At 45.9% G+C, this 72,089-nt stretch overlaps 1 protein-coding gene across 1 annotated transcript; it reads right to left on the bottom strand.

The window, feature by feature from the left end:
- Positions 1-15,665: 15,665 nt before the first annotated feature.
- Positions 15,666-68,579, bottom strand: KCNK1 (potassium two pore domain channel subfamily K member 1). Its single transcript, XM_032609292.1, has 3 exons — positions 68,022-68,579; positions 21,175-21,570; positions 15,666-16,653 (listed from the first exon to the last, which is right to left on the bottom strand). The coding sequence occupies exons 1-3, from the start codon at positions 68,374-68,376 to the stop codon at positions 16,394-16,396; spliced, it is 1,011 nt and encodes a 336-aa protein (XP_032465183.1). The 5' UTR covers positions 68,377-68,579; the 3' UTR covers positions 15,666-16,393.
- Between the last annotated feature and the right edge of the window lie 3,510 nt (positions 68,580-72,089).

The following is a 72,089-nucleotide window of genomic DNA, read 5'->3' as shown; positions in this document are numbered from 1 at the left end:
AATCCTCACAGAGAGGAGTTTATCCACCACTGAATAAAACTCAAGATTGTCAACCAGTGATGGGTGACCCAAGACCGGGAGAGACTCAAACAAATTCGTCAAGGCTTGCTGAGAAGGTGAACAGGCATGAGGTCCCTTGTTGGTACCAAGGCTCCAGATCTTTGTAGAGTTCAGGTGGTGGGGAAGATGCCCTGCGTCCCTTCATGGTCACCAAAACTGTTACTGAATTTAAAAACATATGTAAGAGCACTGAGATTCAGTTTTATTTGGGGACCTCACTGAGGATTATAGCCTGGGAGACAGTCTCTTAGATAGCTCTGAGGAACTGTTCTGCAGAGGTAAGGGAAAAACCAGTATATATATGAGTTTTGGGGCTGGGAAATACACGTAGTCAAGCATAAAAAGATTACTGATAATCACAAAGAACAGATATGTCAAGTTAATGATTTTAGTGCTCTTCTACATATGATCTAAGGTCATTGAAATTCTTCCTTAGATAAGCATCTTAACCATCCAGGGGCCCATTTATCCAAAGCACAGAATGTTTCCTGTCTTTTCTATACTGAATTCCCCTCAGGGTGCAGTGTCAGTGGGCAGTTGCAATGGCTAACGACTTGATCCTTGTAGAACTGGAATGGTGGGTGCTATTTTTTCTTTACACTAACACACTGTTACTGAGTCAGAGTTCAAGCTCATACTGCTTGCTGTACAACAGGCAAACACATGGAGAGATGAGCTGTTGTTACAAGGAATAGCGACTTTATTCAGAAAGCCAGCAGACCGAGAAGAAGGTGGACTAGTGTCCCAAAGAACCATCTTACCTGAATTAGGATTCAGGCTTCTTTTATACTAAAAGGGGTCGGGGCGCGGTGTGACTGGTCGGTGCAGACTCCTTGGTGCCAGAATCCTTTGTTCTTGCAGCTGTCCCTGTATGTCTTGTCACGAGGTTCCTGTAAACCTTCAAGACAGTTGATATTTTCTGTTCTACAACTTTTTATCTCTGTTAAATGGAAAAGTATTTTACTACCTTTAAAGGTCAAGCCTGGGAGGGAGAACATTAAGAAACGGCTATTATGGGGCTTCCCTGGTGGCGCAGTGGTTGAGAGTCCGCCTGCCGATGCAGGGGACACGGGCTCGTGCCCCGGTCTGGGAGGATCCCACATGCCGCGGAGCGGCTGGGCCCGTGAGCCATGGCCGCTGAGCCTGCGCGTCCGGAGCCTGTCCTCCGCAACGGGAGAGGCCACAACAGTGAGAGGCCCGCGTAACGCATAAAAAAAAAAAAAAAAAAAAAAAAAAAAAAGAAAGGGCTATTATGTATATTTCATGCTATAGGCAACATTCTTTTATAAAAGTTGCAGAGCCAGCATGACTCAGCACAACAGAGCACAAAACAGCAACAAAAGTTAGAGCTAAAAGAATAGATTCAATGTGGAATAAGCCTCTGTTTCTGCCCACTCACCCGCCAAACACAGAGTACCGGCAGAATTGAGACCATCAGTTCTTCAGTGTTGGGAAATAACTCTCCGTGGGCATTTTTACATCCATACACAGAGCCTTCTGAGCAAGACTTACTGGCAACCTGGATTAAAGGATGATTGAGTGGCAAACATGCTTTGGAACTGAGATAGGAGAGGCTCTGGGGTTGCCAAGACGTCCATTTTAGACCTATCGTACATTTGAAGTGGCAACTAAGAGGAGGAGGGTTAAAAGGGGACTTAATACTCATTTAAAACTCAAGACATAAAAAGGTTTTTGTTCCGTGTCTATCGGGGAACCAGGGATCTCTGAAATTGATAGCTTAAAAAAAATTGAATAAGGTTAACATTGCAATTTTATACATATTTTTATGTCATACGTATATCATGTCACCATAATCAGTAAACTGTTAAAGTGTCAGAAAATTCTGCTACCTTATTTTCATTCTGATAGGAAGTAGATGGAATTAGTGTGTCATGTAGAAAGCCAAGTTCCTTCACAATTTATAGCCCAGTTTCTCAGACAAACTATTTAGAGTGATACATTTTTCAATGAGACCATTGACCAGCACAATAGCTGTGTCTATACGGCATGTTTATGCCAAATGCCACTACATCGATTATGTCATTTTAATGCTAGGACCTTCCCAAAAGGCAGTTAGGGGCTGGAACTATTACCCACAGTTTCGTAGATCAGAAAACTGATGTGTGGCTCCTAAGGACACGTGCAGATACTGATAGAACTGGCAATGGAACCAGCTCTCTACAGTGGCAGCCCTGGTCCTTTGCCCCAAATGCTCAAGCCCTTGGTTCTTTTATTTCCCTATTGTCACTGTCCAATCCCTAGGCCCTATTTGTGTTTCTAAAGTGAAATGAAGGGTAAATCTATCCCCATGCTGTAATTTCTGAAACTGAGTTTTCTAATCTTTTGCACTCCCACCGCTGTAAATGACAAAATAAAAACGTGCTCATGGTCCTTGGCACTTCAAATAATGAAAAGCTGTTATTATATTTTGGAAAGAGATTAACCTTGGTCTTTGCACGTTGTTTGAATGGCTAGCTGAACCTGCTCTCAACCTCCAAATACTCAAACCCAGAATATTTTGTTTTCACCTCAGTGAAGTGTTCCAGTCTTTATTTTCTGGGGAGGACTAAGGGAAAGCAATTTTTCATGAGTTAATGAACATTAAAAGCCAGTCGTTTTAAAGCCTGGCTAATTATCAGATTTCCTTGGAGGGCTTTTAAAAAGTATGTTATTGTGTTTTTTATTATACTGAAATCTCCATATTTATTCAATTAGACTCTCCAGAGGTGGGGAGAAGGGGAGAACTTTGATCTTTTTTACATTCCCTAGTAATTCTGGTGATTATGCATTTGGGGGAAAGTCCAACTTTGAACACAGCGCTCCTGAAATGATTATAGCTGTTCTCTGAGATTAAGCCCCTTTACCTGCCTCCATCTCTCATCCCCCTAGGAGACTTGTAGAGATCAAATTATCCCATCGTTCTCATAAATGATAACCTCTTCCCCTTTACTAGTTCCTTCTCAAGCATTTAATGTGTTCAAGTGTCTTCCATCTTTAAAGACAATTAAAAAAATGTTTCCTCAGCCTTACACCTCCCTCCACTGTCTCTTCTCTATTCTACGTTTGGCTCACTGCCCCCCTGAGATCTCCAAACTCACCATCCCTACCCTTGGCTTTTAACTGAGTACACCTTTTCAGCTCATACCTTCCTGGGCTTCCTGGCAGCATCACAACTCTTGGCCTCTCCTTCCATTCTGGAACACCCTTTGCTTGGCTCTTATGACAGCACATCCCTCTAGTTGTTTCTTTTTTTTCCTTTTCTGTGCACTGCTTTTCAGAGGATTGGCCATCTGCCTTCCTTGTGACCCTGAGAAATATGTTTCTTAAAGAAGGATCAGAATCATGGCAGGTGCTAACGAAAAATCAAGAGTCCCGGACCTACTAAACCAGAATCGTAGGGGAGATGGGTAGAGAATCTCAATTTTTAGCATACATTGTAAGTCTGAACTTCCCAACCAGTGAGCCACAAATGAATTAAACAAGATGTAGATGCTGCCTCTGACCCCAGCTTTCTAGGGGCTGGTGGCAAAGGAAGGCATAGGCTCTGGGCTGGTTGTCCTCCTACATGAATGGCTTCATTCATTTATCCCAGGTTTCTTATCAATAGAATCATTTCTGTGGATGCCAAGAGGTGACAGAAGTGGGAAGCAGCGCCCAAAGTAATCTGTATGTACCGTCAAGTTTGAGGACCACTGCCCTGAATGCAGGCATTCCTTGGGTTCTCCGGTCTGGGCCAGCATCTTTTCTCACTACTGTACTGTCTTGTCCACGACAATTCCATCCACTTCACAGCTCCGATGCCCGTAGCTACAGCTCTGCCTAGATCTCCTGTCTGAGACCTACAACCGCATGCCTAATTGCCTTTTGGCCATCAACTATTAAATGTCCCGAGGATCCCTAAAACCAAGACGCATCAGGCCCAGAATGGAAGACAAATCTCCCCATGTCCTAAATCAACTCATCTGGACTCTATCGTACCTTCCCATAGTCTTGTAAATTGCTTTAATTGTAACAGCTGGATGAAACATCTCCGCGATATTGTTGAGGTTGTAAAGTTATTTATGGCAGGAACTTTATTTCTGCAGTTTTAACCTAGCTTGGCACTGTATTATTACTTTTTACATAAAAGATACTCAATAAGCGATAACTTCCTCCTGAGTTCCTTTTTTTTCTTTTTATAGTTGTATAGAAGTATAGTATAGAAGTGTAGCTGATTTACAATGTTGTGTTAGTTTCTGGTGTACAGCACAGTGATTCAGCGATACATATATATGTATATATATACTTTTTCATAAACAAATTGTTCTATTATTCTGGAAATTGAGATTTTTTAATCTGGAAATTGAGACATGACTATTCATTTCACAGAGTTGGTGAGGAAAAGCTTACAAAGTAACTAGAAAAAAATGCCAAGCACACAGTAGGCGCTCAGCAATTATTAGTGTCCTCGCCTAACATTTACCTTATGAGACGGGCATGCACCACTTTTCACAGATGAGAGAACAAAGACATTCAAAAGAACATTCCCAATGCCATTTTGGGCACGGTACCTGGCTTACGGGATCGCTGTGAGAATAAAATGAAATAATATATGTACTTCTCTCAGTGGGGCCTGGTGCAGAGTAAGTGACTTCTTATATGTTAGCTCTTTTAAGGGCAAGTATTTGAGGGGCAATATTTTTGTCTTCTGTTCATTGATGTGTCCCAAGTACCTAGAACTGTGCCTGCTGCATTGTAAGAACTGAAAACATAAGTGTTGATAAAATAAATGTCAGTTCCCTATCCTCACTTCCACTTTTTTACTCACTATAAACGAAGCATTAAGAAGTTTCTGCTCCCCATGTAGCTTGCCTGCAAGACACTAGAAATAAGGCAGAATTAGCCATGGCTCCCATTCAATGGCCTGACAAAATCACTTAATCCATCTGGGAGAAAAAGGAAGATAGAGTGCGACATGTCGCCAAACCACGGAGGGGAAGGGGCTAAGAGAAAATATTGGGACTGAACAGCATGGCTCACGGGAACAGTTTTGAAACAACAACAGAAGAATCTAGAAATGAATGCCATATTGGTACATAGCAGGGGGTGAAGTAGAAAAGAGGAGGAAGAGAAAATTAGAAACTGCAGGGACAGAGCTATAACTGGCACCGGCACAGACACTGAGGTGAAGGCTGGCAGTAGTGCAGGATGAGGCTATTAGAACACCAGCGGATTGCGGTCAGGACAAATGGGCACCGAGCTGGAGCCAGCGATGGCAGCAAATAAAACAGGAAACAAGAGGAAACTGAAGTGGCAGTAAAAGTAGAGTTAGAAGGATGAACATGTAGCCTAAGACCCATTCATTCATGCCGCTAAGCATTCGATAGCAATATGGCAGCAAGTCCTCACCATGTGGCAGGGACTGAGCTAGGCAGGGGACCTGGAACTTTGTTGATAAGACATAGAGTTGAAGGGTTTACATGGCCTGTTCCTTCTGCCTCAGCATCAGGCACATACTTCCCCCAAGTACCTAGAAGGAGTAAACATAAGATGAAATGATGGTTCTTTTGGGGATGCCAGACACGAAGCAGTTTCTATAGGAACAGCAGAACCCTGTAATAGGATGGCTCTGTATGGATAACAGGGCTCTCTAGGGGCAGATCTGTTGTGTGAGATGAATCACAGACAAGTGTGTCAAAGCTTCAAAGAAACGGGAGGAGGGTAGGAAGTCTGCAACGCATGATGAATGGGAACGTGCCACTTGGTAGGGAATTTGATTGCTAACCCTCAACTTTGGAAAACAATTCAAAAAAATTTTAAAAAGCCTTGCTCTCAGAAGGTAAGACTTGCTTTGCAAGAGAAACTGTCTGTCAAGTTTTTATATCTATATTAATTTATTTGGACAGGAAACACAAGGTCTCTGGATCACAGAATAGACCTTTGCTCTCACCGAGCGCTGCAGCAGGACCGGCTTCCTGTGGAGTCATACACCTGCACGTGCAAGGTTGTACCACAGGAGAGGACTCTCCAAGCTATGAAACTCGGAGTTTATATAGTTGGCTGGCGCGTCTGCCCTGCCTTTCCTCTCTGGGCAGCGTGGGTGAGGGTAAGAAGGTTGGGAGGAGAGAGAGAAAGGCCTTTGCTTTTTGTTTTTTTTCTTTGCTTTGCATTGTAAACAGATACTCTCTAGGAAGAGGAAGTTGCCCCCGCCCTGCTTTTTTTTTTTTTTTCACTCTTTTGAACGTAAGCAAATATCTCCAGATGAGATAAGACTTCAAATTCCTCCACAGCAATAAATAGGATCTCAGTTCCAAAGCATGTTTGCCAGTCAATCATCCTTTAACCCAGGTTGCCAGTAAGCTTTGCTCAGAAGGCTCTGTGTATGGATATGAAAATGCCCACGGAGAGTTATTTCCCAACACTGAAGAACTGAAGTGTCTTAGTTCTGCTGATGCTGTGTGTATGGCGGGGTGAGTGGGCACAAGTGGAGGCTTATCTCTGTTTGACGGACAGTCCATAGCCCCTGCTTGGCTTTTTCTGACACCACCTGAGTCGGGGCATTGGGGTGCCTTGTTATAGCCTAGCGAGGGTAGAAGTCTATGCTCCCCACTCTGTCTTTGCTGCCATGAATGTGGTGGGACGAGTTTTTTCTGTGGTGTGTCTTTCTTGGACCCTAAGTTCCATAGCTGGTATGCTTTCATGGCTCCACTTTTCACTCTTCTTGTGTTTATCTTACACATAATGTGCAGGTTTGAATTAATGGGAGGAGTAGGGAAAGTACCTCTACTCCATCTTTTGAGATGCAGAATTCTAAGTTTACTTTGACTTGCCAAGAGGCTAGATCTTTTTTATTTTTAATTTTATTGAAGTATAGTTGATTTACAATGTTGTGTTAATTTCTGCTGTACAGCAAAGTGATTCAGTTGTACACATTCTTTTTCATATTCTTTTCCATTATGGTTTATCACAGGATATTGAATATAGTTCTCTGTGCTATACAGTAGGACCTTGTTGTTTATCCATCCTGTATATACTAGCTTGCATCTGCTAATCCCACACTCCCACTCCTTCCTTCCCCATCCCCCCACCCCCTTGGCAACCACAGGTCTGTTCTCTATGTCTGTGAGGTCTGTTTTGTAGATGAGTTCATTTGTGTCCTATTTTAGATTCCATATATAAGTGATATCATATGGTATTTGTCTTTCTCTTTCTGATTTACTTCACTTAGTATGATCATCTCTAGGTCCATCCATGTTGCTACAAATGGCATTATTTCATTCTTTTATATGACTGAGTAATATTCCATTGTATATTGTATAGACGTACCACATCTTCTTTATCCATTCCTCTGTCGATGGACATTTAGGTTGCTTCCATGTCTTGGCTATTGTGACTAGTGCTGCTATGAACATAGGGGTGCATGTATCTTTTTGAATTATAGTTTTGTCTGGATATATGAAGAGGCTAGATCTTAATTATTCCCACCACAAAAAAAGAAATAATAATTATGTGATGTGATAGAAGTTCCAACTATCGCTACAATTGCAATCAAATTGCAACATATAAATGTATCAGATCAACTCGTTGCACACCTTAAACTTACACAATGTTATATATCAAACATATTTCAATTTTTTAAAAAAAGGTGGGGTTTCCCTGGTGGCGCAGTGGTTGAGAGTCCGCCTGCCGATGGAGGGGACACAGGTTCGTGCCCTGGTCCGGGAAGATCCCACATGCCGCGGAGCGGCTGGGCCCGTGAGCCATGGCCGCTGAGCCTGCGTGTCCGGAGCTTGTGCTCCGCGGAGGGAGAGGCCACAGCAGTGAGAGGCCCACGTACCCCAAAAAAAAAAAAAAAAAAAAAAAGGTGGAGAAGGGAAGGCAAAGCTGGCAATGAGGGAAATGAAACTTAAATAGTGAGACATTGCTCAAGGCCCCCGTGGAGCCTGCCAAGAATTCACATTGTCTTAGGATTCTGCCTCATTTTGAATTAAGTCACTCTTGTCATTGTGAAAGTGTCAGACCTTCTCAGTAGGTGGTGAGACAGCCTAAATTTGAGGAGAGAAAGTCACTACTTTCTTCGTTGGGTGCGCGGGCCTCTCATTGCAGTGGCTTCTCTTGTTGCGGAGCATGGGCTCTAGGCACGTGGGCTCTGTAGTTGTGGCACGTGGGCTCAGTAGTTGTGGCTCGTGGGCTCTAGAGCGAAGGCTCAGTAGTTGTGGTGCATGGGCTTAGCTGCTCTGCGGCATGTGGGATTGCCCCGGACCAGGGCTCGAACCAGTGTCCCCTGCAATGGCAGGCGGATTCTTAACCACTGTGCCACCAGGGAAGTCCCAACATTTGTTATTTACTGGGATGGCAGCCACATTTCTTGTCCACACTTGCCTCTCTTCTCACTTAATTCCTATGCCCTTCCAGCAGGGCTTTCTGCTTTCCTGGAGAAGTAACCTTCTTGTGTTTTTGGAAACCGTGAGCATTTGAGGAGTGTCCCCAGCAACTCTGAGCCAGCAGAGGGGATGGCTCTGGGGCCGTGGCTCTCGCACTGTTAGTTTCAGGCTCAAGGTGGTTGAACAGACCTTGAATCTGCCCTGGGTGCGTTCAGCTCCCAGTAACTCCGTTTCTTATTCAATACTGCCCACAACCAGTGGGGATGTACACTCAGGCTGGATGTGCCTGAGTGCTGTCCTGGAGAGGAAGATGATTTGAGAAGCTCTGAGCAACAAAGCTGCTGGGAAACCCATCAAAGGCCTGCGTGAACTCGGCAGTGACCCAGCATGGGGTGTCAGGGGGACAGGCAGCCCCTCACCAGGGAGGTGCGTCTTCTCTCGAGGAGCCCATCTGGCTCCCAGTGTGCCTTTATCCCCCAGTAGTTATTGGCACACAGTCCACAAAAGGAAGATGAGTGGAATAATTGAAGTTGTGTCTGCCCCCGCCTGTTAATAGTAATGTTATTGGTTAGGGATGCCCGAGGCCTTCCCCGGGGCACTGAGCCCACAGACATTTCCTGACCAGAGTCAATGTTGTGGCTGGACCAATCCCTGTGGTTTTTATTATGACTGCAGGATGCATCTCCACTGGAGGGCACACGGCACGCCCGGGGCCCACACAGTGAGGTCAAGGGTAAAGCGAGTGTGGACCTGGGGTTCTGCCGTTGTTAGGATACAAGGGTGGGGTGTCTAGGGTTTCATGGGTTCACTCTTTATTGGATAATTTAAGACATAAGGGTGGGAATTAGGGTGCAGAAGGGAGAAATGGGGCCACGCAAGTGGTCCGTTATCTGGGTCACCCAGTGTTTCCTGATAGAGGGAAGCTTCATGGGTCGGGGGGTGGCCTAATTCCTTATCTGGTTGTTGGGCTCGTAGCTATGTAGCTATGTCACAGGGCTGGCAGGCGCTTATTCAAGATGGATGGCTTTGGAAAGGGACGCCTTGGCCATCAGAAGCTCCATGTCAGTAGTTTCGCTACAGAAGCACCGACAGAACTAGCAAAGCAAGAGAGGAGACAGAAAAGAGTTACTGAAAGTTTAAATTTATGTCAAGAGAGAGCAGAGGATGGCCCTAATCAAAGTCTCCCAGCGTTCCTTTTCTTTTACCTGAAACACAAAACCTAAATTATTAAAGTAGGCTAGTATAACAACATAAACCCCTCTGCCTTTCTGTAACTGTCCTGCCAGCTCTTTGCCCTCAGGCCCGAACTGGCTCAGTTGTAGCTCTTGGACCCCCTGCATGTAGGCTCAGCCATGTTCCAAATTGTGCCCGATACTGGCCCTGGGTGGGGGGATGAGGAACGACTGGGTCATTTCCCATCATTCTGTCCCTCTTGCTTGCTACTGGCTCTAACTGAGCTCTGACAGCAATGGCACGTACCATAAATTACAGCGACCTTTAAGAAAAGGGAACTTTTCAACACTGTTGGTGGGAATGTAAGCCGGTGCAGCCACTATGGAAAACAGTGTGGAGGTTCCTCAGAAAACTAAAAATAGTTGCCATATGATCCAGCAATCCCACTCCTGGGCATATATTTGGACATAACTCTAATTCAAAAAGCTACATGCACCCCTATGTCCGTAGCAGCACTAGTTACAATAGCCAAGACATGGAAGTAACCTAAGTGTCCAACGACAGATGAATGGATAAAGAAGACGTGGTACATATATACAATGGACTCTTACTCAGCCATAAAAAAGAATGAAATAATGCCATTTGTAGCAACATGGATGGACCTAGTGAAGTGAGTCAGACAGAGAAAGACAAATAGCATACGATATCACTTATATGTGGAATCTAAAATAGGACACAAATGAACTCATCTATGAAACAGAAACAGTCACAGACATAGAGAACAGACTTGTGGTTGCCAAAGGGAAGGGGGTGGGGGAGAGAAGGACTGGGAGTTTGGGATGAGCAGATGCAAACTATTACATATAGAATGGATAAACAACAAGGTCCTACTGTACAGCACAGAGAACTATATTCAATATCCTGTGATAAACCATAATGGAAAAGAATATGAAAAAGAATGTGTACAACTGAATCACTTTGCTGTACAGCAGAAATTAACACAACATTGTAAATCAACTCTACTCCAATAAAAAAAAATACAGTGACCCTTAAAATCTAGCTTGGTCACTGCTTAATGGCTGGAAATAAGCTTAGTCCCCGTTTTAAGGTTACACTGTCCTAAACTGCAAGCATTAAGTTGGGAACACCTGCACAGAAGACAGCGTTCATTACGCAATCGAGCACATGAATAAAAGGACACTTTTCCCAAGAATGCAGCAATTTGAGGGAACAGTGTTTACACAGAGCACGAACAAAGGAACGCAGGAGTTTCAGGTAAATTATGCTGATGTCTTTGAGCATGTATGGATTCATGAGAAGGTTAAATACCTCATGGCTGATGGGCTCTGGGTTTCTAGCCACTGCTTAGAAATGGAGATTAAGTGCTGAGTTATATGATAGATGTATATATAATTATATGTAAAATTATATATAAAAACACTCTATGGATTCATGAGAAGGTTAAATACCTCATGGCTGATGGGCTCTGGGTTTCTAGCCACTGCTTAGAAATGGAGATTAAGTGCTGAGTTATATGATAGATGTATATATAATTATATGTAAAATTATATATAAAAACACTCTATGGATTCATGAGAAGGTTAAATACCTCATGGCTGATGGGCTCTGGGTTTCTAGCCACTGCTTAGAAATGGAGATTAAGTGCTGAGTTATATGATAGATGTATATATAATTATATGTAAAATTATATATAAAAACACTCTATGGATTCATGAGAAGGTTAAATACCTCATGGCTGATGGGCTCTGGGTTTCTAGCCACTGCTTAGAAATGGAGATTAAGTGCTGAGTTATATGATAGATGTATATATAATTATATGTAAAATTATATATAAAAACACTCTATGGATTCATGAGAAGGTTAAATACCTCATGGCTGATGGGCTCTGGGTTTCTAGCCACTGCTAAGAAATGGAAATTAAGTGCTGAGTTATATGATAGATGTATATATAATTATATATAAAAATTCTCAAAACTCAGTTTCTTCAACTAAAAATAAATAATATAGATACATAATTTATTTACAGAAGACGTAAGCAGTGGTCTCCTCTTCACATGTCAGTGGCAGCGAGGCCATACATTTGTTACCAAGCTACCTCCTGTTGGAAAGTGAGATGCTTAGTCTAAGGGAATTTCCTAGACAGTGGAAATGATCACTTCAAAAGCAAGGCTCTTAAAAACGAATTCTAATCATTTTGTATGGAAATACATTTTCTTTTATCTCCTTAAACAGAGCATATCAAACAGAGTTTAACATTGCTATGAAAATTGTGTAACTGAAATAACATCAATAAAAATACTGTACCATCCCCGGAACTATTTGCCTCAGCCTGTGAAGGTTTTAGAGGGCAGGTCTTTTCTTCTTCATCTGGGTCTGTCCCTCATGTCAGGCTCCCAGAAGCCTGCTCTCCTTGGTGGACTTACCAGCGGTTAACACAAGGTTCTCAGCCGGGGTGGCAATACACTCAGATCCACAAACCACACACAGGCGGCCAAGCAGATTTTTATCCATGTGGAAAGTCCATTTTTGCCACAAATTTATACTTTTACAATCATATCGACCTGAGCATGTCCCGCCATTTGGCTTAGAATGGATCCAGCTTGCTGTGAATAACAGAGTTGTTGCGTTCCTGGAGCATCTGACGATTTTCCTCCTGAGTACACTAGAGGGGTCAGGAAGTAAACTCTTCTTCCCCGATGCGGAGCACAGGAGGCCAAGGGGATGGTGCAGGCACCGTGGATGCTTTTACCGGAACAGAGAAACTGCTCATTTAAAGCTGCCCAAGCAACTACATGGTCATTATTTCCAACTTGCATCTTGAGACAATTTTTTCTTTTTGTACTCTGCCCCCCAAAATTATAACATGAACAGTCTAGGAACTATTGGGAAGCAGCACGCTCGTTTATTTTCTGTGGGTTGGGAAATCAGAGCAGTAATTTTTTGAGACCTGTGTGTAAAGTAAGTATAAGCTCTGAGGGAAGCCAAGAGGGGGCTTATTTATTAAACGTACTTGACTGTCAGGCTGGGAAAAATACTTAAAATCATTTTTATTTACTTCTGGGTTCATTATTGCATTTTAGAAAAGTGAGGTTGGGGCTTCCCGGTGGCGCAGTGGTTGAGAGTCCGCCTGCCAGTGCACGGGACACGGGTTCGTGCCCCGGTCCGGGAAGATCCCACATGCTGCGGAGCGGCTGGGCCCGTGAGCCATGGCCGCTGAGCCTGCGCGTCCGGAGCCTGTGCTCCGCAACGGGAGAGGCCACAACAGTGAGAGGCCCGCGTACCGCAAAAAAAGAAAGCTGAGGTTGCCTGACAGCACATATTAGGTAAGTGAGATGTTTGGAATATTGTCTTCAGCAAACAATCTCATGTTTTGCCTCATACAGAAAGCTTGGATGTACCAAATTTTCATAAAGTAAAACTCTTGGAAAATAATACATCAGTACATGGAAAACTTTAAATGTATTAAAGACACATCTGAAATCTTACTGGGCACAGTTGAATAAAGTAAATGGTAAATACTGTATTATTTCAACTTCAGCTTTCTAAGGAAGGGTTATTTCTAATTTTGCCCAGGATCTGTTTGACCATGTAACGCATTTCTGAAACTACATCCCAAAAGGACTGACTGCCTTCCTGAGCTGACGATATCGGGATTCATCACAGCTCTCTTCAGCATGGAAGATTTAACAACAAATCACCAAATGGATGCACTATGCCACGCAATTGGGAAATTCTGCTCACTGAATTCTGCGTGAGAGATAGATAATCCCATGATTGCCCTCCAATGCGTGCTTGTGTCAATTTAAAATGAACTCTTTGGAGCAAATATTAGCTGCTTTTAGTAAGAAGCCAGGGTGCCACTGATAATTTTAAAGGGTTAAAAGCATTTTGCACTGACCATTTCAGTTACCGTGACATCTCAGGATTTGCAAATATCTCCTTATTCATTTCCTGAAAGGCACGTAAGGCTGGTCTGTAGGAAGTATGACTGTTTTCCAGACATTCCTAAACATTTCTTCCTGAAGCCACTCATAAATGGAGTTATTAGGGCCAAACTTTGTCTGTCCCGTGGGTTTCTTTTTAAGATTCTTTGAGAGACGGCTCCAATGCCTTGGTCTGTAGTCCCTTTGATTTGGGGGAGGCTAATTCTTACTCTGAGCTACCGTTAGTTGAGTATACCTGCTGCTCCAAAATCAACATACCTACTGGACCGCCCGACTTTAAATTCACACACAATGAAGGACAATGCTTTCTGCTGGTTCTCTATCCTGAGGGTGTTCTGTGGGATTCTTAAGAACTCAGCCTAGAAGACTCCTGCCCAGGACCTCCATCCTTCAGCTTACACTCTGCTCACTCCAAATCCTCTTCTTTCTTTTTCCCCCAGAATCCTCTGCTTTAGCGTTCACTTTGACTTCAACTTCACACTTGCTCACCTCCAACTAGAGGGTTCCAATGACAGTTCTGGCCCAGCCTCTCACTTCCTCATCCCGCCCCCAGGGGACCCTGCCTCTGTTCTCTGGCTGACACAGCTCCCCCTTCCTCAGGACTCCAGGGTAGCATCTGTCCCTTGGCCAGTGACAAAAAGGAAGTCTGGAGAAGACACTCTCCCTTACATTTCATTTCTGACAGGGAGGCAAAACCTGCTCCAATTCTTGAACCTCATCCTTCATATGAAAAAGAACAAAAACAATGTGAAGGGTATTAAGGTTTAGCATTTAGTTAAGGGTATTCTCTGCAAATTCACAAAAGCTTTGCAAGTGAAGTATTACGTTCTCTTCTAAAAGTCCTAATGGCGTCCTATGTACAGCCCTTAAATGTTGCCTTTATGGTTCCTACAAATGCTTATGAATGACATCCTGATTCAGAATTTTCCCTTTAGGCTCTTCCTCGTTTTCTGTATCTTGCACTCCCCTCTCACATTGGAGTCAAGGAGTGGTGGCACATCATTGTTTCCTGCATTGCATAAAATGCAGTGACACTCCGCGGGTATAATCCACCTTTTCTCCAATTTATATACTTCAGCATCTTAGCACCATGCCAAGAACTGTGATCACCATGAGCTTTCCGAACCCAGTCCTGTCCAGGAAGCATGTACCCTCCTAGGGGTCTCTAGTCCAACCCTTTACTCAATGACCGACCCAGGGTGAGCCGTCTCTCACCGTGGAGACACAGTCAGCCTAGAATGCAGACAAAAATGTGCTTACAGGGCAGGATAACCCAGAACGGAGGGACAGGAGGACACGTTTGGAATTAAACACTGGAAAGGATCCGCCGAGGACGGTTCCCCGTTACAGGAGCTATGGAGTGAGGCACTGGGGCTACAGAGTGGATGTCATTCCTTCTCATGGTTTTGCCACTCTCAGACAAGATGGGACTTTATACAATAAAGAAGGGCCCTGTTCTAAGTCAGGGGATACAATGTTTGAAGGCTAACAGCAGTGAGCAGGACAGAGCTGGTAACGGTGTGCCCAGGGCACACAGTGAAGGAGGTGGAGAGGCTTCCGTGGGGGCCCCAAGGAGAGGATGCTCTGCTCAGCTGGCTCACCAGCAGGCTGTTGACTTCTACCAACACGTCAAGCATCATCTCCTGGGCACGGGAGATTGGGACTTGGCTAGTGGGTCACTGAGCATCCGTCATCACACAGGGTCTAATTTTCTCTTCTAAAATTCCTAATAGCGTCCTGTGTACAGCATTTAAATGTTGCCTTTATGGTTTCTACCAAGGAGTGCATGCCTATTATCTACGTGGAGGGAAACTTTTCCCGATATATTAAAGCATACAACTGCAACCAACTAACATTTTTATTTCTTCAACGTATAAATTAAAAAAACTCTCGGACTAATTTGATAGAATCTGTTCATTTGGAGTGTCTGCGTTCCGGTTCTGTGCTTTAGTACTAGGTGATAGCAAATCATAATTCACTTTCAAAACAAAATATCTTAACTTTTTCTTTTCTTTCTTTTTTTTTCTTTACAAAATCATATTCTTTGTTACTTGTTCACCTCCAGAGAAATGCTTACAAACATTTTAGACATTTGAGACCATACTACTGCGAGAGGGTAGAAACATTTATTGTAGCAGAATATTAAAGTAATTCACTCATAAGTGTGTTATTCCCCTTATTTTATTGCAACAACTTTTGATTCTTCAGTATAAAGAGAAATCAAAAGGGAAAATCTCTACAGTCTTGGGTTAAGAAGTGTGCTGGGATCTGGTGACCTAAACCGTATGTACAGGATATAAACACATTTATACTTTATATGTACACAGTTAATGGTTATGTAGTCATTATAAATAGTAGGTTTAACTTAGAGTCTACAAAAATAATGATTTTAGATGGGCACATGCAAACCAGTACACATAAACTTATTTGTAAAACACATCTCTATGCTTTTCTTTTTTGCTTTTAAATATAAATGTTGCCATTTAACCATCAGCTAAATGATTTAAATGCAAATCCCAAAGTCCCCAACGAAAAGTATAAAATCTGCTTCTCTCCACAGAGGCACCCTGCTTCAAGTGTTGTTCACCTATTAGTAAAGTCGAGATAATTTTGTCACGTATGAATGACGGGTACAGACCCCATTTTCTCGGATTTAAGACAGTCCTCCAGAGTAAAAGCTTCCTTTGCTCCATTATACAAAAAATCTTGCAGACAGTAGATACTTGTTAAAATGTCACCTTGGCTTTTACCTACTCATCAAAATGAACAAAGTGAAGCCTCCGCCCACTGCCCTGAGCCTGCGCTCTGGGACAGCGCGGCAAAGCCCTAAGCCTACTGGTTCGCGGCACCGTCGGCAAAGGCCGGTGACTGGGGGGGCACAAAAGGCTCATCCTGCTTCTGGTCCTCCTTCACGCTGGCCGCTTGGTCCGTGATGGAGGAGAAGGACATCTGGTCGTGCTCTATGATGTGCACTTGATCCTCCTCCTTGTCTTTCTTCACATAGAACATTTTTCTGAACTTCTTCAGCTCGTGGAGCTCACAGAAGGTTTCCAGAACCACCAACATGGCAATAAGACCAAGAAGCAGGTAACCTGTGTGAGAGAAATGACAGCGTCTCAGTGCGATCAAGCCACGCAAGACGCAACCTATCTGCTGATGAATAAATCCATTGCCACTTCTATAATTTCTAGGGATGTTTTGAATTCCACGGCTCAAAGAGGGACGACCCAGAGAAAAATGGAGAATGACTTAACCTCCTAGACCTAAACAGACGTTTCTCCAGAGAAGGCATACAGATAGCCAACAGGCACATGAAAAGATGCTCAATATCGCTAATTATTAGAGAAATACAAATCAAAACTACAGTGAGGTATCACCTCACACCAGTCAGATGGCCATGATTAAAAAATCTTCAGATAACAAATGCTGGAGAGGGTGTGGAGAAAAGGGACCCTCTTACACTGTTGGTGGGAATGTAGATTTGGTACAGCCACTATGGAAAACGGTATGGAGGTTCCTCAAAAGAGCTACCATACGATCCTGCTATCCCACTCATGGGCATATATCCAGAGAAAACTCTAATTTGAAAAGATGCATGCACCCCAATGTTTATAGCAGAACTATTTACAATAGCCAAGACATGGAAGTAACCTAAGTGTCCGTCGACAGGTGAATGGATAAAGATGTGGTACGTATATACAATGGAATATTACTCAGCCATAAAAAAGAATGAAATAATGCCATTTGCAGCAAGCAACAAGGATAGACCCAGAGATTATCAAACTAAGTGAAGTAAGTCAGAAAGAGAAAGAAAAATACCATATGATGTCACTTATATGTGGAATCTAAAATATGACACAAATAAACTTATCTATGAAACAGAAACAGACTCACAGACATAGAGAACAGACTTGTGGTTGCCAAGGGGGAAGGATGGATTAGGAGTTTGGGGTTAGCAGATGCAAACTATTATATATAAGATGGATAAACAAGGTCCTACTGTACAGCACAGGGAACTATATTCAACATCCTGTGTTAAACCATAATGGAAAAGAATATGAAAAACAATGTATATCTGTATCGCTGACTCACTTTGCTGTACAGCAGAAATTAACACAACATTGTAAATCAACTATACTTCAATAAAATAAATTTAAAAAAAAAAGGAATGACTTAACCTTCTACAACCCTGGATGATTCAGAATCACATGGTGTGACTTTGGGAAAAAAAGAAGTTGGGGCTGATGAGGCATTGTTGAAGAGAGAGAACACACTGCACTCACCCAAGGGCAACCCCCCCTCCACTGTATAATCAGTGCTTCTCAAAAAGCCAGTGACATCGCGGAAGAGTTTCTGATCTATCAGGAGTGCTTGGAACAAAGCTTGCCGCCCTTTTCAGCACTCAATGCTTTTAGCAGTAGAAATTACAGTTTAAGCTAGATGAAAATTCCCTTAAGAATGGACGTGGAGGGACTTCCCTGGTGGTGCAGTGGTTAAAAAAACTCCACGCTCCCAATGCAGGGGGCCCGGGTTCAGTCCCTGGTGAGGGAACTAAATCCCACATGCCGCAACCAAGAGTTCGCATGCCACAACTAAGGAGCCCGCCTGCTGCAACTAAGAACCCAGCGTAACCAAATAAATAAATAAATATTAAAAAAAAAAAAAAGGAACGATGTGGATATTTACAAGGTCTTTGGGTGTGGTTATTTACACTTTCACTGGGACCCGGCTAGCAGACTAAGCTTTCCATTATGTGACCAGTCATTTCTGGGGCACACGGACCATTCATCAAGTAACTCTATGTTTCTTACTCCAAAATGAAAGATAACCTGTTGCTTCAGGTAAAGTGCTATTCCTTGGAATCCGTGATAGGAAAACGGTAATTTTAAGTCAATTCCAAGGCATTTAAAATCGGTTTTTCCGGAAAAAAATGTTTTTCATCAGGAAAAGGAACAAAAACACGAAAATGAAAACTCAAAGAGTAACAAAAATCCCAGTTTCATGACCCCAAATGGTAAAACGTTTGAGGACTATTTTCAGAAAATAAATGAACCAGGGAAGTCAGAATCGGTAGCATACTAGGAACAAGGAGGCTGATTACGTCAAGAACGCAAAGTGACAGTTTTCTAGTATCTTTAGAATTTGGTTATTAGGGTTTGGTAATAAGATAGCATATTTTAGAAACAGCAATGACATTGTTAGTAGACTAATGGCTAATCTCCTCCTTTTCCTTTATCCATTATGTAGCCGAACTCTTGAGTGCTGGCAAAAAGAGCCATGATGTTTCAGACAAAAGCTGTGGGACTTTAGCCTATCCACAAACTAATATACCTTTGGAACGTTCATTTGCTCCACCTGGCACACGCACTATTCAGAGAGCCTAAGAAAGCTACAATTCACATGGAAACAAGCCTTAAAACGTTCTGTAAGGATTTAGTACTGCATGAAACATTGAGGACATTAAACCGTTGGGCAAAATTTATGAGCAAATAATTAGCACAAGAGAAAAGCAGAGCTAGCCACCATAATTAATTACAGAAACAAATTCAACATCTCTTAACTCATGAAAAAATTAAATTCAGAGAAGGAGGTAAACATTTTACCCTAATGCAAGACAAGAAAGTCTTGCATTAGGTAATTCTGGTGATACTGTAAACTCATAAGGCCATTGGGAAAGCACTGGGTCAACACGATCTATGAGTCACCAAAGGGCATGTTCACTTTGGGTCAGCCAGCCCACTTCCTGGAAAGATAACAAATTAGAAAAACATGTAAACATACAAAAGTATTTACTGCAGTATTATTTATAATGCCCCCCAACAGGAAGCAATCTAAATATTTGATGGAGGGCTTCCCTGGTGGCACAGTGGTTAAGAATCTGCCTGCCAATGCAAGGGACACAGGTTCGAGCCCAGGCCCGGGAAGATCCCACATGCCGCAGAGCAACTAAGCCAGTGCACCACAACTACTGAGCCTGAGCTCTAGAGCCCGCAAGCCACAACCACTGAGCCCGCGTGTCACAACTACTGAAGCCTGTGTGCCTAGAGCCCGTGCTCCGCAACAAGAGAAGCCACCGCAATGAGAAGCCCGTGCACCGCAACGAACAGTAGCCCCCGCTCACCGCAACTAGAGAAAGCCCATGCGCAGCAACGAAGACCCAACGCAGCCAAAAATAAATAAATAAATTTATTTTAAAAAATAACAAATAAATAAACAAACAAATACTTGATCGAAGCAGGACTAGATGACGGTATAGGCACCCGATAAAATATTATGCGGATATTAAAGATAAATATGGTAACTAGAGGAAGTGTGCAATCACTCCTGTAACCATTTGGTAAATATTTATGGAACTTGTACGGTAGCCAGGCACTGCTGAAAGCACTGGGTGTTTATTAGTGAAGCCTTTGCCCTGAGTGAGCATGGTTTCATAGAAAAGCTAAAACACATACAGTTCAACTAAGCATTCTGTCATGTTAAGACTACAGGATAGGGCCAGGCCAGAACATCTGGCTGCCTGAGTATGTACTGTGATTTCCTAGAAGACATGGCATGAGCCGAGTCTTGAAAAATTCCTGAGAAGGCAGAAATGAAAACTATACGTACGGGGGATGGTGGTGGTGAGATGAACTGGGAGACTGGGATTGACATATATACACTAATATGTATAAAATAGAGAACCAATAAGAACCTGCTGGGTAAAAACATTAAATTCAATACATACAGTATGATGTAATTCTACACATTGTGAAAAGACAGGAAACAGACACACAAAAATAAACAGTTTCTTGCCAATGGATTTCTAAGTTTTCCATGACATTATATTGAATTTTTAAAATATTAAGTTATAAGTCACTGGCCATCTGAATTTTATGCCTATTTTCCACATATAAAATTCTGAAAGCGGCAAACATAGTCTAACTTCTTCAAAAAAGAACCAGATGGACAAATGAGATAAGCAACTGCTTTACGATTTTCCTGGTAAGTGAAAGAACATGATGGATTGTTAACAGGCTACATCCTAGTCCTGGTTTTCTTGAGCTTAAAATAGTTAATAAAGTAGAGCAATTTTTTTTAAATCAAAAGTTGATTATCGGGCTTCCCTGGTGGTGCAGTGGTTGGGAGTCCGCCTGCCAATGCGAGGGACACGGGTTCATGCCCCGGTCTGGGAGGATCCCACATGCCGCGGAGCGGCTGGGCCCGTGGGCCGTGGCCGCTGGGCCTGCGTGTCCGGAGCCTGTGCTCCGCAACGGGAGAGGCCACAGCCGTGAGAGGACCGCGTACCGCAAAAAAAAAAGTTGATTATCAAGTTATGCTGTGTGGTGCATTCTTGTGCTACCATTTATAATGTCTATTACATTACTAGTAAGAAATTGATGGGTACTTTTAAGGTGCCTGGGAAAAAATAATTCTCAGTAATAAGACTTTTGCTTAAAGCATTTTGAAAGGAATCATGATGAAATGAAAGTTATGGGAAGGTGGCAAAATGGAAAACTTATCCATGGAAAGCAGTCAGGTCTCTGATGAGCGGCTCTCCACGAGTGGGTGAGGTGGAGCTTGGAACTGCAAACAGAGCCCCGGAGGGCGCAGAGTCTGTGAACCCCAATACTCACACGTGATCCCAATCTTGTAGAGCTCCCTGAATTTTTGATTATAGCCCTCTCCGGGAACATAATCCCCGAGGCCAATGGTGCTCAGGGAAATGAAGCAGAAGTAAAAGGATTCCAGGAAGTTCCAGTCATCCTCTAGGAGGGAGAACACCGCGGCCGGGATGAAGAAGAAGCAGGACACAGTGATCACACCGAGAAGGACAGCGTGGACGATGGCCACCGCCTGCTTGGAGAAGCCCCAGCGGACGTGGAAGTAGAGGACTGGCCTGCGGGTGACATGGATGGTGACACGCTGGACCACTGCCGTCAGGAACAGGAGGGTGAAAGGGATGCCGATGACCGAGTAGATGATGCAGAAGGCCTTGCCCCCGTCGGACAGGGGCACAGTGTGGCCATAACCTGAAAGGGGAAGAGGTGGAAAACACCTTATAAATAACACACGCCTGCCGTCCAGCCGTCCTCCCCTCCCACCCAGGAGATGAGCCAGACGAAATTTACGTTGGTGCTTCAAAGGCTGTATCCTGTTACTGCAGTAAGATTCAACAGTGGGTGCCATACACTTGGAAAGTCCATCCCTCTGGATCAGATCTACCCGGCTCTTCCCGACGCATCCAAGCCTGGTTTTGAGGTCATTGTCAGGCTGAAATAGAAGCTCTGTGTGTGGGGGAGCTAACACCTCGCCGTCTTAGGCCATCAGGGAAAATGCATGATGGGATGCCTCTCTGCCAGGAGGGTGTACCCCTCCCCACTCCGCTCCCCCCAACCCTCCCCAGGAGCCTCGTTAGGATCCAAAGCCAGTACAGACTTGCTCCAAAACACTAGAACCAGGCAGATGATGGTACAGTGGGAAGATGGCGGAAGACTCAGTGAGGATACAGACGTCAAAAAACAGGAAGATAAACGAAGGTTAAAGCACACCGAGTCACAGGGCTGAGTGCTTCTTTTCAAATACTTTGTTCGATGATCTGGTTAAACGGCACATCCACAAACTGTTAACATTTTTTCCGCCTTGTCATTTCTGTAGGTTCCAAGATGCCATATATTCCACAAAACAGACATAAAAAACCCCCACCCGCTAGGGTCAGTGGTCAAAACCTATGTCTCTGATTTTCCACTAGGTTTCAGTCATTCTCAAATCAAGCTAGTCAAGAGACTTCATCTGACAAATGCCTGCAAGAGAGAAGCCAACGGACTGTTTTTAAAATCTCACAAGCCCTGGGGCTTCCCTGGTGGCGCAGGGGTTGAGAGTCCGCCTGCCGATGCAGGGGACGCGGGTTCGTGCCCCGGTCCGGGAAGATCCCACATGCCGCGGAGCAGTGGGGCCCGCGAGGCATGGCCACTGAGCCTGCACGTCCGGAGCCTGTGCTCTGCAACGGGAGAGGCCACAACAGTGAGAGGCCCGCATACCGGAAAAAAATAAAAAATAAATCTCACAATCCCTTCATCCTGAAAGGATGCCCATGTCTGAACAAGTCTGTCCAGGAAAAAGCCAACTAAATGCATTTTTGGGGGTGAAATCAGCTTCTGAAAAAAAAAACCCTCACTCATGGGGTTATTATTGAAAAGTGGTTTCAAAATCTGATTTCTAAAATATAACCTGCTTAGAAATTACTCTGAAAAACCTTCAGCTTCAGATCTCCTGATTCTCTGCTTTATACCAGTTTCCGGGGGTACGGGGGGCGGCCCAGGTCTATATGGCCACCAAGAAGCTGCCCCGGTTACTCCTGTGCCTGGCCTCAGCATGACAGTCAAGGTGGTTAATCCCAGAAGGTTATGAACAAATAGGGAGTCCCAGCAATCTACTGAAATTGTATCCACTTGAACCTATCTCCACACCCGTGCATTTTCTGTAAAGAGATGCCGCAGCTCAGACGCTCAGAGGATTGCGAACCACTGTGCTGAGTATCGGGTCCTGAACCCGTCTGGTCCTCGCACACCTAGCTGCTCCTGGAATGCTTCAGCTGATTCCGGGCATGGTTAAAGAGGGAGATGAGTCAGTTAGCGTTTCCAGAGGGTAACGTGAAGGATGGAGAAAGCTTGTCGAATTCTGTTCATGCAAAAAAGGGAAGCAGCAGAAATGTGAACGCCTCACTTTTGAGGAAAAAACGTATTACAGAGGAATCAGACTTTATAAGTAAAGCAGCCCGTATCACAGAAGACAGGGGCCAATCAGAGTCATGCCGGGCACTAAGGAGGAAGGATATTTTAATGGTCAGAGATCTGGAAACAGAATCTGATCATGGAATCTTATTTAACACAACAAAGCCGACTGGAAAGTGATTCACAAATTTGGTAATGAGCCTCTGACCAAAAGTATCAGGACACAACAGGGGAGCAAGCAGAGACTCTGTAAGGGATGGATTGACTTTGGCAGGAATTGTGTAGAGAAAACGTAAGATTAGCTGAACTTGTTAGACTACGTAAAAGTCTTGAAGCCATGATTTTATTACTGTTTGGTAGCATTGCTATGAATTATCTTCACTAAAAGTGTAACACACCTATTTCACATAGCCCACCTCTTCTGTAGCATCTGTTCCAATAAACTACACGATTTCAGTACTAGTAGAAAAAAAAATTAATTTCTAGTTTCAAAATACTTCAGGCTACAGTTTTTACTCTCCAGTGATAATAGCTCTTTTTATTAGAATCTTAACTAAACTTCCATTTACTAAAATGTTATCTCCAAGCCAGAGAGATAATCATTACAAGACTCTAGGATGGCTGTCTGCAGTAATGCTTTTTTTTTTTTTTCGGTCAGTAGTGTGTTCCCACTAAGAGATTAAAAATCACTAAAGTGTAGATGCCTCTTGAAAGCCAGTTTCTCCTTCTGATGTTTGCATAAATGATTTTTGTTAGTGGAAAGTACACTGTAAAATTTATATCTCATCTGCAGTCTTTACACTTTCAGTGCTTTACTGAGTACACAGCAGTTCTTTTGCAATGGACAGCTGAATGCACCAGACAGAAACCTTCAGTCCTAGTGAATTATAATGAAGCAGTGAATAATTTACTCAAGTTCAGTCAACTGACTCCCCAGATAAATCGCAAAGCAAAGCTCATATTTTTATCTCAGAACCACATTAAAACCCTTTACAAACTCGGAAGGATTTAGCAGAATGTTAATACCTTACTTATTTGGTGTTCCTTAAATTTTTCTAAGGCTATGCGTATAATTTTGGGGCCCAAAAGATTGAGCATGGCAAAGTCTACTGGAAAAACGAACTTCAAAAACTTAGGATCCAGGGACGTCCCTGGTGGCGCAGTGGTTAAGAATCCGCCTGCCAATGCAGGGGACACGGGTTCAATTCCTGGTCCAGGAAGATCCCACATGCCGCGGAGCAACAAAGCTCATGCGCCACAACTACTGAACCTGCGCTCTACAGCCCGTGAGCCACAACTACTGAGCCTGCATGCCACAACTACTGAAGCCTGCGTGCCACAACTACTGAAGCCCGCGTGCCACAACTACTGAGCCCACGCGCCTAGAGCCCATGCTCCGCAACAAGAGAAGCCAGCGCAATGAGAAGCCCACGCACCACAACAAAGAGTAGCTCCCGCTCGCTGCAACTAGAAAAAGTCCGCGCACAGCAACAAAGACCCAACGCAGCCAAACATAAATAAATAAATAATATAATATAATATATATATATTTAAAAAACAAAAACTTAGGATCCAGAGACGAAACTAGGATGTACAAATATAGAGTAGCCTCCTATCCCACAATTGCTGGGTTTTCTGTTCTGATTCTGCACCTGTAGGGCAGGTAGGAGGACATGTATCATGCAGGTGAGGGCGTAGGGGGCGCATCACACCGATGACAGTCTCCCAAGAAATCTGGCTTCCCCATCTGTCACTCTAACTGAACAGCCCTGACACGAGGCTAGCTAACATCCAATTTGGAGCCATGCCATGCTGGACACGGGCCTTCTAGTTTTTCTTGTATTTACATCCTCCTGAATGAGATCCAAGAGAACCTGTGGGCTCCTATTCCGTCCATTACAGCAAGTCACAAACGTGCAATTTCTTCACATGTACCTGATGCTTTTGAGAGAAGTGCCACTCACCACTACCTCTTGTGGTGACCCTGCCCATATAAAAAAATACTCTCGGGAATTCCCTGGTAGTCCAGTGGTTAGCAGCCCGAGCTCTCACTGCTGAGGGTCCGGGTTCAATCCCTGGTTGGGGAACTAATATCCCACAAGACATGTGGCACGGCCAAAAAAAAAACAACAACAAACCTCTCATTTATTCATATTATTTAATATAACATGGTACAATGTATGCATTTTCCGTTAAGTTTGCTTGACACACGCTAAAAAAAAAGTTACACAAGAAGAACCTCCAGCTCAGAAGTCAACCCCAGGAGAAAGTCTGAAATAGGTCGCCAACGCTTCCTCTTCCGTAAAAGAGACTTTCACTTGCAATCCTGGATTTCAGCTTCTTCGTATCTCTTTCCCTCTAGATTGTAAGCCCCCTGAGCGAGAGATCACGTCCTCCTCCACTGTGAATCTCTCCCTGTTCCCCGAAAAGTGCTGGCCAATCCACGGAGGCAAGTAACAGTGGGGCTGTGACTGCAAATTCAGGAGGGCTAGAAACTCACTGCACGGCAATGAAGAGGCTTCATTCAGGTCAAGTTGCCTTGTCCTGCCACTTGAATCCTATCTTTCACTTGAAATTCGTTTTTGTTCCACAGTTTCCATAAGTGGTTCATTTCTAGATACCCTGCATACAACAGGTCTTCAAAATTCCTGTTTTACAGCAATCCTTTTCAAAGACCCGTATATGCATAAACTCTGTTCAACCCTCCCACCCAGGCCATCTACACAACAGGGAACTTACAACTTGTGTTACTTTGCTTATAAAAGGAAGTGTGTTTACCAGGGAGAGAGACTCAAGGGAGGTCTAAAGCAGACCCAGTAGAAACAGTGGCAAAGGTTGAAAGTGGGCTACACTCAACACATGTAATGAAGGAGGCACAGATGGTAAGAGGTAACAGAGGTAAGACGTCTTGGGAGGTGCAAGTGCTTTTATCAGCATCGCTTCTGCTGTCCCATTCATTCAATCCTTTTCTAAACACTTGGCCTGCTTCTACTCAATCACGACGGCTTCACATCCAAAGAGAGAGAGGCAGTGGCATTCCCGGTTGGGACGCTGCTCTGGTTCCTTACCTCAGGGTGATCATCTCTAAGAGACAGACTGCATTAGCACACTGTAGTTAAAAACTAGCGAATCCTAGCACATGGCTTGAATGTCATAGATGGGAACACCCAGCACTTTTCACAATGGGACTTTCCACCAAAAATGGCACCACGTGAAAGAACAATTAGAAATGATAGCTTAGGCAAGGGGCACCTTCCATGCATGCATGAGTCTAAGGTTCTGGAAAGGAGGTAGGTGAGCTCAAAAGAGCTCCCACTGCTGCCTGCCGTGTTTGTGTGCGCGCGCGCGTGTGTTTGTATGTAAAATTGAGAATCTCCATAACAAGATTCAAATCCTAAAGTTCTTATTTCCACTTTACAAATGAGAAGACTGAGTTTCCAAGAGTGCAAACAACTGGCTCGAAGTCATACAAATAAATAGATCCCACAGTCTTTCCACTGTGCCACCCCGCTGTGTTGTGTGATGCAAAAAGCCAATGATGCCTCAAAAGTCAACTCAAGTCCTGACGTTATGTCTCAAGAGCTCATGGGGACGAGGTGATGGTGGTGGCCGTCACTCAGAGAAAAGCAATCGTGTTTTTTCCAGTGGCTCCGCGGATCTGAACGTGAGATAATGAAACTCTGGAAGGAGGGGACAGAAAGGGACGGACAAAGGACTGTGTGGCTCTCACACAGAGATGGTTCAGGAGCGAAGAGACTGGGGTGACCCTACAGGATCAGGAGGCAGGTCAGCACCTAATCCATCAAGGGCCAGCAAGTGTGGGCACAGCCATGTCAGCTCCAGATTCCTGAATTCCAGCTTAGAAGCCACGTGGATGAACCACTATGCTAAGTGGTCATCAATGAAGAAGACGTTAGAGGAGAGTCTTTATGTTACATCAAGAAAACATAAAATCCTAACAAATGAGCGGCGACCTTGGAAAGTAGAGTTTCTGTGGCCATAACTAATATCAGTGATATAACCATAGAATAAGGTCCAATAAAATTCCTATATTCCTGCTTTAATTGTTAAACTTAAATGTCGATAACTCCATCTGGAATCCTTGCCTACAAATAAATACACAACTGCAGAGGCACCAGTCAAATGGGATAGGATGCCCTGTGGCCCAGAAGATGAGTTATATTCCAAAGAGGCTCACATAAACATCAGCTGAAAGTTTCCATCAAAACTGTATGTTGGGGGCTTCCCTGGTGGCGCAGTGGTTGAGAGTCCGCCTGCCCATGCAAGGGACACAAGTTCTTGCCCCGGTCCGGGAAGATCCCACGTGCCGCGGAGCGGCTGGGCCCGTGAGCCATGGCCGCTGAGCCTGCGACTCCGCAGCCTCTGCTCCGCAGCGGGAGAGGCCACAACAGTGAGAGGCCCGAGTACCGCAAAAAACAAAAACAAAACAAAACAAAAAACTGTATGTTGTAAAAAAATGACTCATTCTTCAATATGGAAAGTACATTTTCATTGGAAAACTTCACAGAATACTGATGAAAAGGTCTCCTTGACCACCCACCTCCTCTTCAACTCCAGGTCTCCAGAGGTGACTGTTATGAGTCTGTAGCCAATAGTTCCTGAAATTTTTCAAAGCATTTAGCTCCATATACATAGATTTCCAGAAAAACACAGTTTTAGTTTGTTTCTATCATGAATAGTATACCGCACATATGGCTGTTCTGCTACTGTTTTCTTTCTGATGATTCTGCTTCAACGTGTAGTTTTTCACCGTTTGCTACCTGCTTATTGACCGTTTGTTCTACAGTATCCAATCAAAAAGATTTAATTTTCTAATTTAAATTTTTCAGCGAGCAACCTGGCCAACTTTGGGATTCCTATTATGAATGCTTTCTTTTCTAAGCATTAACAACTTTCAGGGTTCATTTCCTGTCACTCTAAAACCATGTGCTTACAAATGAACTTATTTACAAAACAGAAATGAACTTATTTACGGACATCGAAAACAAACTTATGGTTACCAAAGAGGAAACGTGGCGGTGGGGGGAGGAAGGAATAAATCAGGAGCTTAGGATTAACATACATACACTACTGTATATAAGACAGATAACCAACAAGGACCTACTGTAGAGCACAGGGAACTCTACTCAATATTCTGTGATAACCCATGTGAGAAAAGAATCTGAAAAAGAATGCATATATGTATATGTATAAACGAATCACTTTCGTTGTACACCTGAAACTAACGCAACATTGTAAATCAACTAGACTCCAATAAAATTTTAAAATAAATAAAAAATAAAATATGTGTTTATTCATTTTACCCCTTACACTAGTCCTATGAATACTATCTAGTGCTAAGTGATCCCAACTGTTTCATTTCTATATGTTTTCTTTTCCTTCGCACTGTTTAATTTTTCAATCTCTTGAATGGTGTTTTTTAGCTCTAGAGTTCAAATTACAATGATCTTTACCTTTTTCCTTTTTCATATTTTTAGACCTTCTTCAATCTTTTTTTTTTTTTTTTTTTTTTTTTGCGGTACGCGGGCCTCTTACTGTGGCAGCCTCTCCCATTGCGGAGCACAGGCTCCAGACGCGCAGGCTCAGCGGCCATGGCTCACGGGCTCAGCCGCTCCACGGCATGTGGGATCTTCCCGGACTAGGGCACAAACCCGTGTCCCCTGCATCGGCAGGCGGACTCTCAACCACTGCGCCACCAGGAAAGCCCCTCAATCTATTTTTAAGACATGTATCCCTATAATGTCTTCTCCCACCAGCCTCTCCATATCCTCACAAGCCAAGATCACCTTATGAAGCCCTGCTTCATAAAATCGAAATTATCAGAGACATAAATAAAAGTGTGGAAACTTGGGCTTCCCTGGTGGCGCAGTGGTTGAGAGTCCGCCTGCCGATGCAGGGGACGCGGGTTCGTGCCCCGTTCCGTGAAGATCCCACATGCCGCGGAGCGGCTGGGCCCGTGAGCCATGGCCGCTCAGCCTGAGCGACCGGAGCCTGTGCTTAGCAACGGGAGAGGCCGCAACAGTGAGAGGCCCGCGTACCGCAAAAAAAAAAAAAAAAAAATGCTAACAGGCCCGCTCGCACTGTTCGGCCATCATTTAGCAACATTTGCAGGAAGATGTTACACACTGCAGGGGTGCTGGCCAGGAAACGGTGGCCAAGGGCACTTCTGGCTGATCATCACAGGTCTCTCTACCTGTTCCCTCTGAAAGAGAATCAGGTCATAATCTCTCTGTACCTTCCCCAGCACCAGCTTGCTCAAGTGGCCACCTACTGAGCACTGTCACTTAATCCCCTTGTTAGGTTACCAGAGGCGCAAGAGGGTAGCACGTGACCCAATAGCCAATATGAGATCATCACCAGATTAGTTCCGGTTTTCAGTATAGCTTTCCCAGGATTCTACACAGCCCCATGTATTGTGGTCTCCCAGAAGGGAACAGACGAGGCAGGGTAAACAGGCTTAGAGCTGGCTAGTTGGAGTCATTTCAGGGGGCTCTGGCATGCAGGGGCTGGTCCTAGTTGTCTGGAACCTGGCGCTGGGGTAGTCCCCTGGTAAAAGGGCGGCGGGAGAGTATCTTAGAGAGACAGCCCGATAAAGGAGGTGCTGGGGTGAGGGCTCTGGACTGGCTGGTTTGGATAGGAAAAAAGCACAGTCACAGGTGGGCCCTTTACCATCTCGGGATTGGCTAAGCCTGGGAGGGGCAGTTCCTGCAGGATCAACAAGGCCCCAAGATTCCAGAGTATCACAATAAAGAGACACGTCATACAGAAGGAGAGCGAAACCAGAGCCTACCTCTAGGGAGGCACGCCCATCGGGCTGGCCCAGAAGCAGTGCCAAGCCTGAGCTTATTCTAGCAACCAAACCAGGAAGAATCCAGCGTAGTGGATATGGGAATGGGGAGGTGAGCTTGCGAGCATTCAGGGAATAAGGCCAATACATAATTACAATGACACTTCATGATACTTCAAATTTCTAGAACCTTTAAAGTATCCTCGGGACCTCCCTGGCGGTCTAGTGGTTACGACTCCGCACCTCCAATGCAGGGGACGTGGGTTCCACCCCCGGTCGGGGAAGTAAGATCCCACGTGCCGCGTGGTACGGCCAAAAAAAAAAAATCCTCATATTTGGTCCTTGTTAACTCTGGTCTCCCCTGCAGACCTGGGAAGAGTGTTCCAAAGAGAAAATGAATGTAAAGCATTTGGTATGTTACGACCCAGGCACTTGCTTTCTAAGTGTCATCTCCTTTAATCTTCACATCAGCTCTTTGAGATAACCATGCCAAGTCCCTAGTTTACAGAAAAAGAGACACTGAGATTAGACCGTTTACCGAAGTTCTAAGAGCAAGCTCATGGCAGAGGCAGGATTTGAACCGTGTGTTTACCAATCTTTTAAATCAGGCCATAGGGGCTGTGATGAGGGGTAACAGGGAAAAACAGAGGAGCGATGATGGCTGACTACGTGGGCGATAAAAGCTGGAGAAATCCCTGTGTGTTCCCAAATCACGGAATACTCTGAGACAGATCAGACCTAAAGCAATGACCACAGGGCATGGCTAACCTGTGCTGGGAGCTCCCAGAAACTCACCCTGCCCTGAGGGTCCGGGGCCCTGGGTGAGAGCTAGGCTATGATAAAAGAAATTTTCATATATTGAGATTTAGGGGGGTTGTTCTGGCTAATACAAGAGATAACTTGAATTTTATGCTAACTAAAAATAGCCTGTTTGGGCTTCTCTGGTGGCACAGTGGTTAAGAATCCACCTGCCAATACAGGGGACACAGGTTGGAGCCCTCATCCAAAAAGATCCCACATGATGCGGAGCAACTAAGCTCGTGTACCACATCTACTGAGCCTGCGCTCTAGAGTCCACGAGCCACAACTACTGAGCCCGCATGCCACAACTACTGAAGCCTGCGAGCCTAGAGCTCGTGCTCCGCAACAAGAGAAGCCACCGCAATGAGAAGCCCGCGCGCTGCAACAAAGAGTAGCCCCCGCTTGCCGCAACTGGAGAAAGCCCGTACGCAGTAACGAAGACCCAACACAGCCAAAAATAAAATAAATAAATAAACTTAAAAAAAACCCAACCTGTTTGTGGCCTGTCAAATCTACGTTGTACATCTGCTTTAATTTTTAAAGAAAAGGGCACACTGACCAGAAGTAAAGAAGGTCCACACGAAACACAAAGATTAAATGCCTCCCTTCCTAGGATACCAAGGCTAGGACTCCTTTGATGACAAGCCTGCCTTCCCAGGTGCTAAGGCCATGCTGACTCCCTGTGCATGTGCTGGTCTGTTTCTTTTAAACCTTGAAGGAATGGATCCCTGACTTGTTTGACGTTCTTTGTTCTGACAAGATATAAAACTGTGTCGAAAGCCATGCTTCTCTAGAGCAGTTTCTCAGAGTCATATGGGAAGCTGGCTCCCGGGCTATAGTCCTCAGATGGCTCAGATAACACTCTTTTCTATTCTTATTATTGATTGTTTATTGATTTTTTTTTCATCCACAGCTATCTAGGCAGCACACTGACCTGTTCTGATTCTCCCCTGGACCTGAGACTTCTGCTTGGCCCAGTCTGTTTCTAATTCATTGTTTTTCTGGGGTTTTTTTGTTTTGTTTTTAAAATATTTATTTATTTGGTTGTGCCAGGTCTTAGGTGCGGCACGCGGGCTCCTTAGGTGCGGCACGCGGGCTCCTTAGGTGCGGCACGCGGGCTCCTTAGGTGCGGCACGCGTGTAGGATCTAGTTCCCTGACTAGGGATCGAACCCAGGCCCCTGCATTGGGAGCGCAGAGTCTTATTATCCACTGCGCCACCAGGGAAGTCCCTGTTTCTAGTTCACTGCTGCCTTTGCTTTGGGGTTACTCTCAGTATTTCTTTCCACCTCTGTTCCCCTTTGAGCTAATGTAGAAGAAATGTTTAGGTCACCCCTGGTCTACCCGGTCCCAATTCCACGAGAACAGGGATGAGAGGGTTTATACCCCCTCCTGATGAGTGCCCTCCACACCAACCTCTTGCAGACGTTACAGCCCGTTACAGAGGATGCTCTACACCCACGGGCCCGGCATTCTCACCCCGGCTGCTTCTGTCGTGCGTGTGGCAGCACCCCGTCCCCGCTCCTTGTGTAGGGGTCAGCATACCTGTGCAGGCCCCCGCTCCCCCCGTGTGTCTGTCACACACAGACCTACCTTCCACCCCTGGGACCTCTGACGGAAGAGTTGGAATCCTGATCTACAGCCTGATTGCTGTGCAAAACAGCGCGGCTGAGGAATCACACGTCATATTCTAGTCTGTCTTTTTGTGATTTCTTTTTCGTTTCCTCTCTCACCCATTCCTGACCACGTCTTAGAAATTTCTGACAACAGGAAAACAATGAGAAGAAAAACTGAAGGAAGCAACAGAACGAGGGTCTAGTCCTTCCGAAAGCGCCAGTATTTTAAACAAGCCTTTCTCATCATATTTCCTCCACCTGCCACTTCCCTCAGGTGTGCCTTTGGGTTTGACATAATTATACTGCAGCCACCACTTCCCTGAGGTCTAAAGTTCTTAGACTGTAAAGGCTTCCCAGTCGTGCACTTTTAGAACAGGGTTTGAAAATTCATGCTGGTAGGCATCTTCCCCCCGGGCGTGGATGCTGTGCAGACAATTCCAATATCTTTTCCCCTAGGAACAGCAGGCACCTTGCCCTGTGGAAGACAGGGTAAAGGTAAAGGAGAAAGTGCTGGAGGACAAGAAGACACACCATTTACTTGACCCTGAATTTCCAAGCCCCGCCATGCAGATAAGCAGCATAGTTCCTGTCTGGGCCCAAGCCTAAATCCAGGCTAGAAGTGGTCCTAAACTCTTGTCTGGTGTAAAGGGGTGGAGGGGCCCTGGATGCCTGCTGGGCCAAACCACCCCTCGCTTTACAGAGACTCAAAGCAGTGACGTCCCAAGGTTTTCTGGCAGGAAAACACAGGTGTCTACTTCACCTTGGTGGAAAAATCTCTATACCTTTTAAAGGCAGAGGTTCCTGGAATAAACTTTCCCTTTCTCTTCCATTTGACTTTAAAGACTCTGATGCTCTTGGACATTGAGAAAATAGGGAGGAAAGTGCAAACAAAAAAGTCCTTTGCGGGCTTCCCTGGTGGCGCAGTGGTTGAGAGTCCGCCTGCCGATGCAGGGGACACGGGTTCGTGCCCCGGTCTGGGAAGATCCCACGTGCCGCGGAGCGGCTGGGCCCGTGAGCCATGGCCGCTGAGCCTGTGCGTCCGGAGCCTGTGCTCCGCAGCGGGAGAGGCCACAGCAGTGAGAGGCCCACGTACCGCAAAAAAAAAAAAAAAAAAATTAAAAAAAAAAAAAAGTCCTTTGCAATACCACACGTGTAAACCAAAGGTGGTGCTTAGGGAAACGGGCCGAGGAATCTGACATCCTAAATTTGAATCCCAGCTTTGCTTCTTACTAGCTGCGTGACCCTGCAAAACTTTATGCCTTCATTTCCTCATCTGTCAAATATGAACGATACCTCTTACCTCTTGGAGGTGTGATTAGGATTACACCAAAGCATCCATGCACAGATGCTGGTACCTAGGAAGTACAGAGCGAGTAAACTCTTCTATGGGTGCTGAGAGAACTAACTGAATTCTCTCGACAATATGTACGCTCTTCCAGACTGGCCACTAGGCGTGCTAGTGAGAAGACGTCTGTATTCTCTCCTCTGTTCTCTGCTCACATTTTCATTTTCCCTCCATCCCTCAACACTCCTCTACCACACTGATGGGTAAAGCAGTTCCTGGTGACAGCGAAACACCTAACAACAGCACTCAGGGAACAATCTGACACACGGGACTTTGTGGCCTCTCTGTAGTTGGGGACAACACTAACGACCCCCATTCCAACAGAAAAATCCAAAGGCTCCCTCTCAACTTCTCACTCCCTTCACTGTAAACGGCCCAGTAAGGCCCCATTCACCACAACCACGTTCTTATGGGTAGACCCCAGGAAATTCCAATGATTCAAGGTAGGTGAGACCCCTCCCACAAAGTTTCTCTACTAGGTGGTATATTCTACAAAGAAAAGAGGCACTACACAGCCACACAACCTATTGTCAGCACAGGGAAGTTCAAGTTCTCTCTCCTTTAGGTACTGAGACAAGCAGTTACCTGAAAGGTTGGGCGGAGGTGGATACCACACTCTCTAGTCAACCTACGTGACTTGAATGAAAAACCATCCATGTTACCCATGAAAATACTTGTAGTGATCCTTATGCTAATTCATGGACTCTAGTCTATACTTAGGCCTTGCCGAGACCTCGGGAGAGTGGATTCCTAGTTATGGTCTCTCAAATGCTAACTAACTTCCCCTGGAGTACATGTTTCTAATCGGGGAACTTCACATGCTAACTCCCTGCCTCTGGACTACAGACTAATTGATAGGAAGGCCATCACACCATCGATATGGGAATACACAACACCTCTGTACTCCTCTTAGGGCCTGACGTGACTGACTTTTCCTTCTAGCAAATCTCACTTCTCTCAGCTCTGGGTCATGGCCCACTCGGCACAGGATCTCCTTCAGGAACACCCGTGAGTGGGTCTTCCACAGGGTGAGGCTCGCCTTGCTGCCTTGGTCCCAGGGCAAAGCCACATGCATCCGCCAAGGACACATGCCTTGGTTACTGGAAGCCACTGAGATCAGGGCCACGTCACCGCAGCATCGCTTAGCCGAAACTTACTAACCCAACATGCCAGGGAAAACTCAAAAGCGGGTGGGGGAGGTGTGTGGGATGGGGGAGGTGTGTGGGATGGAGGAGATAAGAATGGGAAGATTCAGCGTGTTGACAGCTGGCTTGTGGGTACACGGAGGATCCATTATGCAACTCTCTCTAATTCTGTCTATATTTGAAAATAACCTAGGAGGACGGACTTAAAAGTTAAGGCTTTGATGTGTGGATGTAAGAACAGTTTTCTGTCTACATAACAGCGAGGAGGACATTCTAGATTTTTCTTTACTCCTTGAAATCCTGCTTTGGTACAGGGCAGTGCTGGAAGTTAGCACATGAACAGAAGATCAATTAGGACACAGAGGTGTGGCACTCAGAGACATGAAGATACAAATGTGCTTTTTTAAACTGTTACAGGGACTTCCCTGGTGGCCCAGTGGCTAAGACTCTGCGCTCCCAATGCAGGGGGCCCGGGTTCAATCCCTGATCAGGGGACTAGATCCCACATGCATGCCACAACTAAGAGTCCACATGCTGCAACTAAGAGTCCGCATGCTGCAACTAAAGATCCTGCATGCCACAACTAAGACCCAGTGCAGCCAAATAAATAAATGAATGAATTAATGAATGAATAAATAACGGTGCTGGAATTATATATTTAAAAAAATAAATTGTTACAAGTCTGTAACAATTCCATAATCTCCTTGAACAGATGGCTTAACACCTCCCGTTGTGCTTTGAGAGCACAAACTCCCAGGCTGTAGGCAGCTCAGACGTGTGTGGGCCGGATGGATGCGGGGATGTCAATTCTGCAGCTTCCTCAGGAGAACTGCCAGGGGGCCCATGCACACCTGCTGTCTGCTCCTAGATGGGGGACACAGTTCTCAGGTCCATCTGCCAGCCTTGGGGCGGGGGGAGTTGCAGCGGTGCGGCCCAGGGAGCACCTCCTGTCCTGGCAACCCATCAATGATTAGCGTTCCAGAAAATGCTATTTCTCTAAGGCTGGAGGAAGTGCAATCCGCTCCAACACAGCTCCCCACAAATGCTGGGCCTGACTTCATTCTCCTGTGAAACTCCCGGGGCAGGGGGAGAGGATTCTTGGGGCGGGGGCGGGGGGGCAAGCACTAGAGCGGAACAGAGGATTTGCAGCCGGAACCCAAAGGCAAGGCAGCCCTCCCGGCTCGGCATCGGGGGAGTGGGAGCCCTGAGGACAGAGCAGGGCAGAGGCAGGGGGGTGAGGGCGGTCCGGGTGGGGGGACTGCGGGGGGCGTGTAAAGGGCCAAGCTCTCCCGGCCACCCCGGTGGCTCAGGTGCCCTCCTCCCAAGGGACCCCCAGATGTGGACCTGGCTCTCCCCGGGGGGATGCTGTGTCTGCCTTAAGGTGATTTCAGCCCTAAGTTACAATTGATGTTTGCTGAGCCCTGGATGTGTTCCAGGCAGCGGGGTTTGACGACCTCATTTACATTCAGGTACGAAGTCATTCAACTGGAATCACCTTGCTCAAGAGAAACCACATAAAACTCACTGATCCCCCAGCCTGGGGAGAGGATCCCTCTGTAGCAAAGGCAGACTGAAAAGAAAAAGATTTACGTGAATGGAAACAGAGGCGCAGATGACACACCCACTTATAAAGCTGACACCTTAATAAGGGGATTCGGGTACCATATTCCCAAAGATGAAACACTGGGCTCAAAAGAGTCACTTTGAACAGAATTTTCTAGCTCACAGATATGCCGGAGTTTAAGCGGGGAAAGGAGAAGGAACAGGTCCATCAGAGGCCTCCCTCACTGGCCCAGGTTTGCCGGGAAGATCTGTGGACCCAAACGCACTTCCTTCTACTGGTTCAATATGACCTCCATCTAAACCACTGTGTTGAAACAGGTCTGTCTCCTCCAGGTCACCAATGGCTTCCATCTTGTGAAATCCCCCCAATAGTTCTGTTCTCACGTTTCTCAACTTCTAAGCGCCATCTGACCAAGCTGACGGCCCCCTTGAAACAGTTTCTTCCCTTGGCTTCTCCCTCTCATTCGCTGTCTCCCGGCTCACAGGCCCTTCTCAGGGTCCTTCACTGGTCCTTCCTCCGTGGTGAGCGTGCCAGACTCGAGCCCTCCAGGACTCACCCCTCATACTCTGTCTACACTCACTGTCAACCCCAGACTACAGCCACCTGAAAGCAGAGGGGGATCAGAGTCGAGCCCGCTTGTGACCCCACAGCAGCGTCACATCTCTGAGGCAGCTCTGCCTTGGATGATCGCATCCAGACTCGAAGCTTTAAGTACCATTTTTACGCCTGTGGTTCTTCAACCTGGCTGCACATTAGCTTCACCTGGGGGCTCTTCAATACCTTAGAGATGTCACTTCAGCTGGTCCGGGATGCTGGTATACACACACACACACACACACACACACACACACATATATATTTTAGAAGATGTTGGGGATAGGAGTCTATTAATTAATTTATTTATTTATGGCTGTGTTGGGTCTTTGTTTCTGTGCAAGGGCTTTCTCTAGCTGCGGCAAGCGGGGGCCACTCTTCATCACAGTGCGCGGGCCTCTCACTGTCGCGGCCTCTCTTGTTGCGGAGCACGGGCTCCAGATGCGCAGGCTCAGTAGTTGTCGCTCATGGGCTTAGTTGCTCCGCGACATGTGGGATCCTCCCAGACCAGGGCTCGAACCCATGTCCCCTGCATCGGCAGGCGGACTCTCAATCACTGCACCACCAGGGAAGCCCTGGTATATATATTTAAGCTCCCCAAGAGACTCCAACATACAGCTAGGATTGAGAACCACTGATCTATATACTACAGTGATGGCTCCCATATTTACTTGTCTTGTTTTCTGAGCTTTCAATTTATGCCTAACATCCTAGTCAAAATCCTGTCTTGGATGTGATACAGGCATCTCAAAATTAATGCGTCCACAAAAGATGTCTCGATTATGACATACTTAGGGGACCACCTCTGCCCTCATCATCACCCCTCACCCGGAAAGCCCCAGCCCAAATCTGCCCCTTCCCTAGCCTAGTCTTCCTCGTTTCAGGAAACAGTACTGGCATCTGGTTCATGCTTCAGGCCAAACACCAAGGCGATTTTTAAAAAATTCTTCTTTCCCTTCTCCGCAACCTCTGATCGATCAGCAAATCCTATTGGTTTCACTTCCAAAATATGTTCTAAAGCAAATCACTTTTCATCATTCTCCCTGCTGCTGGATCCATGGCCCATGGTTTTTCTCCTGCATCACTTTATCGGTCTCCCATTTCCCCTCACGATTCCACTCCCCCAGCCGCTGATGTGTGCCGAAGCTATAAGACACTTGCGTTAGCGCCCTGTAGCTGCCTTGAGAAGCCGACTTGGAGGCTTAAAACGGCAGAAGTGTATCTTCTCCCAGTTCTGGGGGCCAGGGGTCTGAAATCAAGATGTTGGCAGGGCCGCACTGCCTGCAAAGGCTCTGGGGGAGGATCGTCCGTGCTCTCCCAGCTTCTGGTGGCTCCAGGCCTCCAGGAAGGTGGTTTTCTTGGCTTGTGGCCGCATCACTCCATGTCTAACTCCACCTCCACCTGGCCTTCCCTCTGCATCGTCTCCTTTTCTGTCTCATATCATGACACCTGTTACAGCATTCAGGGCCCATACGGACGACCTCACCTCGAGATCTTTAACTCAGCTACATCTGCAAGGACCCTCTTTACAAATAACATCACAGGATCCAGGGTTAGGACCTGAACATAAACTGGGGGCACGCGGGGGGCACCATTCCACCCACTTCAATACTATAAGGTTAGCTTTTTTTTTTTTTTTGTGGTACGTGGGCCTCTCACTGTTGTGGCCTCTCCCGTTGTGGAGCACACGCTCCGGACACGCAGGCTCAGCGGCCATGGCTCACGGGCCCAGCCGCTCTGCGGCATGTGGGATCTTCCCGGACCGGGGCACGAACCCGCGTCCCCTGCATCGGTAGGCGGACTCTCAACTGCTGCGCCACCAGGGAAGCCCTGCTTTTTTAAAAAAAAACAAAACTACTTCTCAGACAGCTCTGCTAAACCCAACAGCGGTACAGAAGGCTGACAGATTACAGGGAGCACTTCCTTTTTTTTAAAGATTTTTTAAATTAATTAATAAATTAATTTATGTTTTTGGGTGCGCTGGGTCTCCATTGCTGCGTGCGGGCTTTCTCTAGTGAGGTGAGTGGAGGCTACTCATCGTTGCGGTGCGCGGGCTTCTCATTGCGGTAGCTTCTCTTGTTGCGGAGCATGGCCTCTAGGCGCACGGGCTTCAGTAGTTGTGGCACACAGGCTCAGTAGTTGTGGCTCACGGGCTCTAGAGTGCAGGCTCAGTAGTTGTGGCGCACGGGCTTAGTTGCTCTGTGGCATGTGGGATCTTCCTGGACCGGGGCTCGAACCCGTGCCCCCTGCATTGGCAGGCGAATTCTCTTTTTTTTAATATGAATTTTATTTTTTACCCAGCAGGTTCTTATTAGTTACCTATTTTATACATATTGGTGTATATATGTCAACCCCAATCTCCCAATTTATCCCACCCCGCCACTTTCCCCCCTTGGTGGCCATACATTTGTTCTCTATGGCAGGCAGATTCTTAACCACTGTGCCACCAGGGGAGTCCCTAACGTCATGTTTGAATAATGAAAATCATATCACATCACCCCTTGGATTAGAAATCTCTAATGACTTTTCACTGCAAGTACTGGAAATAGAACACAATCTTTAATTCCTTGCTATAGCTTATTGGACTCTAAAGATCTGGCCCCTGGCTACTTCTCTGCCCAAACTTCCTACTACTACCCCCCTCATATACTACTCTCTGGAAAACACCGGCCTCTTGTCTCTTCTTCCAAAAGTTTGAGCTCTGTCACAGGAGTGGCTCCTTTTCTTCATTCAGGTCTCAGAACAATATCACTGCCTGAGAGAGGGCTCCAGGGCACCCTCTCGAAAGTGGTCCCATCCCTTCCATCACTCTGAAGCCACTACCCCATCTCAGTTTCCTGTCTCGCACCAAACACCGCCTTACTTAGTTACATACTAAGATGTCTTGTTGACTGTTCCATGCCCAAGTGCCCAGAAGAGCCGCTTGGTCAGTAGGGTGCACTGAATAACTGTTTGTGGACTATATGGATTAGTAGGGTATCTGTTTAAGAAGCACCGTGAACGCCCCTGAGATGGGTGGCAGTTTTATTGTCAAGACACGTGTGAACTTCGAAAACTCCTTTGGGATTGTGGCAGCACAGCTGATTCTGTCTTATTTACACTTTCCCTCCGGGGTCCAAATGGTCTACACTGAGCGTGGCACGGGGGAGAGGCGAACTCAGATGACGCCGGGTCCGGAGATGGTGTGAGCTGTGGTGTATACGGATTCAGCCACATCACGCCATGCCATAAGGGGGGTGACGCGGGGCCAAGCAGAAGCGGCCAAAGGCCCCATAGACAGCCCACACCCAGCTGAGAAGTTCAGGTCTCCAAACCTCCTCCTCTGACCTCTGTAAACAGGGAATGACAGGGTATCACAGTCCGAGGACTCGATAAGGAAAGAGAACCACAGCAAGGGCGGAAGTGCAGTAGCTAAAGGGGACTCACTCTGGGGCAAATGTCTACTAATAGCTCATCAGAGAAAATCTTATCCTCTAGAAGGAAATGTCTACCTATAAAGTCCTAAGTTGCCTGAGTTCCACCACCGTGCGGTGCGCTAGAGTGGGCCACCCTCCTACCCTGGACTCCACCCAGACATTTTATTTCAACTGGTACCTACACGCTCCCCCAAGAATTGCCTAATTTATATATACCCCAACCGCCCAGTTCTCCCATCAAACCCCACCCTCCGTTCCCAACCACCTAGAGGCGAATGTACGGTAAGCACCTCTAACCCAGCAAATCTACAAAGGAACCCGAAAGCTCATCCCTCAAATGAGATCGGACACTGGCTCCCCTGTCCACCCGCCGGCTGCCTGGGAAGGATCCCCGACTCGCTCTGCCCCACCACCACCGTGCAAGGGCGCACCGAGAGCCCCTGACTGCGGGAGAATCGCCCCTGCCGCCTCCTTTTTCTCTGTCATCGCTGCGCTGTTACGGTTGAGGATGTTATCATCCCTCCTCTGTACCCAGAGGAGCTACCGGCTCTTCTCCCACTCTGCCCATCCCCCGCGCCACCATTTCTCACTGCAAAAGGTTAAGATTCAGACCCCCAGGTGAACGCTTAGTGCCCGTCGGGTCGGCCTCACGGCCTGCTCAGGGCTGATCAAAGAGAACCGGGAGATGCTGCCGAAAGAACACACCCTGCCCTTCACGCTTACACGATTTCACACACACTGCTCCCTTTCGTCTTTCTGGCCTGTCCCCGAGCCCCCGCAGCATCGCCGTGACAGCCCCCAAGGCACGTAGCCCCCTGCCCCCTCGCCTGTCGCTACCAGAGGCGGGCACAGCCACCCAGTTCCTGCCCTCATCACCCCGCAAGTCAGGAGTGACCACACGTGCATAGCGCGGGATAATCAGCTGTCCCTGGAAATGGCCTGGAGGGGAGCTGGTCTGGGGAACCTTTGTTTCTTCCCACTTTATCACCAACAGCATGCGGGGAGCAGAGGGGCCATCCTGTGATGCTGAGGGTCTGGCCCGAGGGGAGGGCGCGGCAGGCAGGAAGCTGCACCAAACAGCTACCAGCTAGACCAACGCCTGCAACCGCTCCCCAGCGGACGATATAATGGGAGAAAAATCACCCCCCCCGCCACGCACCAGTTTAAGCCACTATAAATTGGGATTTTTCTTTACCGCAGCTGAAAGCAATGTTCATTGGTACAGTCACTTGTATTATGGTGATCATTTACATGCTTCTCTAAGATACGTTTGATTCTTCTAACTCTGAAACCCTAGCACAGGGCCTTGCATATGGCGAGCTGATGAAGGCTATAAAACCCATAAAGTGGGGGCTTCCCTGGTGGCGCAGTGGTTGGGAGTCCGCCTGCTGATGCAGGGGACACGGGCTCGTGCCCCGGTCCAAGAAGATCCCACATGCCGCAGAGCGGCTGGGTCCGTGAGCCATGGCCGCTGAGCCTGCGCGTCCGGAGCCTGTGCTCCGCAACGGGAGAGACCACAACGGTGAGAGGCCCGCGTACCGGAAAAAAAAACAAAACAAAACCCAGAAAGTGTTGCCTGTGAGGAAAGCAGCCCTAAGAGGCTATCCAGGCAGACACGAGACGTACCTGACATTTATGCTCCACATTTTCCCAGAAAACCACCTCTTTTGGAACAATTTACAAGGGTACTTTAAGAGACTGAAAATACATATGTAGAGAACAGACTTGTGATTGCCGAGGTGGAAGGTGGATGGGCGAGGGATGGAATGGGAGTCTGGGATTAGCAGAGGCAAACTATTATACATAGGCTGGATAAACAAGGTCCTACTGTAGAGCACAGGGAACGATTCAATATCCTGTGATAAACCGTAATGGAAAAGAATCTGAAAAAGAATGTATACGTATATATGTATAACTGAATCACTCTGCCGCACAGCAGAAATTAACACAACTTTGTAAATCAACTACACTTCAATAAAGTAAATTTTAAAAAAAACCACACAAATGTAAACTGTTGTCAAATTTCCACCATAGGGATATTAGTTCACTTGATAAGAAAACAACTTTTGGAGCCAATTAATTTTACCATGGACACCTAACTGTAATTAATTACCTTCAAGTCTGTTTTGTTTTTCAATGGAGATGAAATGAGAAATATAATGAGTCTGCTGAATTCAAGCTTATCACTAGGGCCAAAAGCCAGGCTGGGCTTCCAGACAGTTCCTGAGAGTTCAGCACTGAGAATTCCAACGGCCCCTTTATTACTCACCTGCCTACCTGCAAAAAATCAGGCTCAGAGTTAAGCCCACACTGACAGCAATATCGCACAATGACTATTTCTTATGTTTCCTTGCCTTTTCAAAACTACTCATGGTGCCAAAAAAGTTCTATTTTATCAGAGGAGTACATTTCCAACGTATTCGAATGTTACCAAAAATGTTTAACTCTTCAAGCCAGTATCATATGTTTTTTTCTCCCTGTTGCTTCCTATGTACCTGGGGTATGTCTTTCTATTTGGACAAGAGAATTCTCATCTCAGATCTCTTTTTGGATATAAAGTTTATAGTCCCCTTTGCAAATCCTCATTGAAAAAACGAGAATAGTGAAGTAATCGCAGGACCCACTCCCTACCCACACAGCGCTCAATTGCTAATCAGTTTCTTTCCCGTTCACCCCAATGGCCCAGGTTAGCAGATGCAGAAAGCCAGAATGAGGCAAGGGGGAGAGCCCCAGAGGATCTCATCGGGTGAGTGTGACCTGGAGAAAGGAACAAGCGTTCAGTACTTTTGAGGAAGGAGTTTTCAGGATAAAAGCCAGGAGTACCAAACTAAAACCCAAACCACAGCCAAGTACACATGTGAACAAACTGAGACAGGCTGGGACCTGGGACCTGGTACCCTTTGCCGCAGCGCTTGTAGCTGGCTGAAGGTCTCTCCTGCAGCGACAGAATACAAAGAAACCTTAAGGGACTAAAAACAACGCATGCACAAGCAACTGGGACAAATTATGGACAACAAGATACAAAAAGACCAAAAACCCAACTGCCACTTCTGAAGAGCCGGGAGCAAAAGCAAGGGGGTCAGGGGCAAAAGCGGGGTACTGTTCATGCACCGTGCCCACAACACCACCTAAGTAGTGGGCAAACCACCTAAGCTACCCCTCCGGCCAACCTTTGGACCTGCCCCTACCCTCACCCCATATAAGGGACAAGCTCCCCCACCCTGAGGGAAGCAAGCGAGAGAAACTGTTACTTGTTTTCACTCCCCAGCTGCTGCAGCAAGGGCCCTAATAAAGCCTTGCCTGAATTTCTTGTCTGGCTTCTTATCAATTTCTATTGATTAAGGAAGGCCAAGAACCCTGGTCAGTAATAAAACCACAATGCCAACCAAGTTCATGAGATGACTGATTGCCTCCAGGTTGTTTTTATAAACACTGGACAGCCTAAAGAGCGCTGATTCTCCCCCCAGGATATTAATGGGGAAAGGATCAAGTATTTGACACAAACACACAGGGAATGTTCAATGCTTTGTCAGATTCTTCTATTTTAAATATCCTAGGCAAATAAACGAGAAGAAAGCTTGGTGGTGAAAAGGACGGTATCTCTTATGGGAGAGAGAGAGATTCAACCAGGCAACATAAAAGTTGGAAAATCAACCCCTCTCATAAATGTTGATAGCTCAAAAAATCAGGAATGTGCTATGGTTGTGATGTTCGGGTCTATATGGCACACCTATTATGGATCAAACATTTAGAGACGCTGCAGGTTCTTCAAAGAAACATAGAACCAGCTCCATGCTCCTCTTGTCTTATGAAAAATATAGTTGTGGAAACAAAAAGAGAACATTCTTAAAAAGGCAGAACCGTGTATTATTAGGGGCTAAGTGTGTGGTCAGAAATGCTCTATATAAAAAAAGAGGTGGGGGCTTCCCTGGTGGCGCAGTGGTTGAGAGTCCGCCTTCCGATGCAGGGGACACGGGTTCGTGCCCTGGTCTGGGAAGATCCCACATGCCGCAGAGCGGCTGGGCCCGTGAGCCATGGCTGCTGGGCCTGCGGGTCCAGAGCCTGTGCTCCGCAACGGGAGAGGCCACAGCAGTGAGAGGCCCGCGTACCGCAAAAAAAAAAAAAGAGGTGGGCAAGCACGATGTGAAGTCAGTGTCAGCCCTTTCTTTGATCTGGGTCCTGATTTAGGGTCATACGGATGAAAAACTCAAATCCATTCACCTCTTCTTTTGGTGCTTCAGGACGGGAGCCTAATCACAAGCCAACAGTCGTGGGTGAATATAACACATGGGTGCAAAAATATGAAGACTTTTGTCAGTGGAAACTAATCATCACTGGGCTTATGTTTTGTTTCCCCAAAAAGTGACTGGTATCATTTGTTTTGTGGGCAATCACCCTTAGGGAGCAGGAAAATGTATCTGCCGCTTCTGTGGACCCACGTGCTACCCCACAGAGCCAGACGTAGGAAGGACAAGCTGCTTGGCAGAATCACATGAATTCTTCCCTTTCTAAAAATATTACTTTCTGGCATAAAACACCTTCCCAAGTGTGGCTCAACTCAGTCACACAGCCCAGCGATGCAGAGCTGGGATATTCAGCACGTCCTGCTTCCCACCAGCTGGGTCCCCAGAGCTCGCACCTGCGCAGTAGGGCGGCTCAGCCACAAAGAGCTCAGTGTGTCCCAGAGAAGGGGCTGGGAGGCTGGCGGTCTCCACGCCCTGCTGCGCTGCAGCCTCCAGGATCTGTCACCACTTCACAACGCTGCACAGCAGAGCTCCTTCTGCAGTGCTTCAGTCCATCTGTCTTAGGAAACATTCTCACTTCTACAAAACCATCATTTCCTGAGCGGATTTCTTTTTTGGAAACATCATTAAATAAAAACACAAAAAGAGAAAACAGTCACTGTTTCTTCTTTTCCTAACCCACGTCTTTGTATGACATCATTAAAGAGAAGCAGTGAGCCCCCTGTTTAGGGAGGGCACATTGTAGAGTCAGGGGACGTAGAGGCACATGGGGTCCCCCCCCACTTTTAAGCATCTCAGATCGGACACTAACTTGGCTCTGTTTTACCGTTTAAGACAGAAAGAGTGAATATCCAAACCAGCGTTTTATTAACTTTAAAAGTCAACGCTCCTTTTGGATAAATGAAACAAGGACAAGAAATCCATCATGGGGTGGGGTCCCGCTTCTCACTGGCAGGGGAGGGGAGGGATAACCCTTTATGTTTTTCCACAGCCCAGAACATTCTCTCAAATGTTAATTTCTGTAATTGGCACTGTAATAGAGAAGAACAAATCTGACTCCATATTGGATCTGTTTCTTTTACTTTAACCTTTGTACTCGATTGCTTTTGCTACAAGTTAAGAATGTTGCCTGTAGCCTGAAATATAGCCCATTCTCAAGGCTGTGACCTTTAAAGGTATAGCACTTTTCCATTCATATAGAGATAAAAAGTTGCAGAACAGAGAATAACATTTGTCTTGTTGGAGGTTTATAGGAACACCATGGCCTGACCTACGTGGACAGATGCAATAACAAAGGATTCCAACACCAAGGAGTCTGCAACAACCAGCCACACCCCCTCCCCCCTTTAGTATAAAAGAAGCCTGAATTCTAATTCAGGTAAGATGGTTCTTTGGGACATTAGTCCACCTTCTCATCCATCTGCTGGAGATTCCAATAAAGTGGCTATTCATTGCCCCAGCAACTAGTCTCTCAATTTATTGGCCTTTCGTGCAGCGAGCAGTCTGAGCTTGGACTCAGTAACAGCATGGTAAATAATAAATGTAAAATATAATACTTAGTATTCAAACTACATATCCCTCTCCCCACATAGCCATTGAGAATCTGCTCTGAAAGGCCTTAATTGTTGTTTCTAATCAGTCCAATAAATAGAACCATTTAAAATATAAAATGAGGGACTTACCTGGTGGTCCAGTGATTAAGAACCTGCCTTCCAGTGCAGGGGATGCAGGTTTGATCCCTGGCCAGGGAACTAAGAGCCCACATGCCGCAAGGCAACTAAGCCCACATACCGCAACTACTGAGCCCGCACACTCTAGAGCCCGCGTGCTGCAACTAGAGAGCCCGCGCCACAACTAGAGAGAAGCCTGCGCACCACAGCGAAAGTTCCCACATGCCGCAATGAAGATCCCGCGTGTCGCAACTAAGCCCCGACACAGCCAAATACATACATACGTACATAAATAGATAAATAAAATAAAATGTAAAATGAGCTTCCTGCTCCTCAAATGACCAAACTGTATTTACTTTTAATCCAGAGTTTCCCAAAACAATATTACATTCTAACCATTCCACTGTACCAAAAAAGCAGACTTTCCATTGTACAGGTTTTGTACAGGTGAAATCTCATCACTGGTCAGCCCTGGGAAATACACCACAATCAGAAAGATTCCACTGAAAGCTTGGTAATCCTGTGTTTATGAAAAGATAAACAAGCACCGGCAAATGGAAATTTTAATATGAGTGAGCTGAGGGGCTAGCTTGAAAGAGATGATGGTGAAAACTGAGAGATGGGCAGAAAAACTGGTTAAGTATATCGGTGAGTTTTTAAGCCCTTTTGTTTCAAATTCTCCTTACATTTTCATCCCACTGAGCAAACAGAAGCCAACAGAAAAGACTTCCCACAAGAACCCAGCAGCACATCTCCCCACCCATGCAAATTACCACCAGCCTTTCTCTTCTGTTCCTGGGGCCAGCTTTCCACCCGGCCAGGAGGTCCCAGCCCCACTCACCTACCAAATACTCAGCCCAGCAGGTCTACCTTCTTTCCACAAGCAATGTGACTCTCCCATCTTAAAAGAAGAAGCTAACCCTTCTCCTGACCCTCCACTTCCCTGCCAGCTACGGACCATTTTCCTGCTCCTCTCTGTAGCAAAACTGTAAACCATTATCCACCTCTTACCTCTAATTCCTCTCCTATCTCTTTTTTTTTTTTTTTTTTTTTTTTTTTTGGCGGTACTCGGGCCTCTCACTGCTGTGGCCTCTCCCGTTGCGGAGCACAGGCTCCGGAAGCACAGGCTCAGCGGCCATGGCTCACAGGCCCAGCCACTCCGCAGCACGTGGGATCCTCCCGGACCGGGGCACGAACCCGCGTCCCCTGACCGGCAGGCTGACTCTCAACCCCTGAGCCACCAGGGAAGCCCTCCTCTCTCTTTTTAATAGACTTTACTTTTTAGAGCAGAACGGTTCACAGCAACATTGAGTAGAAGGTACAGAGTCCCATAAACTCCCTGGCTCTACACAGCCACAGCCTGCCCAGTAACCAGCATCCCCCATCAGAGTGGTACATTTGTTACAAGGGATGGACCTACACTGACACATCATTACGGCCCAAAGTCCAGAGTTTACCTTAAGGTTCACTCTCGGTGCTGTACATTCTATGGGTTTTGACAAATATATAATGACATGTATCCATTATTATAGTATCATACAGAATAGTTTCTCCTTGCCCTAAAAATCCTGTGTTCCACCTATTCACCTTTCGCCCCATCCCCTGGACACTACTTTTTGCTGTCTCTATAGTTTTGTCTTTTCCAGAATGTCCTATAGTTGGAATCATACAGTATGTAGCCTTTTCAGATTGGCTTCTTTCACTTAGCAATATGTATTTAAGTTTCTTCCATATGTTTTCATGGCTTGATAGCTCATTTCTTTTTGGTGCTGAATAATGTTCCATTGTCTGGAGGTTTCACAGTTTATTTACCCATTTACCCACTGAAGGACACGCTCTCACTGTCTTCTGAATCTTACTCAGTTGGGGTTTTACCCTCACCAACTCACTGACCTTGCCCTTGCTAAATCCAGTGGCCAGTCTCAGCCTTCACCTATTCATGCCTCCCTGCAACTGCGCTAGCACTGATCACCTGACCTCCAGGCCACGGAGGTCACCTGCTTTTCCTATGACATCACTGATCACCTCTGAGGCTCTCTCATTTGTTTCCTCCTCTTTCGGATCTCTAATGTGGGACAGCCCAGACTCACACATCCCAACAGCTACTCAGTATCTCCACTTGGCCATCACACAGGCATAAACTTAACACGTCCATAGCTGAGCTCCCAACCTACTTCTACCTGGGTTTATCCCCTCAGCTAGTGGCACCTGCACCTCCACCTCACTGTGACTGAAGCCAAAAGCTCTACAGTCATGCTCAGCTCTTCTTGGTTCCTTTCATCCACATCCAATCCATCAGCAAACCCTACAAATGGTTCTGCCATTAAAGAACGTCCGTATTGGACCAATTCTCACCATCCCCCGCTCTACTACTGTGGTCCAAGCCACCAAAATCTCCCTGCTGATCACAGTAATGGTCCTCCAACTGGTCTCCCTGATCTGCCCAGACTTATACACTCTACTCTCCCAACAGTAGCACAGTGACCCTGCGAAAACAAGTCAGATGGCGTTTCTCCTCTGCTTCAGATCCTCCAGCAGTGCTCTGCCTCATTCTCTCACGATAAAACCCAAGTCCTTATTATGGCCCATGTGGCCCTACCTGATATGACCCCCATATCTCTCTAATTTCATCTGCTACCACACCCTGCTTTTACTCAGCTCTAGTCACACCAGCCTCCGAGCTCCATGACAGGCTCAGTCCTGACTCAGGGCCTTTGCACGTGCTGTCCCTGCTGCCTGGAATGGTCTTTCCTCAATATCCATTTGGCTGGCTTACTCACCCACTTCAGGTCTTTATTCAAAAGTGGCCTACTCAGAGAAGCCTCAGCAAGCCCCCTTATATAAAACATCAATGCTCTCCTCAGTGCAAACCTTGTATGACCCTTCCCTGTTTTACTTTATTTTTCCTTAGCACTTAATTTATGTAAAGTATTTTATAAATTTGTAAGTTACTTATATTGATTATTATCATTTGTCCTTTCTTGAATGTATATCCCATGGCAGGAATTTTGGTCTACGTTGTTCCCTGATGTCCCTGGGCCCGTGAGCCATGGCCGCTGGGCCTGCGCGTCCGGAGCCTGTGCTCCGCAACGGAAGAGGCCACAACAGTGAGAGGCCCGCGTACAGTAAAAAAAAAAAACAAAAAAACAGGACTGTCAGAGCACTGGAGTTTGAGTCCCACACTCCGCTCCCAACTGCTTCCGGTTAAACAGGCCATTTACATTCACATCTTTAAGGCTGTAGGGGAAACTAAGGGCCGCCCTGCTATCCACGGTTTAATGATCGAAGGAAGCAACGTTAGTGAGAGCAGTTTGAACTGAAAAAGCAATATCAAAATGTAAATATTCTTACTGAGTGCTTATATCTCCTATTGTATCCTGATCTCATTCATTGTCACTGCTGAACACTGGTGTCTACAATTTCTTGTACCCAGCAAATACACAGTAAATGAATGAATGGCACTATCGTTTTGTTGTGTACTGGACTATTCTAACTCCCCCTTCACAGTACTAAAAGCTAAAGTGGTTTTCCCATTAATTAGTTCATTAAAAGCGAACTGGTTTTCCCTACCATTAATGAGGTTGGGTGTTTTCCTCATAAATCATATGATTCTAGCATCACCTCATTTCAGATTGTTTCCCCACCCTCAAACAAAAACAAACAAAAAATATATCCCCCAAAAAGCAAAACATGGAATTTTAGACACTGGACACTACCAAAATGTGTCTCCTTTTCAGACTGACCTTAAACACTAAGTAAATTTTATCTTTTACAGGGTATTATTCAAGATTTTAGATAAATCAGCACCACAATTTTGTTCTGCTACAGAGAAGGATCAAATGGGCCTCCAAATTCTGTCTTAAAAAATTAGCAGTATAAGGAATGCAGTAAAGTAAATATTCTCAGATTCAAGAATATTTCTTAATTCCTCAGAAAATCGAACATTAGGTTTAATGAGCCATCAACATTTTCCAAGTATATTATGTTAATCTGGCTTTTTAAAATGTACTGACCTACATGAGAATGCCCTGGGGAAGAGCCCTAAAATACATACTCTAATGGAGTTTTCCTCTTAAAATGTTAATTTTTGTTACATACTTTTACTGTTTCATACCTGACCGCAGGTGCAAATGATAAGTCCATCTATCGTACGGTAGATTTCTAAGGGTCACAGAATGAACCTGTATTGCTTGTAACCTCCTCTCCCCCCCATGCTTCTCAAGGATCCCACAGCTATTTTCATACGATTCACTCATTGGCAATGGATACAATTTTCATTGAAATGACACATGGAATCCAACCGAAGTTAACAATAACCTAGCCTTTGTATGGGCCAAGGAGGCAGCTCTGACGCAGAGCTACAGGTAGACACTGGACACGGGGAAGACAGGTTTCAAAACATTTCTGAGAATAGAGAATATGGCCACTCAGCTCATATCTTCAAAGGCAAAGGCTGTTTAAAAGATGAGAAGCTTCCAGAAGCTAAGTTCTGAGAGCTGAACTGCAAAGGAACCTGATACGGAAGAAAAACTGGAGGACAAAGAAAGAAGTTGGCAGGTCGGGACACTGCAACAGTGAATTGCTTCTGGGAAGAGGTACAAACCCAGGATAATGAGAAAGGGTGACTGAGACCACCAAGATTAGTATGTGTACGGCAGAAGCACCCAATTAAGTGCAAGACAAAGAAACCACATCCGCACGTGGCCTGCTGGATGTGGTCAGCAAGCAGTAGTAACTACCGGAACCACCGAACCAGATCCCCTGGTGAAGTCTAAGCAGCAAACAGAGGACAAATCGTTGCCAGGAGAGCCTGCAGCAGTGTCTCCACTGGATCTCGACAGGGACTGCGGGCAGTTAAAAAAAGGGTGAGCTCCAGTATTGTAAGACTGTGGAAAAAATGGACCCTTGAGGCTTCTCGTGCAGGAATTGACCTTCTCATCCTACCTGGTCAATAGTACAAACAAAACATTCTCCTTGATACGATCAGGTGGTTTGTATGTCACAACTTATCGGCTTCAAGTTAGAGCTGAAATTTTTAGGGAAGAAATGTAGGAAACAGGGCGAGCATGTCCATGTAAAAGTGAATTATTAACTTTGGCAGCAGGCTTGAGGGGAATGAAGAGAACATTGCCTGAAGTAAGCAGACAGAGCACATATTAACTGCTGCTGAGCCCGTCAGCAAACGTCCCGCTCCCACTTAGGACACAAAGCTATGCCTTCCTCTTCCAATGAGCGCAGCAGCACACATGTATTGACAGAACCAGGGTACCAGGGTCATGGCATCTTGGGCAGACACTGTCTGGTTTGTGGGGCTAGAGGTTAGAGTTGGTTTTCAGGTCCAGGGCCAGGTTGAGCTATGATCCCTCTCCAGGGACTAGGACAGGGTTCTGCCCGCATCAGAGGGGACCGAACCAGAAGACAGGCTCAGTCACTAAAGCTTCTGGATGACACACTCTCTCTACCTCTGCATTTAACGAGAAATGTTGAGTTACCTGCTGGGGAAAAGGCTGAACCCGTCGGCCTTTAACGAGAGCACACACAGGAACGGCCCCACTGTGTGAGAAGTGTGAAGATGCTTCTTTGGGAACATAACACTAAGATTCTAGCCCAGCCTCATTGCACAGGTGAGGGGAAAAAAGGGGAGGCTGGAAAAACTCAGAAGCAAAGGAATCATCTCACTGGGTTCCTGCAGGCACACACCTTTTAAAACATGCGAAGTGGACAGATGAAATTGAGTGGCTTTATTGTACTTTTAGGTAGAAGGGAGAGTGGCTTTCAAAACCATCATGTATATGAGCAAGGAGGAATTCAATTAAATTCACGCTGAGTTAACGCGCTGCATACTCTCTTCAATGTACCAGGGCACAGGCTAATTTTTTTCTGCTTTCGAGCCGATAACTGTTGGGCTTAAAACCCTACTCATTAAGGAGAAACATAATAATGAGGTGGGCCTAATTAAACTCTGTGTCTTTGAGCAACGACTCTCCTCCTCTTACCCAATAGCTAAACAGACATCAGCTAGCCAGCGTGTGACACGCTCTCGTGGGCATATGCCCTGGTGTGGTATCCGGCTGGTTGGAAAGGGAAAGAAACACTATGATAATCAGTGACCATCACGCCTTTTAGAATTACGAATTCCCGACACTGGTAGAAATAAAACAGACCGTGGATGGTGCAAAATTCTCCCAGCCAGAGGTAATGCATTTTTTTTTCCTATTCAAGAAAGCTTATTAGAATGGAAGTAAGGGTGACATTATTATAACATTTAACCTATTCTAATTTAGTCTTTTGGAAATGCCCGAGCCCTGCCTCTCACCTGCTTCGGGGGAGCTCTGTATCACTTTTCTGCGGGGCTCTTACTGCCCTGAGAGTACATCTGACCAAGGAGACGTTGGGGCAGGGGTAGGGTCTAACACTGAAATTCGCCAGGGTGGATTCTCAGAGGTTAGATGGCAGATTCTTTTTTTTAAATTAATTTTTATTGGAGGATAGTTGATTTACAACGTTGTGTTTCAGGTGTACAGCAAAGTGGATCAGTTATACAGACATATATCCAAGTCTTCTTTAGATTCTTTCCCCATATAGGTCATTACAGAGTATTGAGTAGAGTTCCCTGTGCTATACGGTAGGTCCTCATTAGTTATCTATTTTATATATAGTAGTATGAATATGTCACTCCCAATTTATCCCTGCCCCGACCCCTTTCCCCCTTGGCAACCATAAATTTGTTTGGGCAGATTTTTATTTATTTAATTTATTTATTTTTGGCTGCATTGGGTCTTCGTTGCGGTGTGTGGGCTTCTCATTGCGGCGTCTTCTCTTGTTGTGGAGCACGGGCTCTAGGCGCACGGACTTCAGGACTTGTGGCTCATGGGCTTAGTTGCTCTGTGGCATGTGGGATCTTCCCGGACCAGGGCTTGAACCCGTGTCCCCTGCATTGGCAGGCGGATTCCTAACCACTGTGCCACCAGGGAAGTCCTAGATGGTGGATTCTTAACCACTGCGCTACCAGGGAAGTCCCTTGGGCAGATTTTTAAGAGAATTAAGAACCTAATCAACTTTGCTTTGCTTTTCAACATTTCCACATATGGGAATCTCTCAGACTCGCCAAGGAGCTGTGGAAATACCTTGGCTACGAAAACAACTGTGCACATGTGGGTTCAACACGGAACACACTTCTTGAGTTCACGGCTTTCCAGTGAGGTAGCAAGAAGGAAAAGGAGACTTTGCTAGTGCGATCACGTGTGTGGTTAAAAATAAAAGTCACATCTGATGAGGAAGAAAACAGAATAAGACCGTGAATTTAAAGATGTATACTAAGGGGTGTCTTTGCCTCAAAGCTTTTATGAGTTTTCATATATCTGTTCTGCCATCCCAGCTTCCTTGTGAAGAAAGGATTTGTAATACTGGCTGCCCTTGAAGCAAAAATGAAGACTAGCAGATTAGCGCGAAGCCAGACATCCTTACGCTGAGTCTGTGCACTAGGGAATCCTCTTGAATGATTATGACATGCGAAGAACCGCACGTATAATATGCGTGTTTCTTTTAAAGTCAGGAGCTAGGTCGCTCAGGAACGGGGTTGAAGTTGAGATTTTAGTCTGTCCAAAGAGAACTAACTTAGAGCCAAGTAGATGTATCCACATGATCTGGGAATGGCTATTCTACCGACTTTGAAGTTTTCAACACTATTTAGAAAGTGCTCCTTTGTAACTAAATGACATACTAATAACTACAAGAAACATTGATTGCCTCAGCCTGGAGAGCTTATTCACCATCCTGTGGCAGAAGCCACGAGAACTTGCGGGGAGGGACCCAGCTCGCCATAGCCTCCCTGCGTCCCCCAGAAACACACCAAAGTCTGGGGGCTGGGCAACCCACAGACGGGTGAGGAGGTGAAGGAGAACAGGCCTGGGGTTGTTTCCGGCCACATACACACCCGGCAAGAACTTGGGCAACATGGTGATCCACGTTAATCTCATGGGGGTGTGGGCTGTGAAATTCTCGGTATGCCAGGCCACGGTGATCTCCCTTATCCCACTGCCCCAGGGCCTAGGAGCCCCCATTTATGTCCACTTACGAGCTCTGTGTGAGCTCTTCCTGGGGCCCTTCCCCACCCCATCCTGCAACTCTCCATACTCTGGTGGTCCTCTGGGCACTTCTGTCTCTTCTTCAGTGCAAGCTACCTGTGTTTGACTGACTGCAAAAGCCTCAGAGCCATGGCCCCTACATTTAGCTTCCCTCCTCTTAAGCCAGTCTGCAGGCCGGACTGTTCATCATAGCGCAGGCTCAGGAACCTGCAGTGGCACCCTATTACCCACAGAGTCCACGCGCAAACTCTGCTTCCCACATTTGAGGCCCTCGCCTCTACATGTACATCTCTTCAGCGGCTCACCCACAGGTGGCTCTGGGCTGGGTGAGGCTGGCATCCCATGCTCTCTCGAAGGCCAGGCTCAATTCCTCTTTGGGTACCAGTGCTGAGCATACGTGAGGCTTCTCTGAGCACCTCAGCCCACCCTGGTCTCCCCTGCAAAATCCTACAGCTGCTCCCAGGGCCTCACACAATTCAGCACATAGGTATCTATCTATACCCCGTACGGCTGTTTATGTATTAGTTTACCCTCTGCAGCTGGACTGCAGCCTTCTTTTTTTTTTTTTTTTTTTTTTGGCTGTGCTGGGTCTTCATTGCAGTGTGTGGCCTTCTCTGGTTGTGGCAATCAGGCTCCAGAGCGCGTGGGCTCAGTAGTTGTGGCACGCTAGCTTCTCTAGTTTTGGCCCAAAGGCTTAGTTGCCCTGCAGCATGTGGGATCTTAGTTCCCTGACCAGGGATCGAAACGGCATCCCCTGAATTAGATGGTGGATTCTTTTTATATATATAAAAATTTCTTTACTTTTGGCTGTGTTGGGTCTTCGTCGCTGCACGCAGGCTTTCTCTAGGTGCGGCGAGTGGGGGCTACTGTTCATTGCGGTGCACAGGTGTCTCATTGCGGTGGCCTCTCTCGTTGTGGAGCACGGGCTCTAGGCACGCGAGCTTCAGTAGTTGTGGCTTGCAGGCCCAGTAGTTGTGGCGCACGGGCTTAGTTGCTCCGTGGCATGTGAGATCTTCCCAGACCAGGGCTCGAACCCACGTCCCCTGCATTAGCAGGTGGATTCCTAACCATTGTGCCACCAGGGAAGTCCTAGATGGTGGACTCTTAACCACTGGCCCACCTGGGAAGTCCCTGGACTGCAGGCTTTTTGAAGTCAGTGGTTATCTCTTTCAGCCATTTTTTTTTTTTTTATGCGGTACGCGGGCCTCTCACTGTTGTGGCCTCTTCCGTTGCGGAGCACAGGCTCCAGACGCGCAGGCCCAGCGGCCATGGCTCACGGGCCCAGCCGCTCCACGGCATGTGGGATCTTCCCGGACCGGGGCACGAACCCGCGTCCCCTGCATCGGCAGGCGGACTCTCAACCACTGCGCCACCAGGGAAGCCCCAGATGATCTTTTTAAATGGTAGATGTTCAGCCAGAGCTGCTAGGAGAACGAATGCAGGCTTAGATCGGGTTCCATAAACTACTAACAGAAGTTTGCATTTCTGTCGCTGTCCTTGTCAATTTCAGTTTGTCCTTTCCATCTTTAAATATAAGATGCATCGGGGAGGCGGGGCGCACAAGGTGGAAGATTGCTGGTCCCCTTGGCGGAGGTGAGGCCGGGGCTCCGCTCCCCCTGCTGGGCACTGCATCTGCATCACTGGCCAGTGGCTGTTTTGCTGCCGTGGCTCAAGTCCCAGCACTGGTGGCAGGTAGGTCGTGATGTGGAGGCTTCTCTCCCCACTCATAACTTCTCAGTGGGGCATCTGACACCCAGGCAGCTGCAGAACAGCCTCTCCGGCTGCTTTAATTAACTTAATCCACCGAACACCAGTCTTTAAATAATTGAGTGCCTTGGCAACCAGTGTTCAAACATTTGAAGAATTTTAGTTACAATAAGGTTTAACCTTTTAATTCTAGTTTCAAACACTGCTTTCCTTCCTGTTACGCACAAGCGGAGACGACATCAAAAAAACAACATTTGAGAAAAAGAAGAGGATGCTTAGACCATGGACGGCCATGAGCAGGGAGCTATACAAATGGGATCATTTCACGTGGCAATTTGGCAAACTTAAAAAAACAAAATACTCTGAGGAAATGAAAATTACTCAGGTGGTTTTCTGAGTCACATGATAATTTTCCCATTTGTTACAAATTGTAAATGTGTTTATTTGAAACTGACAGACTCTGAAAATGTCTAGATCCCTTGTGGGAAAAACAAAAAACTCGTGTTTTTCTTATTTACTTCCTAAAAAGAGAAGCGACCTAGATTGATTCCTTGGTAACTTAAATGTTAGCTGCTCCTAAAAAAAGTATACCAAAGATATCTATTTATTGTTTTTCTTTGGACAAAATATAATGTAAATTTTACATTGAACTGTATCAAATGCTAAATATATGATTGTTAAACTTAAGAAAATATGAAGCAAACCCTTCTGCCCTTTCCCCCCCAGTTTCCCACGCAGCCTTACATAATACTAAAGTAGGAAACAATACAACAGTTTAGATGCTCTTTCTTAGCTTGGACGTTGAAGCACAGAGTTTAAGCTACGGTTAAATGCATTCCTCAAAGGGCAACTCAGCCCAGAGAATTCACATTTTCAATCTGAGTACTTTCCCCTCTTTTCTATTTAATGACACTCTCTTTCTCCTTCAAGGACAAGTTCAGATATCACCCCTCAAAAGCCTTTAACCTCTGCAGTCAGATAAATGATGCAGGTGACGCTACCTGAAATCAAGGCCCGCTGAACAAATGGAAGCAGTTACAGTCTCCCCAGGCCACCACACTGGGGTGAGTGTATGCTTTGTGGAGACCCCTGGACACCCAGTAGGGATCTCGAGCTCAGCAGGCCCACATCTGAGCTCCACCCGACACCCCATCCTTCCCCAGCTTTCCCTCCGTCTCCACACGGCCAGGGGCTCTGACCAAAAACCTGGCGGGGGGGTTCCCTCTTGACCACTGTGTCTCACAAGTCACATCCAATCCATCAGCAAACCCTGTGGGTTCTATCATCAATACATACCTGAAATCTGACAACTCTCACCACCTATCTCCACCGCCCTTTACTAAAAATCTCCCAATACTCTCCACCTTGCTGAGAGAACAGCAAGATGCTCTGCAGTGGCCTATGACATCCTCCACCACGGGCCCCATCACTCCCCCTCTCACTGGGATCCAGCCACAGCGGCTTTCCAGCTGCCCCTCCAATATGGGGACCCGGTCCTGGAACACAGCTCCCCAGATGGCTATATAATGGCCTCCCACCTCCTTCAGCTCAAATGCCATCTCCTCAGGAAGGCCTCTTTTGGCTTCCTCATCAAAGACCACCCTCCTGGACCCCACCCTGCCCCGAGCACACACTAATACATGCTCCCTAGCTCCTTGGTTCCCTTCGCTGCAGGACGTTTCTCCTTAGATTTATCCCCATGGTACGTACTATGCACTTAACTTAGTTATCTTGTTTCCCGCATCTCTCCCCCTCCTAGATGGACACATCCAGGAAGGCAAGATCCCCAAGGGCCCAATAAACACTGGCTTAAGAATCCCTTCGTCCTTCCTTTAGATCACCCAGGACCCTTCACAGGGCACTGAGTGGACATGAGGCACTCAGCTACAACTGCTTTTATACTGTGAATAAAAAATATTGCCTGCTATATATCGGTAAACAATGCTGCAGCCATCAAGCCTTCACATTACAGCCGCCGGATTAGAAGCACAGGACACTGGCCTCAGATGGCTGAGGTGCATATCAAAGGAATGAATTCAGTGAGCCCAGACTTTGCATCTTCCCCTACAGAGAAAAGCACGAAATTCCTTAACTTGAGAGGTCCGGTTTTCCTTAATTAACAGTAATCTCTTGATGTCCTGACTACCTGGTCTCTGTTGCAAAAACTCCTCTATATCCTGGCTCCCCCTATGCCTTTTCAGAGCAGTCCCTCAGAGTTATCTGAGATGCTGTGTCCCAAGCTTGAAGTCCTCAGAATGTCCGCCGAATAAAACAAAATCCTCAACTTTTAGGTTGTGCAAAATGTTTCAGTTGACAATATGAGTAACTTCCAAAGTTATTAAAGCAATCTGGGCCTCTGTCTCTTCATCAAGGCAATGGAATTATATCTAAAGGCCTCTTGAAAATGAAGAACATCTTTAGAACCTTCCTCATTTTCCAGAGGAGGAAACAGATTCCCAAGTGTGAAGATAGGTGCCTTAAATTGCACTTAATGAGGCCCTACTGAGTGCTGGGGATGGGAAGGGAGGCTGAAAATGTGCTCAGACTCAGGGCCGCTCGTGGGAGAGGTCAGATAGGAAAACAGATGATGTCAGTACAAGGTGGTAAGTGCTGTAACATTAGAATGGACTGTTCCGACATAAGGTAGTACACAAGGCCTTATGGGAGCCATCAGGCAGAAGGCTCACTGATCAGACCGTGCTGCAGACCAAACAATGAAAACCAGGGTCTGAAAAAACCGCAGGAGGCTTCCATAAAGCTGAGTGGAAAGGGGGCTGAGGCATCGACTTGATTAAACAGCTTAACTCGGGTCACGGTGCCATCCAAGCAGTAACAAGGGCCGGACATTACCATCAGAGCCTCCAACTCTTATTCTCATGTGTAATCTATGGACCACATTCAAGGCAAATGAAAACTAGCACTTTTTATTCTGTGTGCTTTTGCTGTCTCTGCTCTGCACCCATTAGCCAGGGTTATACTGACACTGCATGTACTGGGTCTCTGAGTTCCCCAGGAGCTTTCTGCCTAAAGCTCATCACCAGGTATCAATCCACCCAGGCTTCAGAGGGCAGGCTTTGATTTCACAGAGCAAGTCGACCTGAGCCCGAGGAGCCAATGCAAACAGTTAGACTCTGATTTGGGATTGAGCATATGGGAGCCAATTAAAAAACACTGCCCGGGGCTTCCCTGGTGGCACAGTGATTGATAGTCCGCCTGCCGGTGCAGGGGATGTGGGTTCGTGCGCTGGTCCGGGAAGATCCCACATGCCGCGGAGCGGCTGGGCCCGTGAGCCATGGCCACTGAGCCTGCGCGTCCGGAGCCTGTGCTCCGCAACGGGAGAGGCCACAACAGTGAGAGGCCCGCGTGCCGCCAAAAAAAAACCCAAAAAAAACCCACTGCCCATGTCTAACATAACCCAATTAATCTCTTTAATATAAGAATTGATTCTGTTTTACCAGTTCAAGAGGAGAAACATGAACACGGCTAGATAATAACAGACAAGCCCTGCTGGTCTGATTCATGCTCAGGGAGAGAATCACACAGCCCTTTCAGATACAGCCCCTCTATACCTCCAAACCCCTTTCTTTTTTTTTTTGCATACCATATCATTTCATTTATATGACATTCTAGAAAAGCTACAGCAAAGTAGTCGTCAGTTTCTGACTTTGGGTAGAAGAAAGTGACAAGAAAAGAGCATGAAGAAACCTTGTAGGGTGATGGATGTATTCTCTATCTTGATGATGCTGGTGGGAAAATTCATACAGCTGTATCCTTAAAAAGGATATATTTTCCCGTACGAAATTACACCTCCATCATCCAGATTTAAAATGAACAATCAAAACAAAGAAACTTATTGGAAAAGAGCAGAGAAACCCATGAGAGTCAAGCAAAAGTACGGCATATTCCTTGAAAACTACAGAATATAGTTTTTATTTGTTGAAAGTGTGGAATAAGAAAGCCAGCAACTCCCCACCCCACTTTCTTCATTTTGACCTCTGGTCAGGGGCACAGCCCTGCCCCGACAGAGAGTGGCCACAAACTCTGAGGACAAGGAATCTACCCAGAAGGAACAAAGCAAGTCAGAGCACCAACTGAGTGAAGGAGAGAGAAAGAAACATCATGGTGGTGAAGACGACGCCTCTGAAGTTGCCCACTTTTCGACAGAGAGACAGCCTTTGTCTCGTGCCGGTAAGAGGCGGTATGATCACACACCAGTTAACGGAGAAGCAAAGCATCTCAGTCTTTCACAGATTTGGCCACAGTTGGGATCGAATGATGACATCTCTTAAGAATAAAATCTAGCACAGGGCACTCTAACTACGCCAAGGAGAGCGTACGGTGTAGACACCGTCTCTGTGCCTGAAGCCAGCTTGTAGCAAGTTGACCCACGTGAGCTGGACATTGGTTGAGCATTAGCAATTCCACTTGCTCCAAACTTCCAGCACTCTACTCCCCCACGTTGGTGCTCTGCCCCAACGACCAGCAGTGCCATAAAACTACTTGTCCTGAAAGGCACCAGACTTCCCCCTAGGCTCCTGGGATAATTGGAGATTGTATTCTTGACAAGACTTACAGTTATATCACAAAAGCAACACATACTTTCTTTCAAGATACATTCATTTATAACAGTACAGTATGTCCCAGGTGCCATAAAACAGGCACAGATAACAGCGTATTTATAGTCTTGAAAAAAAAAATCTTTCAAAATACTAAAGAACTGATGTTCTATACACAGGTATGGGTTTACACATTAAACACTAATATCTACTCTTTGATCATTATTGGATGGAAATGTTTCTAGAATTTATCACACACATCTGTGTTTTCTTAAACAGAAGCATGTTGAAGTACTGTTCTCGGTATTTCCATTATCAATTCAATATATTTCAATTGTATCAATTACTAGACTGTGTTCTAAAACAAGGATGTCCAACCCAACCCAGGCAAATGAAATTGTTGGCTGCAACAGTAAAGACCTTAAAAATTATGTTTGTGCTCCTATATATTTTGGGGAGGGGTGGAGGGGTTATTCGTACAACTAAAAAATAATTACCTGAGTAATTCTGTATTAGTTTGCTGGGGCTGCCATTACAAAGTGACTGGGTGACTTGAACAAAGAAATTTATTTTCTCCCAGTTCTGGAGGCTGGAAGTCCAAGATCAAGGTGTCTGCAGGGTTGGTTTCTTCCGAGGCCTCTCTCCTTGGCTTGCAGATGGCCACCTTCTCACTGGGTCCTCATTTTAACTTAATCACCTCTTCAAAGGTCCTACCTCCAAGTATATAGTCACACGTTGAAGTACTGGGGTGAGGACTTCAACATCTGAATCTGGGAGACAGGAGTCATCCCAAAACAACCCCCTATGCCCAGACACTAGGTAAAACTCAAGTTCTTAATTCAGACACGTCTGGATTTAAATCAAGGCCAGTCACTTCTAGCTCTGTGACCTAGTTAGAGAAGTCACTCAAGCAAAACTTCCGTCCCAGCCTCTGTAAAGTTAGGATAATGACACCTACACCTCATCACTTCCTGGCAATACACAGAAGGTAATATATGAAAATACTGCCTGGCACACAGTATCATTTTATTTCCCTGGTTTTTAAGGTATGTGTCTTTTCATGACCTTTCTCTTAACGTTTGCCTGGAGCTGTGCCTTTCCTTTTTTCACTTTTCAGGGGCTTGAAAACCAGATCGTTGAATTTGTTAGCATTAAATGTAAAGGCTCAAAATCAAGACCAAAGGCTCTCCTGTGAATAAATAGTGCAAACTTCTGCACGTGGGATGTCAGATGTCTCTTCTGGCTGATAGAGTTTGCTTGTTTGCTTCTGGTGGAATTTCCTTCCTTGTTGTCATTTCTGCTCCAGATATAATATAGTATTTACTGCACATTTTAGAAAAGGTAATCCCAACATGAAGTGTAGCTCTGTCACCATTTAAAAAAAAAGAAAAAAAGCAGTGTGTCACAGATTTGACCAAAAACTAGTGACACATCCTATAATAAACAATCATTTGTTCTGGAAGAGGCTATGAGTGGCAGTGCATAATTTAAATGTTGCAAACCACTTAGAAAAGCAGCACAGAGAAACCTGAGGGAGCTAAACTGTCCTCTAGAAAGTTTTCCAAAAGCAAGTAAGGCACTTAGAACTCCTCTGACTTAGAGTTCCTTCCAAGCATCATTTTAAGGAGGGGTTGGCCAACTTTTTCTACAAAAGGCCAGACAGTTAATATTTTAGGGCACATGGGCCTCTAGTTTCTGTCACAACTCTCAGCTCTGCCATTGGACGTGGAAAGCAACCATTATACAGAAGCAGATGGGTGTGCCAAAAAACTTGAATGTGTCAGGAAGTCCTGTTTTCCTTTTGACTTCTTTTCAGCTATTTGAATATATAAAAACCATTCTTAGCTTGGGACAAACAAAAATAGGTGGTAGGTCAGATTTGACCCTGAAGCCATAGTTCACCCACCCCTATTCTATTCTAAGAGCTCAATAAATATCTGTTGTTGGTGAAAATACACTTCTCCTGAAAATAATCTGAAAACTAAGGATCCATCAGGCACCTCCCATTACCTTTTCCCACCCTCTTTTTTTGAAAACTGCCAATGCTGCCGACCTGACTAACACAAAGGCCATTAGAAAACAAGCCAAATTAAGTTCCTTTTCTGGGCCCTTTAAATAAGAGTCTTAAAACAGCTCTTCACAACGAGGGACAAGGCAGCATGCCTGCAAATGACGGAAACGGGGACTGAGCAATCGTGTGGACCCCATACTCGTAAAGCAGCAAAGTTGTGGCAGTTTTAATCACATATACATACAAAAACTGTATATTTTCCCCATCCACCATCATGATAGAGCCTTGCTTAGGGGGATGAATACTGAAGCAATACGTAGTAAACTGACATGACAAACTGTTCTTTTTTTTAAATTATTAATCCCAGAAATACAAAATCAGTTTAATTAATATAATTAGCATATTATAGCATATTAAAGATAGGAAGATTAAAAATCACAAAATTATGTCATTAGAGAAAAAGTATTCGTCAACAAGCAAAACTCTTTCACAGTAAAAATGATCAATAAACACTTAATAGAAGAGGATTTCACCCTGATAAAGAGAATATATGCCATTTCATTTTGTTGATTATTTCCTTTGTGTAGAAGCTTTTGAGTTTGATGTAGTCCCATTTTTGTATTTGGGGCTTTGCTACCTGTGATTTTCAGGTGAAATCCAAAAAATATTGCCATGACCAACGTCCAAGAAGTTTTCCTTATGTTTTTTGAGGAGTTTTACAGTTCTAAGTCTGTGTTTAAGTCTTGCTTACAAATGGAATATCAGTTGGGCATAAAAAGCAGCAAATCTTGCCATCTGCAGCAACACGGATGGACCTGGAGACCATCATACTATGTGAAGCAAGTCAGACAAAGACAAACGTCACTCGGTATCACTCATATGTGGAATCCCATTTAAAAAACGACACAAATGAACTTATTTACAAAACAGAAACAGACGCACAGATCCTGAAAACAAACCCATGGCTACCAAAGGGGAGACACTGGGGGGAGGGACAAATCAGGAGCCTGGGTTGAACATACCCCTTGGTTCTTCTTTTTTAAAAATTAGCATAGGGCTTTTCTGGTGGCGCAGTGGTTGAGAGTCTGCCTGACGATGCAGAGGACACAGGTTCCTGCCCCGGTCCGGGAAGATCCCACATGCCGTGGAGCGGCTGGGCCCGTGAGCCATGGCCGCGGAGCCTGCGCGTCTGGAGCCTGTGCTCCGCAACGGGAGAGGCCACAACAGTCAGAGGCCCACGTACCGCAAAAAAAATTAATTAATTAATTAAATAAAATAAAAATTAGCATAGCTATCAGCAAAACCTTTTCACTCCATATAAACTTTTAACCTTGTGTTAAGTACTGAAATTTATGTACAGAATAGCATATCAAACGTAGTTGTATATTTAAAAATTATTATAAAGACAACTATCTAAACACCATCTAAATTACAAAATGGAACACACTAGTAACTGAGAAGACACATATGAGACCCTCCAGAATAACACTCCGTCCTGCCATTTTATTAGTAACTACCCTCTAGATGTCTGTAGTAATCTTTTTTTCTTTGCGGTACGCGGGCCTCTCGCTGCCGTGGCCTCTCCCGCTGCGGAGCACAGGCTCCCGACGCGCAGGCTCAGCGGCCACGGCTCACGGGCCCCGCCGCTCCGCGGCACGTGGGATCTTCCCGCACCGGGGCACGAGCCCGCGTCCCCTGCATCGGCAGGCGTACTCTCAACCACTGCGCCACCAGGGAAAACCTGTAGTAAGCATTTTTATACGTATCATGTTGTCGTTGTGTATGGTTCCCTTATTTCAGGTAAAATTTACGCATGGTCAAATGCACAAATCCAAAGTTCAAAATTCAATGTATCTGGATAAATCATACACCGGTGTCAACTACAGTCCTGCCAATAAGCAGATTACTTCCATCACCCCAGAAATTACTTTTGTGCTCATTCCTCATTCAGAATTATCCCCTAGTCCTTACCTCTCTTCCACTGTATATTTCACTAGATGTGAATTTTGTTTATTCTAGAACATCACATAAATGGAATTACAGACTAATACTTTTTTGTATTTGGCTTTTGCTCAGAATATTGTACATGAAATTCATACCCGTGTTTGGACAAACTGTTCTTAAGAATGAACGAGATTGCTCACCATTTTATATGGCTACTGAAGAAAAACTATTTCTTACTCTCCAAGAATCACCTAGATATTATTTCTTTAATCCTTGAAAAAAAAATCACAGTTATGTGGGAAATACCCACATGTATAATAACCTCCTTTTATTTTTATACAGCCCTGCCCCCTGAAAAGGTAAAAGTGGACTGCAGTTTCTTCCATGCTCACGATTTCCATGTAGATGTTGCTCTAGATCTTTTTATAATCAAGAAGTAAAGAGATGTTCAATTATTTGCTGGAAATAATTCAGAGTCCTTGGCAGAGCAAAGAATGAAGAGAACATTGCTGAATTACGAACCTAAGGCTTCTTCCAAACAGACCATGAAGGAAGACTTTACCCAGTTCTTTCCAGAAATGGAAGCTTGTACTTTCTGGGAGAAGATTCTGCCATCAGTGAGTTCGTGTTCCTGTGTTATGATGGTGACCACCAAGAACCACAACTTTGTAACGCCTGTTGTTACCATTCTGGCCAAGCCAGGGGTTGACTGCACTGATTGACAGGGTGACAATTATCTCAGTGAGTTGCCATCATCCGTGGTAGAAGAGTTTTTTAAAAATTACAGCTGGTGGAGGGGCGGGGGGGTGATGAATTGGGAGATTGGGATTGACATATATACACTAATATGTATAAAATGGATAACTAATAATAACCTGCTGTGTACAAAAATAAATAAAATTCAAAAAGAAAAAAAATTACAGCGTGTCTAATATCTACCTGAAGAGAAGCATAAACCACGATTCCAATTCATTTGAGTTGCCTGGTACTTTTCCAGAAAATATTTTTCTAGCAATGAAGTACACTAGATTGACCCTAAAAATTACCTGATCCTCTGCCACAAAACCAGTAACACATGGAACATCACACATGTCACAGGATGGGTCAATAGAAAACCGAAAAAAGAGTATCTATGATTTAGAATAAAATTCTACATTTTTATTAACATTGTATTTGAATTAATAAATTCTATTCTATCAATGACAAGAATTCACTGATTTGCTCATTTTACAAACCAAGAAGCAAATGTTTTTCATCTAGTTTATCCTTAAGTGCCCCCTTGCACTGATTTCCTAAATGAACTCTTGTTTTGCCTGAATACACACTTTCTTAGGAACTACAATGCAATCCGAATACCAACAATAAGACATCTTTCCCCACCTTTTTTTTTTTTTTTTTTTTAACAAGAACTGCAGATTTTTCTAGTTGCAAAAAGGGAGGGAGGGAATCTGGGAAAGAACTGTCTGTTCAAGATGTAAACTAGTATTTCTGACATTTAATTAGGTGCATCTGATGTTGAGATTATACAAGAGCTGCATCAGTGAATGGAAAATCCCACCCAGGAGCAGCAAACCTGTTCTTTTCCTCATAATGCAGTTCTTACTCCTGTTCCATCTTTGAAGTACCGTTATTTAGAAAGTACTAAAACTTATCATCATTCTCCATAATATTTACCCAACATTGTGACCTAGCTGTAGACCTTCTGCAGCTCAGTGAAACCACTTACTTCTGCAGAGAAGAAATGATTCCCGATTTAGCACAAACATACTCCAAAGGAAAGACAAGGTGAGTTCTAAAGGATCTAAGGAACAGAGTGAGGTAAACACAGTGAAAGCGGGACTGGTCAGAACAAAAACGAAAGAGCAGCGTTGGAAAAGTTAAAAAGTAAGATAACAGGTCTGTCTTAAGGCTACTTTTAGAAAACGTCACAATACAAAGCAGAATTCTACTTCTGTTTATTGCAGGGCAGACTCCTGTCAGTTTAGTAATTCACCCCACACTTGACTCACCGTATTACATGAAACCTGGATAGTATACCATTACTCATTACCAAATAATTAGCAGAACTGGGTTTAACCCAAGGGGATTATAAAGAAATAATCCCTGGGAGGCGACGGGGAGAAGGCAGAATCCGAGAAACACAAGTTGATTCACCTGTAAAGGTGGGGGGATGGTGTACTGCACGTCCTGGCAGGGAAATCACGAGGCCCAGGTTCCAGGACGACACCGGCAACCAGGAAGCGTGTGACCTTGTGGAAGCCAAGATGGGCTGTTCTAAGAACTGACCTCATGGATAGAGGCGGGACGGCGCGCCGGACGCTCTCTGAGACCACTTGCCAGGGTCCAGAGCCCAATGGATAACACCTGCTCCTCAGGTGTATACGTGCCTCACTTGGCCACTGCTGGGACAACTTAGCCTGTTCCGTCCAATCTGGCATAGTCTCTGCGCCCTGGGGCGTGGGGCCGGCCTCCTCCCGCCCCCAGGACATCCTCCATCCGTGAACGTCCTGCCGGGTGGCCGGGTGAGCGGTGCGAGCGAAGTGGCGCCTAGGAGTTGAAGGGTGGCCTCGCACACGGTAAGTTGAAAAAAAAAATGCTGAATCAGGGTGCCCCCATTTTGCCGGTTCACGGGCAATCGGATGCTCCCTTCCCTCAAACCTCCTCCCGCTCCGAAAAGAAACCGGATCGGCCTGTGCGCTCAAAGGTCACCTGTGATGAGCAGAGCGCTGTCACTCGGCTAACCCTAAAACGGCCCCCACGACAGAAAAGAGCCGAAAACACCACTGCTTCATCCGAAGAGAGGCCCCCTCCGGAAGGTGACCCTTTAACGCGTTATCCTTCGGTTCCGCAGCCTCGGCCGGACGGGGTGGGGGAGGGAGGGAGGTGAGCGCCCTCGGAGCACCGGAGAGTTTCCACCACCCCCGGCCTCGCCGCGCGCTGGCCAGGACGGTACCGACTCCAAGTGGCCGGTCCGGTGTAGGATGTCGCGAACTAAAAACCGCAGCCCGAGGGACCCCTGCAGCCGCCCAGGCCGAAGGGTTAGGGACCACGATCTAAGAGTTCCGGGCGGCCACCCCCGAGTCGCGCTCTGAGGCCACCTCGCCGGCTTCCGGCGCCGCGGAGCCGGTCCCCAGTGATCAGAGCCGGAGGGGCCCGGGGATGGAAGGAGGAAGGCGGGGGGGGGGGGGGCGGGGGGCGGATCAGGGGGCCGATCGGGGCCGGGGGCGGGGGGCGGGCCTCCTACCTGTGGTGGAGAGCACGGTGCTGGCGAAGAAGAGCGCGGAGGTGAAGTCCCAGTTCCAGTTGCCCGAGGCGTTGCTGAGCACCGACACGCCATAGTTGCTGGCCTCCAGCACCCGGCCCAGGAACTGCTCGAGCTGCGGCTCGGACAGGCACTCGTGCTCCTCCAGGAAGCGCCGCTTCAGCTTGCGCAGCTCCTGGCGCAGCAGGTCCTCGTAGGGCAGCTCCACCGACGAGAAGACCACGGCGCCGAAGACCAGGTAGAGCAGGTAGCCGAGCACCAGGAAGCCGAAGCACCAGGCCGAGCGGTGCCGCTCCACCAGGCGCACGCACGAGCTGCCGGCGAGGGACTGCAGCATCTTCTCAGCCGCCCGGCCGCGAGGCCCGCGCCGCAGACCGGCCCGCCGCCCGCCCGCTCCGGAGAGCTTCTTCGCCCTTCTGTTCCTGTTTCCTTGCAAATAGAAAAAACCCAGATGATGTGGCGCTGACGTGGTGGCCGGTTCAGGTAGCCCGAGAGTCGCCCGAGATCGCCGAGCAAACTTGCAGGCTGCACGGGGCGCTGGGCGCGCGGCCGGGGAGCCCCCGCCCTTGACTCCGCCCCCCGGGCCGCCCGGACCCCGCCCCACCCCGGCCTCGCCTCGCGGCGCCTCCGGCTCCCCGCCCGGGTTCCCCCTCCCAGCCCGCCCGAGCGCCCGGCAGGCGGGGTGGGAGGGAGTGTGTGCTTGCGTGCGTACGTGTGTGTGTGTGTATACACACTTCTGTGCTGTTCGCTGCCGCTCCAAGACCCCAGTCCCAGCTACACCGTTTCCCACCTATTTCTTCTTAAAGCCACTACTACAGCAAAGAGAGCGCTGGAATACTTTTCATCTTCTCTTACTGGGCGGAGCGGGTTGAGCAATCTGGTGCCAGTGATGATGGTGAAAAGACCGGAATCTCAGGGCTGGAAGGCACCTGGAACCTGGAGAGGAAGGCAGAGTTTCGGAAAAGCCACATTTCTGAACCCTAATTCTTTAGAACGTGAAGAGTGAAGAAAGGTCCCAAAATGTCAACTACCAGAAGAAACTGAGCTTTCCCGAGTGGCATTTCTTTTTAAGGGGACGACCTTGCTGTGGGCCAGAGTCTGGTTGGTGCACCCTTTTTGCAAAGGCAATTTGAGGGTAGGTTTCAAGAGCCTTGAAAGAGTTTATGTGCTCTGACACCGTGATGTGTCCTAAGAAAAAATAATCAGGGAGACAAAGACTTACAGAGAAGGCTGTTCATAAACAATATATATCTATATTATATACGAAATAATGAAGAGTCAGGAACAATCTAACTATTCCAAAATACAGGAATGGTTAAATAAATTATGATATCTCTAAAAAAGAATGAAATAATGCCATCTGCAGCAACGTGGATGGACCTAGAGATTATCATACTGAGTGAAGTCGGTCACATAAAGAAAGACAAATACCAGATGATATTTTTATGTGGAATCTAAAATATGACACAAATGAACTCTTCTATGAAACAGATTCACAGACATAGACTTGTGGTTGCCAAGCAGGAGGGGGTGTGAGGGAGGGATGGATTCAGAGTTTGGGATTAGCAGATGCAAACTATTACATATAGGATGGATAAACAACAAGGTCCTACTGTAGAGCGCAGGGAACCATATTCAGAATCCTGTGATAAACCGTAATGGAAAAGAATATGAAAAAGAACGTATATATGTACGACTGAATCCCTTTGCTGTACACCAGAAACTAACACAACATTGTAAATCAACTATACTTCAATAAAATATTGTAAATTAAATAAATTATGGTGTCTACAGCATGGTTACCATATTAAAGGTGTGTTTAAAGACTACTGAAGCTAAACGATCTCATGTATAGAGTATATATGGTCTTATGTGTAGAATCTCAAATATGTAAAATATTTGCATTTTGTATTGTAAAACAGAACTATCTACATAATAGATCTACTGCAAATCAAACCAGCCCCTAAGAGTTGTCTTTGGATGATAGTAGACTATATAGGGGACATTTATTTCTTTGACATTTTTATATTTTTCAACTTTTCTAAAGTGGACCTTTTTTTTGGGGGGGGGGCAGTGCTGTGAAGCTTGTGGGATCTTAGTTCCCTGACCAGGGATTGAACCCGTGACGTCAGCAGTGAAAGCGCAGAGTCCTAACCACTGGACTGCCAGGGAATTCCCTAGAGTGGACCTATTTTTGTAATCCAGAGAAATATTAAAAATAAACAAAACTGAATTCTTTAGTACAATTATTTAGTACAATTCCTATCTGCCTACTTTAAGAAATTCAAAAAAAACAAAAACAAACCCAACCAAATGAAAACCATTTTGTGTTCATTTATTTGGAAATTTTCATGGAAATCTTTAACATCCTCATCAGTGGGTTTTTTTTTACTTTCAGTCAATGAACTTACCTCCTGCTTTACTCGGAGGATTGAAGTCATCCATCTCCTTTACTTCACTTCAAAATCTGTTAATCAGTAATCTACTTCTTTCCTTCCCTGTTACCCTGAGGAAAACAGCTCCTGCTTATTTTCAAGGTGAAGTCTTTAAGCCACCACTCCCAGCCCTTCAGTCTCCAGGAATCTTGACCCCCCCCCACCAGTCCCCTACTATTTTATAACTTGAATACTGCTGCTCTGCTAGCTCTTTTCTCTCTGCTTCAAAAAATCACCTCGAGTCTACACCATCCTGTAGCACGTTCTCTGCCCTGTGCTCTGTAACCCTTGCCCCTCCTACCGTATCCTTCTTGATCTTCGCCAGTGTGACATGTCGGGGGACCGCCATGCTCCCGAGGTCACCTCCGCCTGCAGCACGCTCTCATTGTCCTTCCACCTCTCGTGGTGCCTTTTCTTCCAGTGTCACTGTTTTTTCGGTTTTTGTTCGGCCTCAGTGTCTCTGCTCATGTGTTTCAGACAGCCCCTGCCCCAATCTCTGTCTGTGATGTACCGCATGTACCTGTGCTTCAGGGCCTGCTTAAATGCCATACCTCATCCGCAGCACCTCGATGCCCCGGGGGGATGTGATTTCTTCCTCCTCTCAAACCACTGAACCCTTTGAACACTGCATTTTGTGGGGTACATGTGGTTAACAACTGCATACACCAGTGTGGTTTTATCATCGTGCCCTCAAATATACATATACATATATGGCAGCTTTAACACATGGCTGCAAATTCTTTGACCCTTTTCTCAACAAAAGGTAGGGTTTTGTGTTTCCTGCTCCCGAAACTCTGTGGGCTTGTGACTCTTTCAACCAACAGAGGTGACACTAGGTGATTTCAAGATTGGGTCATAGAAGGCCAGCAGCTTCAGACATCACTCACTGGAACACCCCTCTCTTGGAGCCCCCAGCCATAACGTAAGATCTCTGATTACCTTGAGGTTCATCGAGGTAAACTGCCATGCTGGAGAGGCCACGTGTAGGAGTTCCAGGTGACCATTCCGGTGGAACCAGCCCCCCCCCACCATCCCCACTGAGGCCCAGGACATGCCAGGTTCAACCCCCCAAATCCGGCCATCCACCTGCTGAACGCCACCCAGGGACCTCTGTCAATGTCCCCTGCAACAGAAGAATCTCCTGGCTGAACTTGGCTTGAATCACGAGCTCTAATAAAGTAGGTGTCGTTTTCAGCCATGAAGTTTGGGGGGAGCTTTTTAAGTAAAAAAAAATAGAGAACCCAGAACAGCATGCATCTGGACTATGCCTAACTTCAAAACTCGTCATTAGATGTTTTCTTCCAATGTGTCTGCTGTTCCTTCCCATATTTCACTTCTCTGGCTGAAGGTCCTGCTCAGTTCCATATAACAGCCAGACCAGGGATACCAAATACTTTAAAATCACCTGTTTTATGGCTGAGTCATATTCCATTGTATATATGTACCACATCTTCTTTATCCATTCCTCTGTCGATGGACATTTAGGTTGCTTCCATGTGCTGGCTACTGTAAATAATGCTGCAATGAACATTGGGATGCATTTATCTTTTCGAATTATGGTTTTCTCCAGAGTTCAGGGTTAACAGATACACACTACTATATATAAAATAGATAA

This window comes from Phocoena sinus, chromosome 16, assembly GCF_008692025.1.
Source record: "Phocoena sinus isolate mPhoSin1 chromosome 16, mPhoSin1.pri, whole genome shotgun sequence".
NCBI lineage: Eukaryota > Metazoa > Chordata > Mammalia > Artiodactyla > Phocoenidae > Phocoena > Phocoena sinus.
This window is presented reverse-complemented; position numbering and strand designations above follow the sequence as displayed.

What these genes read in the sequence shown, in the direction of transcription:
- KCNK1 (XM_032609292.1), bottom strand. Translation starts at nt 68,376, where the DNA reads ATGCTGCAGTCCCTCGCCGGCAGCTCGTGCGTGCGCCTGGTGGAGCGG. An exon ending in CACCGTGCTCTCCACCACAG is followed by an intron (nt 21,571 to 68,021) that starts GTAGGAGGCCCG and finishes TTCCCCTTTCAG; the next exon opens with GTTATGGCCACACTGTGCCC. An exon ending in CTACAAGATTGGGATCACGT is followed by an intron (nt 16,654 to 21,174) that starts GTGAGTATTGGG and finishes TCTCTCACACAG; the next exon opens with GTTACCTGCTTCTTGGTCTT.